Genomic DNA, 72089 nt, shown 5'->3' on the forward strand with positions numbered 1-72089 from the left:
ATGAGCTCAGGCAGAGAAATAACAGGTTTCATCAAGCATGTGAAGAGAGGAAAGAAATGGGGCCAAATTGGTGGGAAGACTTTTAAATTTAACAAAATAACTCTTTCAATGCTCCCCTTATGTGCCGTGTTATCACTATGATCTTTCCAGCATTTTTTGACATCAGTAGCCTTGACCATTAGAGACATGCTTTTCTAACATTAACTAATCATTATCACCAGAATTTTATCAGAGCTGGAATTTCTGTTAATACAAAATGGTAACTTCAGTCAAGTATGCAACATCAAATTGACATGATCCGTATAAGTAAAATTGCTCCAATGAGTAAGTATAGCTTGAAGGAATTGGATTAGTACAGAAATAAAGTTTAAAATTGATCTAATAGAAACAATGTAATTCAATGTCTCAAGATACTAATAACTTCAATTGTTTCATTTTCAGGATCTATTTATTTTAATGCTTACTGCAAATTTCAACAAAATTGTTGGAAATGAACAGAAGCCTTTAAGGCACAGACTTTATTTGGAGCCTCTTCTCTATCTCAAGAGTATTGGAGGAACTGGAATATGGTGAATGATCTCTTGGGATAGTTGATAACTTGCTTGATACCAAAAGTCCTGCACCCATTACTTCTGCACAGGAGCAAATTTTGATGCAGAATGAAATTTTATCACAATGATATATTGCTCTTCCTTGACATTGTTGTAAAGTAAGCAAGCATGATGACTGTAACCACTTCAATTTATAAAGTAAAATATTGTATTTAATGCAAGTATAATCTGCCCTTATTTCTGACAAGCTGATGCTAACGGAGTAACTTAACTATTTTGTCCAACCCCGGAATAAAGGTAAAGTTGCCAGACCATAGGACTGCTCTCTCACTGGAGAGAGATGAGTGGTGGTGGTTTAACCTGAAGGCCACCATATCTCAGGAAAGGGGAAGAGGTTAGAATGGAGAGTCCTTCAGGGTACCCTTAGCCAGTGTGGGAATTGAACCCACACTGTTGGCATCACTCTATATACAAGTCAGCCATCAACCAACTGAATTAACTCACCCTGACCACAAACAAACTTACTGATGATGGTAAGCAGTTACTCTATTCTTTCTGCTCATTTATTACAGTAATTATTCAAATATAAGGGTGCTCACTTTATTTAAAAATTATATCCACATTAATATTTCAATATAAATCTATTTGATAAACCAAGTCAGAGGGTGCAATTAAGCATAGAAATACAAAGCAGAATTTATTGTCCTGCTGCTAAGGTGACTTTCCTTGAAGTTTGAATGGTCTAATTAACACAGAGGTCAATTAGAGTCTAATTCCTCCTGGTTACTGCAAATATAACCAAAATACACCAACAGTTATAGTAAATTGAAATGCTGAAGTGATAATATAAGCACATCAAAGCTTGTTTCAGAAATGAATCATTCCAAACAGGTTGGTCTTGGATGGGGGTTACAGGGGGATTAGTGAGTAAAGTTTGCTTTCAATCCATTCCATCGTTATGCTAAACTATTCCTTACCAATAAGGTTTTCTCCTCACTTTGTGGTACCTGCATTTTGATGTGAAAAGTGCGACAAAAATGCAAACTGACACTATGATTTATTTGTGTGGTAAATGCCCCCTATAAATTGCACCAAATGAATTCACAACTACTGTCACGACAGTTTAAATGGTATCTTTGAGCCAGGTGCTAAGTGGAGGTAAAGATTGCATAATGCTTCAAATAAATGTCACCCTGGCTAGACAAGGTGAACTTATCAGATTTAAGTGGACGTACCTGGTATCCAGAGGGACACTGTGTTGGCAGCATGCTTTGTGGCTGCAAAGAAGCTAAATATTGCCACATGTGGCTGCACTAAGTAAACAATATTGATTCCTTCTTTACCATGTGCCAGCTGTTTATTTTTCTCCTGACCCCATTTTGGCTCATTGCCATTTAGTTGTCCACGCAATCCAGCGATCTGTGTGTGTGTGTGTGTGGGAGGGTGCAGTCTAAAGATTCGTGTAGTAAGGAAAAATGAGACGTTTGCATTGTTGGGCTGGTTAGCTACTGAAAAGAAGTTGCCCCATTGATCCTGAACTTTCGTAAAATGAAGTGATAATTCTGCATACAGTTTGTGGCTGTATCTGGAGCCAAACAGAAGACAACTGGGAGTTATTATTGTTTGCAGAAAAGGCTTGACAAAATGCACAAATCTGTGGGTAAGATATTTTTTTCTTCAGAAGGGGGAAGGCTAATACTTGTTTTCTAACCTATAGCATGTGATGGATCTCTACATGTGTATTTTATTCTCCTTCCTGCAATTTTGTTGTACTTACCTAAAATAGAGATTCACCAGTAATGCAAGTTCATGAAGATTTCATACATTCGACTTGAGCAAGAAACATTCAGAAACAACACAACTAAAAGTTGTTAAGAACCTAGCTATAGACATGGTTCTTTGTTTTGTTGCAAATTTGGAACCAATTTAGACAAAAGGGGCAATTGCTTTTACAGAGAGGGTGGTTTCGCGTGTGGAATGAACTTCCTGAGGAAGTGGTGGATGCGGACATAGTTACAACATTTAAAAGACACTAAGATAAATACATGACTAGGAAATGTTTGGAGGGATATGGGCCAGGAGCAGGCAGGTGGGACTCTGTTGGTTTGGGATTATGTTCAGCATGGCCAGTTAGACTGAAGAATCTGTACATATGCTACATGACTCTATGAATAATTTTGTAAGATCTCCATCCACTTCTCAGACAAGTGTCAGAACAAGCCTTCTTTGTAATGTCTGTCGTATACAAAAACAGCAAGCTGAAACAAAATCTGCATTTATTCATTGCACTGTATTTTTGAACTGTTCTAGTCACCTTCACCTTGCAGGGGACCCATACAGAAGTATTAATGCAGAGTTATTCCATTAATAAATTGGGGTTTGCTATACATATTTCTGATAATTCAAAAGGCTGCTGACTAACTTAAGGGTACATGCAACTAAACCTACCATATAATCCCATTGCTGTTACACTGATATCATTCTGCATCAACACTGCTTCACAAATAGCAATGAGTCAAAGGCTCTTTTCACCTGATCTCCAGCTGTTAGTCAAGACTTAGATGAAAAGCATCATGGGATCTCCAACACCCACCCCAACTGTCTCAGTAGGACCTCAATCCTTCTATACAATCTTACCTATTTTAAGACTAAGTTTAAAGGTAACTCAGACGGGTAAAGTTGATCACTATGGTTCTTTGTGGAACTAAATAGCAGGACCATTACCCTCAATCTTGGATTGCATTTAATGAGAAAATCTGGGAATTTGTTTTTTTAAGAAAGCAAGGAATTAAAAACTAACCTTTAATGAGAATTGAAAAAAAACTTCAATTCAACTGAGCACAAAATGCAAAATTGGTATTATATGAGCAAAATTCATCTTTAGCAATTATTTTTTCCCCATTGTCAAAACAAAAATAATGCAGATTTGAGGTTACAGAAAGATAACAGTTCTCAACTATACTTAATGTATTTAACATTTCAAGCATTACAGATACAAAGCAGGCTTCAAAATAAAGTGTGAGGAAAGTATCTCCAAAGCTTCAACTTATTTCAGTGTGCAGCTGAGAGCAATTAGACTCTTTGTTAACCTCATGATGCATTGTTAGATCATATGGTCTTAAAAGGCCAATCCAAGTTACAGTCAAAGATACCCTGACAACAAAATAATACACTGGATGCTAAATAGTTTTGGTCTTTTTGCTGTCAAAGTGGCACAATATTATAAATATTAGCTGAATGTGTTGTATTCTCTAATTGCATGACGTGTGTGTTTTTCTTTTAGAATTTTGCCTTGTATCCGTAATTGTCTGTCAATGGTGTATCCCACTACTGGGGGCAGAACCACAGCTACCATTAGGAGGGTCAGCTGATGAAAACATCACTTGCCCTGAAGTATGCACCTGCATTTTTGATGATTACAGTGAAGAACTGAATGTCTATTGCAGCTCTCGCAACTTTACAAGCATTCCAAACGATCTACCGTTAAATGCTAAAGCCATTTGGTTTGACTCTAATAACTTCACAGTTCTTCAATCCCATGCTCTCAGGAATATGTCTAATCTGGATTTCTTGAACCTAGAGAATAGCTATATAGTTACGGTCGAGCAGCATGCCTTCGACGGTTTGAAGGTGCTAGTTCACCTCCATTTGGAAAGGAACAAATTGAAATACCTAGTACCAAATGTATTCCTCCACACTCCATCTCTTGGATCACTCAGTCTGAACAATAACAACTTTGGCAAAATTGAAGATGAATTGTTTTCTGGCCTCTCTCATCTCTGGTACCTGAATCTGGGATGGAATAATCTGGCAGTTTTGCCTGCTACAGGCTTTCATGACTTACCAAACTTAAAGGAACTTATTTTGGCAGGAAATAGATTAACCTACCTGCAGTCCCAACTGTTTACACGTTTGACAGATCTGAAGGAACTTGATTTATCAGGAAATTTGTTGAGGGGCATTAAGGGGAATATCTTTGTGAAGCTGCAAAAGCTTCAGAAGCTTTATATGAGTCATAACCAGATCAGTACCATAGTACCAAGAGCGTTTATGGGGATGAAATCGCTCAGATGGTTAGACTTGTCCCACAATCGCATTACAGTACTACATGAAGAAACATTCTCTGGCCTTCTAAATCTGCATGTGCTTCGAATGCTCAACAACTCCATCACACAGTTGAAGCCCAAGACGTTCACAGAACTTCAGTTTCTGGAGGAACTCCAGCTTGGGTACAACAAAATCATAAGTCTTTCTGAGAATGTGTTTGATGGGTTAGTACAATTGGAAGTCCTCACACTAAACAATAATCAGATTCAGCAGATCAAACCAGGAACATTTGTTGGCCTTCGTGAGGTGGCTGTACTGAACCTATCCAGCAACTCCTTAAAGAATTTACCAGACCATTCATTTACAGGTCTTATTAATCTACATAGCCTGCATTTAGAAAATAACGCATTCACCAGAATTCAACCAAACACATTTTCTGGATTGTTCTGCCTTCGAAGACTCTTCCTGCAAAACAATTACATTTCGGTTATTCAGAATCAGAGCCTCAGTGACTTAAAACAGCTTTCGGAACTGGATTTCAGATACAACAAACTAACACAGATATCTGTTCAGGCCTTTGTTGGTGTACCAAATCTGGAGTATCTACTATTAAAATGCAACGAACTTCAATACATTTCTGAAACCACCTTTCAACCTTTACACCTCCTCTCGTGGCTTGATTTATCGGAGAACTTCATTGAGTTTTTCTATAATTACACTCTGACACCCTTGACAAAGTTAAAGTATCTGAACCTTAAGAGCAACTCTTTAAAGCACTTCCCCCCACAGCTTTTGGAGCAGGCAACACAATTGGAGCAACTACTGCTTGGGGGTAACAATTGGCACTGTGACTGTTTGCTAAAGTCACTCAGAGATTACTGTCTAAGGAATCCCCACGTAGTTCCCCGTTATTTCGAATCAGCAGTAGAAGATGGTACAATCATGCACACTTACAACAACATCACCTGTGCAAGCCCAAAAACTATTGCGAGCACAGATTTGAGGGACATTAGTGAGGACTATTTTCGTAATTGTTAATATCAAGAGCAAGATGCATTCCTGCAATCATCACATGCATTTTGCCCTAGTATTTTAACTGTGACAACCAGGTGTACATTTCATATGTAATTATAAGTATACCAAGTGAAATCAAGGCTAGACAGGCCTATTTGGTTTGGATCCCAATATTACCAATCAAATTTACAATGAATAGGACAATTCGTTCGGCTTAGTGTGTTCTATTAAGCTCATCATAATAGCTTTAGAAACAAAGTTTGGTCATTGTCTTAAAATCATAATAACAGCACTGACTGGAGTGTTAGTCTCTAACCTTAGTAAAATGTCTACAAAGTATCACAAGTTATCACAGACAACCAAAACTATGATTGGAACAAGTTCCTTATCACTTTAGAGTGAAAGCTACTCGGGTTGGAGGAGAGGGTCACTGTGGTAGAAAATAGGTCTGAGTGTTCCGTGCTATAACAATTCCGTGATTGTGTAAGTGATATGAAGTAAAAGAAAATTGTGAGTTAAACTAAATAAGCTAAACATGACAAACTTGTCTCAGCAACAGGGAGGGTAAATATGGATTAATTTATTTCAGAACATTTGAGCCACAAATAATTTCACTCAAATCTATACAAATAATTAATAGAGAAATTTTGCCCCTTATTACTAATTCAGATAACTGAAGTGTAATCGGTTACCAAATGACAAAATGTTTGTTGAGTGTATTTAATGCAGTGCATGTTACCAATGAACATAACACGGATATTAGGTCAGTTTCTTTGGGACAGATCCATAGGCCAAACACTTTGTTGTTAGTCTTTTAAGTAATGATGGTCATTGTTTGATCGGAAATAAATGCATGCTCCAAAATGACAAATTTTTTTTGCAAAACTTCAAATACCTTTGCCATACCTTTTTCCTGTTGTCTCCTGTACACTCTACTCCTAAGCATCCCCAAATCCCATTCTCATCTCTTGCTTTTTGCTCCATATGGAGAAATGGTTTATTGTGTTTTCTCCAACACTGCAGCTCAAAATTGGATAGAAACATGGGGACCAGGTGGCTATTAACTGCACCCTGTGCTTTTCTATTTCGATTTGATCTTGATTAATTAGGCAAGTGCTCCCATTGTAAGCAGAAAGGTTCCTCTTCAGAGAGCTGCACAGTTCAATATTGTTTATCATTCACAGCTTAGAAGACTCATACTTGAAAACTGACTCTGAAATGGTCATTTTAAAAAGGGTTATTCTACAATGGTGACATGAGTAACAAGGCAGGCATGTGGAATTGAAGCACCCAGCCATATTAATAAACTATAGTGGAGACTCATCGACTTCTATTCTTAAAAATTACATACAAATTAACAGAGTAAAATAGTGAGGTTATGGTAGACATATTGTTATGGAAAAACAGTAAGCTGTTTTACCAGGCTCTGCTGTACCTAAATCAGTAACATCTTAAACCGGTCCTTCACTTGATGGTAAAAAATCTCCCTAAAATATATAATTTAACATAACTTGGGGGAAGAGAATCATTTTACAGTTGTTAGGGAATCTTTTATGTGCAGTTAAATAATTATTTGTAACAGAGACTTTGAGACTGTCAAGAGTGTGGTAATGGAAAAGCACAGGTCAGGCACCATCTGAGGAGCAGGAGAATTGACATTTCAGGCGTAAGTCCTTCATCAGGAATTGAGTAGACTGTCCAAATGCAATTTTATTACACAAGACACCAATTGTATAACAATACATTAATACAATCTAGTTTCTTGCAGACCCAAGGTGATCTAACTTAGCCTCTGTTATGTTTTGAACTTCTGACTATCCTGTTCCGAGTTTCTATGTACCCTTCCTGAGCAAATTACATCATGATACCTAACACATATACTCTTTCTTGTACAACCTGCAGACTTGGCATAATGGCCACCCTGATGGTTTAACAATTACTTGTTTAAAAATGACTTCATTGATCCATCAGCAAGAGCAGCTGCACTGGACTTTTTTTTTTTAATACTTGGTACTCAACTAGCCACTGCAGTGATGGAAAGGAAAACAAAAAGCATAGAATGAGAAGTGGGGTGCATTGGATTAAAAGCATGTGAATTTGTAATTAGGGTTTTTGATTGTGCTGCCAACTCAGGAATGACTGCTATTCTGTAGCGCTTCTGAGCTAGATAAGGACTTTTTATCTTTCCTATCAGCAATGAACAATTATTCATGTTGACTGGACTCCCTAGAATACTGGAAAGTTATATAATTATGTGTACATCAAACCAAGGAAGCAGTGATTTGTTTCAAGCTGAATGAGAGTTTAAAAGCATTACTCCAATTTTTGACACAAGCACAATACCCAGGAAACAATGATTTTGGCCATAAATAATGCCTATTACAAATGAAACAGAATAATGCAAACAATCTCAAACACTTAAGTGCTTAGGCATACCCCAATGCTTGCACCATCATACGATGAGATGGGATGTAGGAGAAAGTAAGGGCTGCAGATGCTGGAGAGTCAGAGTCGAGAACGGTGGTGCTTTAAAAGCATAGCAAGTCAGGTAGCATCTGAGGAGCAGGACAGTCGATGTTTTAGGCATAAGCCCTTCATCAGGACATTCCTGTGTTTTTCCAGCACCACCCTTTTCGACTCTGAGATGGGATGTAGCCAATTGTTCCAGCCAATGGTTTCTGGATATCTGAATTCAAACTTTATAATCACATTAGATATAATTAAGTATAGGATTCAGGAAAATACTAACAGGTTTCTAATATTAATACACTTGTCCTACAAAATAAGTCACAGGGATGCAAGCCATCCAAAACTGATATTCTTTAGAACATTATAAACCAGAAATAGATCATTCAGTTAAGCTGCAGCCCATCTTTAACTTGCACCTTGCACAGCAGAAATCAAGGATGGAAATTTACAGTATTGGGCTGTAGTTAAAAATGGTTCACCTTCAATTCTTTAATTATAATTCCACTTATTCCAGAATATGCCAAGCAATTCCTTTATTTTTGTTGTTTCCTGTTTCTTTGATATCCACTCAGGCATGAGGATGCAACAAATCCAAATCCGGAGTTGTGTCCCTCCTCACAATAGCACCAGAGCATTCCTCTTGTGTTTGCTTTTCAAGAAAATCTTGACATAATTCAAAATCAAACCTCACATCAGTCATTCAACACAAATGTTTGTGTTACTAGGCTAACAAATAACACTCTTTTTGCAACACCCTACCATGAGGCCAACTGAGATCATGCTATTAAACAACCTTAAATCAGCAAGTAATATAGTTAAAATAACAAAGCTAGCTTCAGATTACTACACATGGCATTACACACATTAATAATTCTGTGTTTGATTGTGTCAGGGTTTTGCTTATGCAAATTAATTTTTCTTAAGAATCCTAATTTCAGAAGCAAACCACTTGAGCATTTGATTATAGTAATGAGTTTCTTTAATAAAATAAAAGCAAAACTTTTAAAATTAAGTTTACAGATGACAATGCTCACCAAAAGAAGTGAAAATCTTAGCTGCAGATGACATCTTTAATAAACAGAGTTACACAGGGCAGTCAAACAGACTCTGAACTATTTCTACATTTTTTTGCTAACTTAAACTATTTCAAATCTTTGACTGATTCCTAACATGGAGGCTTTTTTTCTCCCTCATTTTCCAAAGTTTTGTTTCACTCTATATTGCACAAATTCGGTTAGCCTTGCGGCTGGAGTACTTTCTGCAAAGTGTTCCCACCTCAAGGAGTTGTAAATAATAAGAGCGGATGACCTCCTAAATCCACCACTCTAAATGCAGCATCACATTAATATCTAGAACAGAATGTCTGGCATTGTAAATACAGTTAATTTCAAACACATGTTGAAAGTGTTCTAGCACTTCCATAAAAGTAACTGGGTACAAATAATTGATTTATAATTCCACATTTCCATTGGTATAACAAAAGGCATTAATGGTCCAATATTCAAGTGTTTCCATTTCTGGAAAAAAAATTGATTATTTTATTCTTACATTCCAAGAGTAAGAGCTCTTTATGCTTCTATTCTGCAATTCGCCACCTCAGCAGTTTGATATGAATATACAAGAATAATCTCATGTATGAAGTGCTGAAGATTCATTATTGTTGCTTAAAATTTTTTCCACTATGTTATTAATAGCATCAAAGGTTGCACTCTTTGGAAAAGCCTGGATGAAATTTCGACCTTCCTCCAGACTGTGAGACAATTGAGGATCCAGAGGAACACACCCTATAAGAGATGTAAAAAAGAATTGTACTTCAAAAACTAAAAATAAAAATCATCACCAACAAATCAATTAATTCAATGGCTTATGACTGTGAAAACAAATCCAAACTAGGGTAAGCCGCAACAAACATCTACAGTAAATGAAGAGGAAACTTCTTACAGCCTTGAAATGACAAGGTGAAATTAAAAAGTTGAGTTCATGTCTTGGCTAACATTCTTCAGTTAAAAATACTCAGACATTTTTAACTTCGATTTACCATAATTTCAAGGCTGTTAAAGCTATAACAGTTACAGTCACTCATTAAGAGTAAGCTTTTTAAGAGGAAAGAAATGCATACAAGTATAAAAAATACACATATTATATTCAGTTTATACAATCAAAATAATTCATGTATGGATCAGACACAGTTTTTCTTTTTATTTCGGCTGAACATCTCGTCACGAAGGTGGGAATGTCAAAATAAAACTATTGAAAGATACACATAAGGGAGTTCTTCTATTTAAAAAAATATATAGTTCTTCAATGCCGCTATAGCAATATTTTTAAATAAAAATACCATGTGCAATGATTTTTCATGAAGCTGCTCTCAGAATAATAATGTGCTTTCTTTTCATGCATCCAAGTGTTCGACCCCATATATTAATCTTGCTTACATGCCTGGTCCATTAGACAATGTGCCAATGCTGAACAAGTGGCCACATGCTAGCACATTTAGGACCAATATCAAAATGGTCTGCACATCTGAAAAAATGTTCTAGTAGTATACCACTTTGAAATCATTTAAACGATAGGTGAATGCAGTAATTCACATGAGACACGGAAAATTGTATGTTTCTTTTAGATGGTTCAAAAAGGATCCTTCATTTGTAACCATTTTCTTAATTATTCAAATTTCATATGCATTCATTAAAAAGCAACCTCCACAGACGCACCAATCCTAAACATTCAGCAGAGGTCTTAGGTGCCTTAGAAAGATGCAATGCTAAATACATACAGACTCAAATTATAACTTTATTTTGTTCAAAGCTCTTCCACAAAATGAACCCAACACATGACACAGAGGGACCTTGAATATCCGACATACAATTAACCGAATTTCCGGATAATCCGAACTTGGTCCCGATACTTGGTTAACGATGTTATCTTGCACTCGATTAACTGAACGAAACACATCCCGTCCGGGTCCTTCAGATAATCGAGGTTCCTCTGTATACTAATCATAAAGTGTACCTTTACAGATTGTGCTTTATAAAGAAATCCTTTTGTCGCATGATCTTGGCCAAGCATCATGGCAGTGCTTAAGTGAACTCCAAAACTTGCAATAGAATTAGAACTTCAGTAGTTTACTTTAGGATGCTCACCTAAAAATGGAACATGAGACTGCTCAGCAAGTGCTTCACCTCCTCCGCTGGAAAATATATTAGTGCATTCCTGAAAAGGAATAATTCAACAACATCAAAACCTGAAGCACCATCACTGTCTTCCTATAAATGTCACATTATCTTGAGACCCATCAAATTAAATTTAATCAAACATATTTACAATTATTCAAATACAGTCATGTTCTTTATAATTTCACATCAATTATTTCATCCTGTCTTGCTTCACAGGGAAATCTTTTACAGTTGGACTGTTTTTGGTTTAGGTCATTAGTGATGTTTAAAAGAAAATCATACTACTTTCTATCATTTCAATATCTCAAAAGATCAGAACTTTTTGGTCTTTAATATTAAGAAATATGCAAAGCTAGAAGTACATTTCACCTCCAGTCAAGATTTTTAAAAACCCACTTTTTGAATCTAACACATTTAAAAATCAAAATTTTCAAAGGTTTAACACATTGTAAACATTAGTAGGTATGAGCAATAGGCCCATATTTTAAAAATTGACAAGTTTCTTCACATGATCAAACTGGTCTTAATAAACCCACAGTTAACAAGCTTCAAACAGCTTACAATACTCACTGAACAATTGGGGCAAACAAAGCCACTCATGTTTTCAATTATTCCCACCACTGGCAATCCAGTTTTTTTGCAAAATGTCAATTCTCTTCTTACATCTCCAATGGACACTGCCTGTTAATAAACCAAAATATTTTGAAATGATACTCAAAAGGAGTAGGAATGATAATAGGTGTTTCAAAATTAAACTTGTCAACATTCATGGTCAAGTATCACATATGAATAATGATCACTTGGACAAGGCAATGTAGATGAATCATTGCTCACAGAATCATAATTCAGGAGCTCTCAGGAGTGATGGAAAAAAATCTTTTGCACAAGCACAGAAGTTGAGATTGAAAAAACACTACACACATCAGGCAATGCTAAACTGGAGTTAATAAATCTCCTAAGATTGTCAGAGAACAGAAAAACTAAAGAGAAGTCAGCAGTTTGGCATAGTTGAGGCTCAGTGAATGAACAAATGACTGAATGGGGTTGTAGCACAATTCAACTGAGGGAGAAGGTAGGAGAGAAGTCTGAAAGATAAAATAGATGTTTAAAGCAGAGAGGAAATCACAGAGTAACACTGACCTGACCAAGTTTGAGGAGACTTCAAGAAACAAGGAAAATTGCAAGAGTTATTGGGAGATGAAAAATTAAATTTATCAGATGAAGAACTACCCAAACTAGAGGATAAGGAAACAAATATACTTATCTATATAAAGCAGTTAGCATCTCCAATATTGGACTGATAGAAGTTACAAGTAGAAATAAAGTTGACTTGGGATATCCAAACCACAGGCTAATTTGGTTAAGTTCTAAGTTTTTAAAAAGCAGACCAATAGCCGTTATTGCACACTTAGAAGAGTTTTAAAAAAAAAGACTACAGAATAAAGAATAGGACAGCAGAGGAACAGGACCTTTGGCCCAACATGCCTGTGCCAACCATGATACCATTGTAAACTAACCCCAAATAAACAAATCGCCTGCATGTTCATGAGTCTGTCTAAATGACTTTTAAATGGTGCCATCATATCTACTTCTACCATGTCCACTAGCCATCTGTTTCAGGCACCTACCACCCTCTGCATTAAAATATTTGCCTCGCACATCTCCTTTAACAGGTCACCCCTCAGCCTTCAACACTCCAGCAAATAAAATTCCAGTCTGTCCACCGTGGGCGGCACAGAGGTTAGCACTGCTGCCTCACAGCGCCAGAGACCCGGGTTCCACTCCCGCCTCAGGCGACCGACTGTCTGGAGTTTGTACATTCTCCCAGTGTCTGCGTGGGTTTCCTCCGGGTGCTCCGGTTTCCTCCCACAATCCAAAAATGTGCAGGTCAGGTGAATTGGCCATGCTAAATTGCCCGTAGTGTTAGGTGCAGGGGTAAATGTAGGGGAATGGGTCTGTGTGGGTTACGCTTCGGCGGGTCGGTGTGGACTTGTTGGGCCGAAGGGCCTGTTTCCACACTGTAAAGTAATCTAATCTAATCTAATCTTTCCTTATAGCTAACACACTCAAATCAAGGCAACATCCTGGCAAACCTCTTTTACACTCTTCCCAAAGCCTCCATATCCTAACTACAGGGCAGCACAGTGGCTCAGTGATTAGCACTGCTGCCTCACAACGCCACGGACCCAGGTTCATTTCCAGCTTTGGGCAACCATCTGTGTGGCGTTTGCACAGTCTCCCTGTGACTGTGTGGGTTTCCTCCCACAGTCCAAAGATGTGCAAGTTAGGTCAATTGGCCTTGCAAAATTGCCCATAGCATTCAGGGATGTATAGGTTAGGTGCATTAGTCAGTGGTAGGGGAATGAGTCTGGGTGGGTAACTCTTCAGAGGGTCGGTGTGTACTTGTTGGGCTAAATGGCCTCTTTTCACATGAAAAGGATTCTAGAGTGTGGTGACCAGACCGGCACACAATATTCTAAATGTGGGCAGATCAAAGTTTTATACAGCTACAACATAACTTGCCAACTTCAATACTCAATGCCCTTACAGATAAAGACAAGCATGCCGTACCCCTTCTATACTATCTTATCCATTTGTGCTGGCACTTTCAGGAAGCTTTGAACCCAAGATCCCTCTGGATATCAATGTTCATTAGGGTCCTACCATTTACTTCATACTTTCCTCTTGCATTTGACCTATGAAAATGTCTGTCCTCACTGGTCCAGATTAAACTCCATCTGCCATTTCTCCACCCAGTTTTCCATATGATATATAAGCTGCTCATCCTTTGACAACTCACTTCCCTATCCACAACTCCACCTATTTTTATGTAGTCTGCAAACTTACTCCCTAACTCTGCATCCAAATCAATCATTTATTACAAGCAATATTGGCCTGCACTGATCCTTATGGAACACCACTTGTCACAGACCTCCAGTCAGAAAAACAGCCCTCCACAACTACAACAACAGAACAGTTAAGAGTGAGAAAAACCAACAAACTAACTCTTAATTCAGCCAACTATACGGTGTTTACAATGCCAAACAAAATTGTAAGTAATTCAGAAAATGCAAGTTAATGGCAATGCTATGGAAAATTTAAAAGAATGAAGAGTCATCTAAGTAGTCTTTGCAATACCAATTCCTGATACTAGAGGGCAATGCCAATCCCTAGATGGGGACCAAACAGAAAAAACTGGAAATTCTATAGATGCTGCCTGACCAAGTGAGAGAAACACTGATAATGACATTACTGACATTCAACTTAAAACAGATTATTTTTCCCTTAGCAGATGCTACCTGACATGCTAAGCATTTCCAGCATTTCATTCTTATACTTCAAATTTCCAGTAACTAACACTTACTTGATACTTGAGACTTTTTACCATCCACCCACACAAACTCTAACAATAACTTATTAAGCAGAAAATGCTTATGACAAAATCCAACATTTCTTCCTGATTTATCATACATGAAATGCCTTTTACTTAACATCACTGTGTCGTATACTTTTCAGATTCCATGCACAAAATGGAACAAAGCAAGATTTTGAAGATGACCTGAGGAAGAGAGAGATTTCTATCCAAATAATAAATGTAAACCAAGGAACTGCTTAATTAGCATAAATTTCCACCTTCAAATTAGCCTAATTTATACTATATTACTGTATGCCTTTATACAGAGAAACCTTGATTATCCAAACAAAACGGGCAGGCAGTATTTCGTTCAGATAATTGATTCAAAACCTTTCCTCTGGGGCTCGGAGTTTTCTGAAGTTTCCTTTTTCCTCCCTCCGCCTGCCTTGCTCCCTCTCTCTGTCTCAGGGTTAGTTTCTGAACCCACACGCACTTGTCTGTAAGGGACCTGCAGCATTGCTGAAGCCTCCCTTTCCCTCCAACCCCAACCAGCTCAACGGGATTGACACAGCGAGCACTTGCTAAGTCCACTCCCTATTCAGGAGACTAGGCAGCAGCAGCATACTACAGCAGCAAAGGTAGTCATGCCCCTGGCGTTAGCACTGTTTAAATGTCAAAAAAACAAAAATCAACTGTAGAGGGTGGGGCTGCGACACAGGAAATAGAATCACAGGAAATAAAAGGACCAATAAGTTTCCTCCATAAAAAGGAGAACCACGCAACACTTGAAATAATTTGGGATACAAACTGTGCATTTTGCCTGGATGGAAGTCAGTGTAATGCAATTTAAAACATCCAAATACCTAACAACTGAAACAAATAATGTGTACTTAACTGACTGTATCAGCATTTATCGGTCTGGCATGAACAAAAGAAAGCTGAAAAGACCTCAGAAGTTGAATCTCTCAGTAAACGCACCTGTGGCGTCGTAACCAACAGAGCTCCATCGGGTTTATGCTGACGAAGGCATTCCACCACTGAGATGTGTTCATCAGAGGTCCCAGGCGGAGTGTCGACAATGAGATAGTCAAGCTCTCCCCAGGCCACATCGGAAATAAACTGCTTGATTAGAGCTAAGTGAGGAAAGGGAGAAAAGTTTTTTTTAAAATATAAAGCAAACTTGAGAACATTTAGCTATTTCATATGTTCAGAGATAATTAAAGTCTGACAGTTGAACTTGACTGCCAAGTTAATGAAAAGGTTGTTTGAGCATTGTTTTCAGAGTCAAAATCTCAAGCTTACAGGTCATTCAATTCCAGTTAGACTAAATCTATGATATTTCACCATGAAAATACATCTTCACCTTCCGGGCTTTTCATAGGACTCAAACTGAAATTAAATTATTTAAATACAATTCTGACTCTAAAACAAAACAATTCATGCCAGTAGAGATTAAGCTTCCTGCTAACTGAAGAAGGAAAATTCTAACTTCGAGTCACAATTTTTTTTACCTCCCAATCCACAGCAAACAAACATTTGTGACTAAGTGCAGCCTCCAGGTGAAACATAATACATGGCTGGGTGTTTCTGTTGGCCACTGTACGTGATTACATAGTCTCAAGTAAGGTATGAAGTGTTCCAGACATCACGTGTACAAGATAGCCTTGAATGGACCACTTCATTCTTTGTCAGTAATCGCTAGTGTTGTGCAGACAAAATCCACTCCCTATTTTAGTTGCAATTTCTAGATGTTAGATTTCTGTGCAATCATCTTTGAACTTTTACATCTATATTTACGTAGAAGATTGCCAACGTACCCTTGCATTAAACTTGAAATACCCTCTCATAACAGTGGAAGATGTTTAAAAGAAAGAAGGAACTCTCAAAGTCTCTTACAATAACCAGAGACCTAAAGTGCCCATTTTCATCCATTGTCATTTCTGTGGGTATTATGCTGGTCTCCCACTTGAAATATGTCAGGGAGATGGATAACATGCCTGTGAAATTTCACTGTCTGGATCAGTTAATTTCCAGTATTGCTAAAGAGAAGTTGCAGGAAATGTTGTAGGAACAGTACACCAAGTAGCTCAAAATTTCATACTGTTGCCAGGTTGCAGATGTGTTACATTGAGCCTTCATCTTTAAATATTAAACCTAATTTCAGTCTGCACAAGTCACAAAATCATTTGTTATTCAAAGTTTGCATATTCGTAAATATTTGTAAAATTTCATCAGCACTTCAAAAACAAAGTGTCTATTAACCAGATATTGGTCCACTACTTTTCATCATTTATATAAATGATTGGAATGCGAGCATAAGAGGTACAGTTAGTAAGTCTGCGGATGACACCAAAATTGGAGGTGTAGTGGACAGTGAAGAAGATTACCTCAGATTACAACGGAATCTTGATCAGATGGGCCAATGGTCTGAGGAATGGCAGATGGAGTTTAATTTAGATAAACAGGAGGTCTGCATTTTGGGAAAGCAAATCTTAGCAAGAGTTATACACTTAATGGTAGGGAGTGTTGCTGAACAAAGAGACCTTGGAGTGCACGTTCATAGCTCCTTGAAAGTGGAGTCGCAGGTAGATAGGATAGTTGCTGTGGTTCTGTTCGCCAAGCTGGAAGTTTTTGTTGCAAACGTTTCGTCCCCTGTCTAGGTGACATCTTCAGTGCTTGGGAGCCTCCTGTGAAGCGCTTCTGTGGTGTTTCCTCCGGCATTTATAGTGGCCTGTCCCTGCCGCTTCCGGTTGTCAGTTTCAGCTGTCCGCTGTAGTGGCCGGTATATTGGGTCCAGGTCTATGTGTTTGTTGATGGATGAATTCGACTGGGACAACACTACCATTATAGGGCAAGCCAAACAAAGAACAGCCAGGGAATTCCTAGAAAGTTGGCACTCATCCACAAACTCCATCAACAAACACATAGACCTGGACCCAATATACCGGCCACTACAGCGGACAGCTGAAACTGACAACCGGAAGCGGCAGGGACAGGCCACTATAAATGCCGGAGGAAACACCACAGAAGCGCTTCACAGGAGGCTCCCAAGCACTGAGGATGTCACCTAGACAGGGGACGAAACGTTTGCAACAAAAACTTCCAGCTCGGCGAACAGAACCACAGCAACGAGCACCCGAGCTACACATCTTCTCACAAACTTAGATAGGATAGTGGAGGCAGCATTTGGTGTGCTGAGATGTGATCAGCTGTGATCATATTAAACAGTAGGCAGGCTCGAGGGGCTGAATTGGCTACACCTCCTCCACATTCTTAAGTTCTAAAATTTTTTTCTCCACCATAACCCGAGCAATGCTTGGAAAGGCACCAACATGCTAAAGGAATGTTCTAAGAGTAACAGATTACTTGTAATTAATTACTGATGAGCTACAACACGTGCTTTATTTTTGTTGTTTGAGTTAAAGACATAGGACCTCACCGGTTTTCTTTGGCCCCCTCCATATCACAGCATCATCTGGAGTCTCCAACAGAAAGCCTATTGACATTATGCACATTGTTTTATCTTTGTCTACATAAACTGGTACCCAACCCGCATCGCATTGATGTACAGCACTATTCAGAACATTCAGCATCCGAGGGATGCTTGGACCACACAGATCAATGTCGAGAATTCCAACCTAAAATAAAACAATTCAACAATAAATTAAACAAACAATTGGGGAAAAAATTGACATCAGAGATTAACTAGAATGACAACAACTAGGACTAGAAGACTGAAGAACCCTATTAGATGCAAAGAGAAGATAGAAGAGGTGGTGGTGTTTTAAGTTCAGAAGGAGATTTTCAAAACTATGTAAGGATTTTAGAAACTATGCAAAGAAAAACTTAACAATTCAAATCACACTCCAAAATTGGCAAAAATAGAAGGACACTAGAACTTCTAATGTTGTCACAGAGCCAGAACATGGTGCGCTTTACCCACAAGTGGTTTCTACAATAAAAATTAATTGAAAAGTGACATGAATAAACATTTGGAAAGAACACAAGATATGAACATTTGAAATCTGTTCCTGTCAAACAGCTTTTCTTTGCAAATAAAATGCTTTAAAGCATTTAATATTTTTAGTTATGTCCTTTGTTAAATTTGTTTTGAATCTCTTCAAAATGAAAACAATCAAAATTTCAGACGGATTTTGCAAAAAAGCTAAAAACGATCCGTGACAGCGATCGGGAAGTATTCATTGTTGGCATTGTATCAAGTTGCACTATGGAATGCTACAACAAAGAGTTGCCTTAAATGATGTAATTTTCAAGTGAACCTTTCAAGTAAATTTTTCACAAAGTTTTGAATATGACCTTCTTGCTTCAGGAGCAGTTACAAATAATGTTTTAGGAAGCAGTGTAGAATTCAAAAGTATGGATTATTGGAACAATGTTGAGGAGAAAGAATGTATTAAAAATTGAGCCGCTGGGAATTATATGCATCAACTACAGGTGAATTGCTTGCAGTACCATAAGTTTGGATTGAATGTCTTGAGACATCCGAAACTTAGCTGAAGTATGACAAAAAGATAGAGAATTTTCAGGCAAAACTTGGTCCACTTAGGTTGGTTTACAGAAGATTTTATATTCAGTAATATGTCAATGAGCGAGCAGGCACTTAGAGTCATAGAGATGTACAGCACGGAAACAGACCCTTCGGTCTAACCCGTCCATGCCGAACAGATATCCCAACCCAATCTAGCCCCACCTGCCAGCATCTGGCCCATATCCCTCCAAAGCCTTCCAATTCATATACCCATCCAAATGCCTTTTAAATGTTGCAATTGTGCTAGCCTCCACCACATCCTCTGGCAGCTCATTTAATACACATACCACCCTCTGCGTGAAACATTTGCCCCTTAGGTCTCTTTTATATCTTTCCCCTCTCACCCTAAACCTATGCCCTCTAGTTCTGGACTCCCCAATCCGAGGGAAAAGACTTTGTTTATTTATCCTATCCATGCCCCTCATGATTTTGTAAACCTCTATAAGGTCACCCCTCAGCCTCCGATGCTCCAGGGAAAACAGCCCCAGCCTGTTCAGCCTCTCCCTATAGCTCAAATCCTCCAACCCTGGCAACATTCTTGTAAATCTTTCCTGAAGCCTTTCAAGTTTCACAATATCTTTCCAATAGGAAGGAGACCAGAACTGCATGCAATATTCCAACAGTGGCCTAACCAATGTCCTGTACAGCTGCAACATGACCTCCCAACTCCTGTACTCAATACTCTGACCAAAGGAAAGCATACCAAATGCCTTCTTCACTATCCTATCTACCTGCGACTCCACTCTCAAGCAGCTATGAACCTGCACTCCAAGGTCTCTTTGTTCAGCAACACTCCCTAGGACCTTACCATTAAATGCATAAGTTCTGCTAAGATTTGCTTTCCCAAAATGCAGCACTTCACATTTATCTAAATTAAATTCCATCTGCCACTTCTCAGTCCATTGGCCCATCTGATCAAGATCCCATTGTAATGAGGTAACCCTCTTTGCTGTCCACTACACCTCCAATTTTGGTGACATTTGCAAACTTACTATCCCTACCTCAAATGCTCACATCCAAATCATTTATATAAATGACGAAAAGTAGAGGAGCCAGCACCGATCCTTGTGGCACTCCACTGGTCACAGGCCTCCAGTCTGAAAACAATCCTCCAACACCACTCTCTGTCTTCTACCTTTGAGGTAGTTCTGTATCTAATTGCCTAGTTCTCCCTGTATTATGTGAGATCTAATCTTGCTACCAGTCTCCCATGGGGAACCTTGTCGAACATCTTACTGAAATCCATATACATCACATCTACCCTCTGCCCTCATCAATCCTCTTTGTTACTTCTTCAAAAAAAAACTCAATCAAGTTTGACAGACATGATTTCTCACGCACAAAGCCATGTTGACTATCCCTAATCAGTCCTTGCCTTTCCAAATACATGTACATCCTGTCCCTCCGGATTCCCTCCAACAACTTGCCCACCACCGACATCAGGCTCACTGGCCTATAGTTCCCTGGCTTGTCCTTACCACCCTTCTTAAAACAGTGGCACCACATTAGCCAACCTCCAGTCTTCCGGCACCTCACCTGTAACTACTGATGATACAAATACCTCAGCAAGAGGCCCAGCAATCACCTCCCTAGCTTCCCACAGAGTTCTAGGGTACACCTGATCAGGTCCTGGAGATTTACCCAAGTTTATGCATTTTAAAACATCCAGCACTTCCTCCTCTGTAATACGGACATTTTTCAAGATGTCTCCATCTATTTCCCTACATTCTATGTCTTCCATGTCCTTTTCCACAGTAAATACTGATGCAAAATGCTCATTTAGTTTCTCCCCAATTTCCTGTGGCTCCATACAAAAGCTGCCTTGCTGATCTTTGAGGGGCCCTATTCTCTCCCTAGTTACCCTTTTATCCTTAATGTATTTGTAAAAACCTTTTGGATTCCCCTTAATTCTATTTGCCAAAGCTATCTCATGTCCCCTTTTTGCCCTCCTGATTTCCCTAAAGTCTACTCCTCCTGCCTTTATACTCTAAGGATTCACTCGACCTATCCTGTCTATACCTGACATATGCTTCCTTCTGTTTCTTAACCAAACCCTCAATTTCTTTAGTCATCCAGCATTCCCTATACATACCAGCCTTTCCTTTCACACTAATTGAGCCAAAAGATTTTGATGTAGGAAGTCATTCCAATTTTGAGCACAATTTACACCCTGATTGCCAACTTCAAGACCAGAAAGCCAAGGAAAATTAGACTAAAGCTCTGGTGCAGAGTCAGACATTGCACAGGCAAGAGGAACATAAATAGCTTATATGGTCACATGTCTAGAACTCATGGTTGCTTCTTTTGTTACCAGTAGCATGTTTTGCATAGAATTTCTTTTGTACTGTCATGTTGTGGCCTTAATGGATTCATCACATTCTGCCACAGAAAAGGGAATTTTAGAAAAAAAATTAATACCCTTCACACAAACAATTTTTTTTCTTGAATGTTAATGAAATATTCATGTTTGGTGACATTTATTTTATCTTACCCTTTTCCCAGCATTTCTCAGTGCAAGTGCTAACTCTGTTGTTATGGTACTTTTCCCCACTCCTCCTTTGCCAGAAAGAACCAGCAGGATGTGGTCAACAGCAGCGAGGTTATCTTGGGTTAAAAAAAGTTACATCATTAAAATCACGTGCATTTCAACAACCTAAACATTGCTAAGTCAGAAGTCACACAACACCACGTTATTTGAAATCACAAGCTTTCAGAATGACAAAAGCTTGTGACTTCAAATAAACCTGCTGGAGTATAACCTGATGTTGTGAGACTTCTGACTTTGTCACACCAATCCGATATCAGCGTTTCCACATTATGGTTAAACATAAACAAGACACAAGGTTTGCATAAAGATTTGCAGCAGGAACGGAACCAAATGAATTCCAGAAGACACAGCACAACAGTACTGCACAGGAGGCGCCAAAGTACTGAAAATGTCACCTAGTCAGGGGGCAAAATGTCTGCAAATCAACTTTCTACCTTGGCAAACATACCCACAAGTATAATCAAGGCACAATCTAACTTACAGGACAAATAAATGTAGGCTCATTTCAGAGCAGTCAAGTCCTTAGATATTTAAAAAATGCAGTAATGCCAAGTTTCTATTGTCCTTTGAACAGGTGCTACACTCATCTAAGAGATCTTCCTCCCTCGAGAGAGAATGCACATTTGTGTCAATATATACCAGATATTCTAAGAAAGGTTCAAATATTTGAGAGACAATCTCGTTCTTCACATCAAATCTGCTTTTAAATAGAGTAAAAAAGACGACAATACTGTTGTTACCGTAGGAACACTGATCAATAAAACTCACATTATAATAACCTTTACATCATATCCAGGTGTTAATTTTTTTCTATCTTATCACATTATCTCATGAAGATGGTAGCCCATCACAGAATCTGGCAAAGCTGTGGTATCTTGGTCAATTAGAAAATCTGATTCCTGAAGAAGGGCTTATGCCCGAAACGTCGATTCTCTTGCTCCTTGGATGCTGCCTGCTTTTCCAGCAACACATTTTCAGCTCTGATCTCCAGCATCTGCAGCCCTCACTTTCTCTCAATTAGAAAATCTCCCAGGTTCCCTCACATATCAGACAACACAGTGGCTCAGTGGTTAGCACTGCTGCCTCACAGAACAAGGGACCCAGATTCAATTCCAATTCTGTATGAAGTGTGCACATTCTCCTTGTGTCTGCGTGGGTTTCCTCTGGGTGCTCCAGTTTCCTCCCACAAACATGTGCATGTTAAAAGAATTGGCCATGCTAAATTGCACATAGTGTTGAAGGATGAGTATGTTAGGTGCATTAGTGAGGGGTAAAATATAGAGCAATAGGGTAAGGGAATGGGTCTGGGTGGGTTACTCTTCGGAGGGTTGGTGTGAACTTATCAGGCCAAAAGGCCTGTTTCCACACTGTAGGGATTCTATGATTCTATGAAATGGTGCTATTTGTGATTGAGTAGTATCATAGCCAAGTTTGATGTTCATGATAAGGTACCCTGTTCTTAGATAGCAGAAGCTGGAATTGTGACTGACTTCAGTTCGAGGGGCACAAGAACCAGCTCTAGTACACCATCCCATGGTACATATTAACAAATGAATGAGCAACTTTTCTGCACTTAAAGTATAGACAAAATATTCACACCCTAAACAATCTGGACTGCCAGTTTGCTCGATCCTAAACTTCGGATGGAGTCAACTGACAAAAGTGTACATTGAACAGCAGCTGGATTGGAGCTCATCTGAGCGAGTTTCAGATTTAGAAAATTCGCAGTATCCTACCTCTCTAGTGAGTAAGGCATTAATCTATTAAAAATCTTACGAAGGAGGCGAGCAAACAGATGGGGGACGTAAGAGGAGAATTGGCGGTAGAGGAAAAGAAAGCGAGGAGAGGAATGCGATGGGGAGGACACATTAAAGGACAGAGCTCTTCTCTTCTCTTCTCTTCTCTTCTACTCGTCTCCAACTCCCCAAACACACACTTACCTTCCGCAGCCGCCATCTTGTCTGAGTTCCCAGTAACCGTCATGCCGTCACGTGATTCGCCACCGCCCTTTCCCCACAACCGGGACCAAGGGAAGCGCATGCGCACCACTGACAGGACCTTTGGCTCTCCTGACCCGCTCAGATCAGCGGGTGGGCGGGGCAATAGCGGAATCTGATGGACGTGCGTCTTAACCATTCAACGGGCAGATACCTACGACGTTTCATCGGATGGACGTATCGGAAACGGGTGGCCGGCATACAAGTTTGGTTGTGAAGCCCGTCTCTATATATAGGGGTGGGGAAGACGAGCATGCGCAGTTGCGGGAGCGTTAATTGAGTTGGACGTAGTCGGCTGGAAGCAAGAGGATTAATAAAAAGGAACCATCCGTAGAGCAAGAAATGCAGCGATTGGGTATTGATCAAGGTGCGGTGCTTGTGGAGAGGAAGCAGCTTTCTAAGACCGTGTTGCTTAGTGTCGGTGGATGCTGATGGCGTATTTACGGTTTAAATGTATGTGTATTGATGGGGTGGTCGTAGTAGGCCCGAGGCCTGCGGGTGTCTGTCTGCAGCCCCCGTCCCACGCTCTCCGCATTACGTTTACTGCTTTAACTTCCCTGATCATTTCCTGGCTTATTTAAAGCGAAATCATTGTCATATTGCAAGTCCTTATCCGTCACTTAATGGGGTTCTTTTTTATCAAGCTACGAGCTTGATGTCGATCAATTTTAGGGACAACAGATTTGTCTCTGTGCGGTGCCGAGTATGGGGGCGAATCCTTTCCTCGAGATGTTTGTTGTTGATCCAAATCTAAGAGCTACGAATTGCATATTAACTACACAACATGGTTTGCAATACAGTTCTTCGCCCCCAGCGTTTTTCAAAATGCGTTGAATAAACCCTTGCCATAGCAAACGCCTCAATTGCATTAATTTCTTAATCCTAGCCTATGCCCTCTTGTTTTGCGGCTCAACCTCTGTGCATTTAAAACAAATGTACGCAACTGATAACTGAGCACCTTTCTTTCATGCGTCTATTAATGCGTTGAGTGCGTAGCCTGACTTGGTCATGTTACTTACTCGGTGAAGATGAGCTGTCAGGTTTTATTATTTTCTTGGTCCAGGTGAGCAGCTGTGTGCCATCTTCATTGTTCGTCTAGCGATGACTCCGTGAAGTTACTGGCAATTGCTACCAGTGGAAATGCAAGTCTGTTTTTCCCCTAGAATGTGAAGGAGAAGATAAATGCGGTTTTAGAGTTTTACTAGGCAATGTCTCCTTTAATTTGAGTAATTGTGAACGTTTTTGCTCTAAAAAGTGGTTAAGTCGTTTCAAGCCTATCCGTTGCTTGCTTAATCAAGGAATTGTTGCGTTCTAGAACAAAATGTGCCCACGAATTCAGCTAGTTATGGTAGCGCTATGATTTGTTGCTGCTTTCTTTGTGGAAGAGACGTTTGCTTTTGTGGAGGAGGCCAGTGTTTTAAAAGTTAATGGTTGCCCTTCGGGGCAAATGAAGGAGATTTCTCCTTTACTGTTGTAATTTTAGGTTTCTCTGCCAAAGAAGGTGGTGCCTTTAAATATTTTTAAGGTAGTGGTAGATTCCGTTGCCCAACAAGAATCTAAGGTTATTTGGGCAGATGAGAATATTAAATTCTAGCAGATTGGCTGTTATGCTGAATGACAAAGCAGGCTAAAGATGCTGAATGGAGACTTCTGTTCTTAATTCTTGTCTGTATTTGCACAAATTGAAATCCACTTTTGTTTTGAAGGCTGTTTTGATGTCGTTAATCAATGGGTGTGGGAACAAACTATTCAAATTTTAGTTGATCACAAGGCATACTCTGTGCCAATGTGTCCTCATTTCTTGTTTTCAAGTATATAATGTGGTTCTGGTGCATCAGTGGCAGATACCATATAATGCCAAAAACTGAAAAGCATTCTATTGTAAGTCTGTGTATTCTTGAGCATGTATCAGAATTGTATAATTTTATATTGTTAACCCTTACATCATCTGACTAGATTTTCACTGAGCCTGATTACTAAACTTATGGGTTGTTGTAACACTAGTACAAAGATATTTATTGGGTTTTTAAAAATAAATCAAACTGTAGATGCAGGACATCAGGAACAAAATCAAAAATTGCCGGGGAGAATAAACCTCAGCAGGTCTCCGCAGAATATTCTGAAGAAGGGTCACTGGGCCTGAAACATTAATTCTGCTTTCTCTTGCCAGACCCTCTGAGGTTTTTCCAGCAAGTTAATTGGGTATCTAACCAAAAGCTACACTAAGTTGTATTTTTACACTAAAGGTTTACTGATAATGTTCCAGCAAATCTACAAAGGTTATTAAATGAAATGCGTACCTACTAGATGTTAGTGTGGTTTCAAAATAAAGGTTAAGGTTTGTAAACTTTGCTATATGTTGAAAATTCAGCAACTTGAAAAAGTCACCCATTGAAACAGCCCTAGGCTGCCTGAATGTGACTGCAGTTAATACAGCAACATGATTTAAAATATAGGGGAACTGAGTCTGTTTCTATTAAAACCTGTCCTCACTAATTAGTGACTAGTGCATCTCGACAATGATACAGCAAAACCACTGACTAGCAGGTCCTTAAGCTTACCTATTTTTTTCCAAAAGAAGCATTGATTCAGTTAATATTTCCATTCTGCTTGGCCACCTATGTTCTGAACATCTGAATGGTGCTACTTGCTCACTTAAAAGAAAATGAATGGCTGCATGATAGTAATTCGGGAGTTTTGCTGTAATAAATTGATCTAAATTCATATTCTAAGTTGTGGATTTGCCTTGTTACAGGGGTTCTCCAATTTGAATGTCTAACTTTCAACCAGTTGCACTTGTGATCATGCTCTTGTGGAGAGGTGTAACTTTGAAGATTTGACATATACAGGCATCTGCTGTGCTTGCAAACAGCTCCTTTATATTGTCATGCAGTATTTCGACTTGCTTGCAAACAGAATCTGTTTGCAACCTGTCTATACTTATTGCTATCTAACTGGAAACCATATCTATCAATTGCCATTTTTCTCTATTTTTAATGTTTAGATAACCCCTCAATCTTGTAAGTTATGACATATGGAACTGCATAGTGTGATTAGTGGATATGGATTATAATGTGAATGTTTGCATCCAAAGACTGACAACTTTGTAGCTGGATAATGTTACCAAGTAAACATCTCCCTTTTTAATTGGCAAAATGAATACTTGACTTTCTCTTCTTGGAAGTCATAGACCCAGTGCTATAAGTGAATTTGTAATAAGTAAAATCTTGTTATAACTAGCTCTGAAATCTATGGTGCACCTTTTAAATTGATTCTATTTCTACTTGTTCAATATCAGGTTCAAGGAAGCATGTGGCCTACTCCTATTTCTGATGCCTTTGTTTAAAATGCCAATACTGGCTTAACTGAGCTTTTAAATTCAAGTGTGTTGTCTTTGTATTCGAGACATGTCCCTGCATCAAGGTCATTTATGCATCTAGTTTGTTTCTGTGTATTGCTGCACATGGTTTGCCATGTGATGCTTTTAATGGTTTGCTTTAATTCATCAATGTGGTTGCCTTACATGTAAGTAGCAAATGTCCAAAGCACCATTCATGGTTTAAATTTTTTTTTGTTCTGTTAATCATGGTTCAATTACTAACACTTAACTCTAGAAAGTTGCATAGGTTCAAGCCCAAATTCAGCACTTGAGCATTAAGGTCAGATGTGACACTCCAATGCAGTATACTTGTCATGTATAGCAGTATTCAGTATTAACATAGTCTCTAAACCTAAATGCTTTACTTTCTCATCAGCTTGTAAAGAAGCTAAACTCTGTGGCATCAGACTACATTTAAGAGGTGGGATTCTAAGACTTTTAAACGAACCGATGTCAGTTTGTAAGATGAACTTGATGTTTTCTCCCCATTAGAGCTTTGTTTCTGATGGCAAAATTATAGCATAGATCCAGTTGTCATTTCAAGACTATTTTAACGTGGAAATGTACTCTCAGGAACAGATGACAGTGGGTCCAATGGTGTTCTGTACTTTAAATTAATTTTGAGCTACTGGAAATGCTACATCAACTTTAAAAATCCTGTTTTGAATGGGAGGTAATTGGGGCATTGGTAGTAACAGGCTTGCAGGCCTCTTATTTGTGGTGTCACAACACAATGCTGAGGATCAGAATTAAAATTGGACAAAAGAGACTGACTTCTGAATTTGGGTGTTTTAAGATTGATTGATTTCAGCTTCAATCCTGAAGGCAACCTTTTAAACCGGGTCAGCCAGTCCTTTGGATATGTGACCTAAATAAATATTTCAAAGAAAGTGTGTTTTAGCAGGATGTCTGTGGTATTAATTGGAGTGTTTATGCTGTGATAAATGACATGCTGAAAAGCAAGTTTATTGGAGCCATTGGTAAATTTTAGTTGAGTTGGGTTCGGAAAAATCTGGCTTTCAGTCATGAAGAGCAGGTGCACCCAAGCTGTAGGGCATTCATTACTTGCAGAAACCGAGGTTGTAGAAGTTTGTAGAAATTTTTTGTTAATTTCTTGCTATTAACTGAAAAGCAACCCAACATCATTGAAAGATTGTCTTGTAGCTTTGCCTTGCAGTTACCATGGCACCTTGGTATTTCTTGCAAAGTAAATAGTTGGTAAAATTAACACTGCAAAATAGACTAAAAGTTAAAGTCTTGTTACACTCATCAGACCTTGGACACAGTTGGACTTGAGATGCAATCTTGTATCCCATGAAATGAGGGTGTAGATTGGCAGGGCCATAATTGACATGGATATGCAGCAAGAACAGTTAACTTTAATATTTATTCTCAGACCACAAATAGGTCTGAGGTAGGTTCTGATTGGTGTGTCTCCATGGCAACCCCTTAACCAATGTTTCTGACTGCCTGACCTTATTTTTCTTAAACGATACAATGCATGTATGTTTCTTTGGGCGTACATAAAACATGGTCTTGAGTGTTTATATATAAAAGTTTAGCATGTGTAAATGACTTACTGGGTACAATTGATCTTGAAACTAGTTTCTGGTATCATTCTTGGCACAGTGAATTATTTAAATGATTCCCAATAGCAGAATCAAATCTACTTGTTTTCAGTCTCTGGCATTTGATTTCTAACCATGTGCAGCAGGAGGAATAGTCAATCAACTGGTATTTTTACAAATTTGCTAAGTATTCTTTAATCAGTATAGTAAAATACTAGCAGTACTAAATCTTTTTGTAGGCTGTATTAATTATTAGCACTTTGCAATTTTAATTCAGAGATATGCTGTTCTGGAAGAAAGTGTGATCCAGGCAAGCATACCTGCAAAAAGTACTTGTAGCTGCAGGAACCTCCGCTCAGTGATTGAGCTGGAGACCACAACTTTGGATATGAGAGAATAAAGGGCTGAGACTAAACTGCAAATGCTGCCACCTTGGATGACAAATTTCCTAGATTTTGTCTTTTGTCTTAATTTCAGGAGGCAGTAACGCTGCTTAGGTTCTTATTGCTCAATAGGGACAGTTGTTTGCAAGTTAGATCAGTAAATGCATCTGGGGCAGGAGCTTTGGCCATGACAATTGTCCATCAAATTTCTTTTCCTTTCTTTGGAGCAGCAGCCTTCACTATTTAACTGTTAAAGAGGGAACATTATGAATGTGGCTGTAGTGATGGGGATGGTAAATTGTCACCACTGTGTAGTAAAAAGCATGAATCCAGAAGGCTTTTAGCTGCCTGATTTGAGGTTTGGAATCTGTTCTGCACTGGAGGCAATTTGTAGTGGGAAGGGGAGGATAAGTAGTTGATCTGCAATTGATAATTGATACTATGCAATTGTTATCAATGCAGAATAAAATCTAGAAAAGGCATTCTGAAAGACTATAGAAGTAGGTGCTAATTTTAAAGGGTAGAACCTCCAGGATAGTCTCTAGATTACTACCTGAGCTGCCACCAATTTGGCTCATGATGGGTAAGATGAGTGAGGAGAATTGGGTCCTAGTTTATTGGAGCCAATGCTCCATATTGGGAGTACTGTACTATTAGGATAGTACTACATCTGACAGATGTCCTCAAACCATAACTTAAGTAGGGATGCCTTTAAAGGGTGAGATGAAGAACCAAGTATGGGTGAATGTAACAAATTGAGGGACAGGGTTGAGGCAGAAAATCAAAATGCAGATGTGGAGAATGTGTCCCCTGCTGCCAAAGCAAAGAATCAAAGACCAGAGTCCAAACTAGATGCTGCACAGTTAAAATTTAATGAAAAACTGATTTGATTACTAAACACAGATAGTGACTAAATTGATATTGCAGAGATGGCTAAAGAATGACTAGGATTGGTTCATAGTGGAAATGATCTCTACCTGAACAGTGACTACAGTATAGGAGTATGCAAGAAGAAATACTGGATACTTGTGTAAAGGGACGGCAATAATTGAGTATCTTAATCTTTTTAAAAACTAGAAAATTCAGCCTAATAGCCTTTGAGGAGTTCATAGAATTATTTCAAGGTTGTGCAAGGTAGACAAGCAGGAGGCTGGAAGAACACAGCGAGTCAGACAGCATCAGGTGGTGAAATCAACTTTCTGGAACTGACCAGAGATCAAGCTGTGCTAGACTTGGCATTGTGTAGTGTGTCAAGATAAATTTGTGATTCCTGAAAGCACCATCACTTAACAGCAGTCCAGTTTGAAAAGAGCAGGTCTATGTCTGGCATTGTAAACCTAGATTAAGGCAACTACAGAGGAACCTTTATTATCTGAATAACACCGGGAGTATTTTCTCAGATAAGAGTCCTGGATAACAGTTTAACTGAGTATCGGCATCTTGCCAGCTAATCCAAAATTTGGATATTCGAGGTTCCTCTGTATAGGGGCGTTCATCAGGTGTTTGAAATACTCCCCATTTGTCTGGATGGTATAACTCAAATGCTAGAAGCTTGGCACTGTCCAGGACAAAGCAGCCCACTTGATTTGACACTACATCCTCTCCCTGCACCACAGAAATGATCACCAAAGGTCCACTGTAACTTTCAAACACACAACCATTTCAATTTGAAAGACCAGGGCACCAGATTCTTGAAAACCACCTGCAAAACTCTTCTCCGTGCCACTCACCATCCTGAGTTGGAAACGAATTGCAGTCCCTTCACTATGCTGAACAAGAATTTCTTCCCTGAGGGTATTGTAGTTCAACCTACATTATGTGGACTGCAGTGGTTCCAGAAGGCAGCTCACCACCACAAGGGCAACTTGCGAATAGGTAATAAATGCTGGCCCTGTCAGTGATCCCTATGTTCCACGAGTGAAGGAAGAGAAAAACATTAACTGCAATGAACTGGGATATTAGGGTAGGAGGTGCATCAGAGGAGAAGCAGTGGTGGATTATTGAAGAGATGTATCAGAATGTTAAGTGTATGCTTGTAGTAAAGAAGAAATTTGAGAACCTACCATCTGTGGTTAAAGATGAGAGAATCAAATTTATGGGAAAAGCACGTAATCATGGAAAAGTGAGAGGGACAGATGACTGGTGTGAACACAATAAGTGACTAAATGGGATAAATACATTTCAGCATGACAGCCAGCTCAGTGTGAAAACAATAGTTTCTATAGGTGTCTTTAAAAGGAAGAGACTAAGTGATTTAGCTTCACTCCTAGAGTGAGGGGGTGATGCAGTTGCTGATGTTGAAGTAGTGAATATAATGAAATACTTTGCTTCTGTCCTCACTGTAGATATAGAAATGTATTTTGCACAAAATCTGTAAATATGGAGATTAAACATGAAGTACTTGGAGAAATTATGGTCACCAGGGAAGTGGTAATGACCTAACTGAATTATGGGTTGATAAGTTTCCAGATAGACTTCAATAGTCAAAACAATACTAAGATGATGTCTAATGCATTGGTGTTTTAGAATTTTGTTGGATTTTGGAATGGTTCCATCAGATTTGAAAATGGTAAAGAGCAGGTCAGAAGCTAGGAATATTGCAGTGAGTAACTCCTTATCTCCAAGCTTGCCCATCTACAAAACACAAGTTGATGTGTTTGAATACTCCCCACTTGCCTGGATGAGTGTTGTTCCAACAATATTCAAAGCACGACGTCGTCCAAGTCAAAGCAGTCTGCTTGATTGGCACCACATCAACAAACTTCCTTTTCCTCCATTTCTACTCCGTAGCAGCAGCATGTACCATCCACAAGATGCATTGCAGAAATTTACCAAAGGTCCTTGGCACCCTCCAAACCCATGACTGCAATCATTTAGAAGAAAAGTTAAATGAGAACACTACCACCTGCATGTTTCCCTCCAAGCCATTCACCACCCTGACTTGGAAATGTATTACTGCCATTGGGACAAAATCCTGCAATTCCCTCAATGGCATTTCAGGTCAACCTACAGATACAGATTTTAGCTGTTCAGGAAGGTAGCTCACCACCACCTTCAATGGCAACTAAGGACTGGAAATTTTGGCCCAGCCAATAATGCCAAGATCTGACAAGTGAACTTAAAACAGGCTGTTTGAAGTCTGGGTATAAAATAAATGGGATTTGTGCACACATGGACATATATCCCAACATGGTAAATAATGGGGCCTAAAAGTTCCAAAGATCTCTAAAATTTATAAAGCTTGAGGGGAAATGCCCATAGCAGACTCTTCCCATTTCACTTTTTTTTCGAACGTGTTAGTTCTGTGAAAACCTGGTAACAGGACTGTAGAACTGTGCTCATAAGCGGATTAAATTACCGTGGGGTGAAGAAATTAATATTTCTGGACCTGAAGTACTGGGATTTAAAAACCCTAAAAAATTACAAAGCAGAGTACATAGCTCCCATCTTCCAGTTGGGAGTTGCTGAAACATGCCACTCTGGATTTGGTACAACCGATGAGTGGTTTTGGTAATGTACCAGGAGTGGTGCTTTCCATCTCCATTTATAGAATGAGTATCCTTTTTAGAATAAACTTTCATTTTCTTGTGAAAGCAATTTTGCATGCTTATTTTTCAGCAAGCAATCACTAGAATAAAACTAAATCAAGGATGTTGCCAGGACTGGAGAATTTGAGTTCTAAGGATAAGCTGAGACCATTTTTCACTGGAGCAGAGGAGGTTGGGGGTTAACCTCAAGTTTATAAAATCATAAGGGATATAGATCGTGAATAGCAAAAGTCTTTTCATCGGGTAGAGATCAAAACTAAGGGACATATTTTTAAGATTTGAAAGGGATCAGAGGGGCAGTTTTTAAGGGTGGTTCACATATAGAATGAACTGCTAGAGGAAGAGGTAGACTCAGGTACAATTACATCATTTAAAAGACGTTTGGACAGACAAGTGAATAGGGAAGGTTGAGAGGCATATGGGAACCTTGATTGGCAAAAATGATTTTGACAAATCCATGCTGTATGATGGACTCTATAAATGAAATACCAAGCAAGGTTCATGACTGCGATTTGACTTGTCTGGTAATAACATCTGGAGTAAACGAGAACCACCTCAACTTCCTGTTAAGGGTAATGTTGGTTAATATTCATTAAACATGGATCACCTCCCCTTGGTCTTGTCCACATCATCCTCCCCAAATTACTAACCTTTCTACCCACTAGACTTCCTACTCGTTTTAGATACTTCATTTTCCACATCCTGCATTAGTCTGGCTGTTGAAACAACTCTACATCCACTGAATCCCTCATTTTTGTCTCTTTTGCAGGGTAAGCTGCCACACGACAAGGCTGACAGAGCAAAGACCAGTGGTGAGTCGACCAACATTTGTGACCTCGCCCCATAATGAGAAGATCACTTAGAATAGCGAGACAGGACTGAGACCTCATGTGGAGATGCCGAGACCTCCATGTCATAGCAAACAAGTAAGCTTCACTATGCTGCTTTCCCAGTGCCACAAGTGTCATGTTATGGTGCTCAAGCTTGCTACTTCCCCTCTACCTGACACAAATTGAACACTTTTTATTGCAACTTTCCTGAATAGGCACCAGCAGCACCCACAGCCTCCAAATCCTCCTGAAGAGGCCTCTGCACATCTGCATCCACCCCCTTTCCGTTCCAAACCTAACCACCGCAAGGAAGTGTCAAGGATCCCACAAAGGAGGAATCCTACACCCTTTAGCTTTGGCTTTCACCTCCTGGGGGGTTCTCTTTCTAGTCTAGATTCAGGAGCGTGTTCAGGTGAACACATTACTGCAGATCTCTGCAGCTGTTTGGCACTCAAGACTGCTGTAAATCAAGCATCTGTTCAGCCCCAGGCACATGGCCCCTCCATGGTGTTGACCAATTAAAACTTGTGGCTGTACGTTTGCTTGAAGCAACAGGAAGGCTTATCTGACAGGAGTATGCTGGTATCATACCATACTCTCTCCAGAATGGTGTGTCTGGTTGTCTCAATGATTAGATTGGTTGCTTCCATGAAAAACTAGATCTGCGAGGTTTGCACGCTGACCTGGATTCCATCACTTTAAGCACTTGTGCACCACATCAAGGTAAGCAGGATGAGGAATGAAGACTGGATTCCAATATCCCTTCTTTGCCAGGAGGCAGTAGTCCTTACAGGCACCCATACAGAGAAGGAGCCCCAGACAGCCCTCCCAGAAGTCTCCTGTTGGGATGCTTTTATTTTGAGGTGCGAGGTCCTTCAGCTCCACTTAACCTGCAATTTCTGTCCCAACTCTCAAAATTGCAACTAAGGTTGAATTTGCACATGGCCAGGGCATGCTCTCTTAGCCCACGTGGACCCTTTAACTGCAGATGTCCAGGACTGCAAACTGTTCCAAGTCAACAATCTTCACTACAGAGCACCCTGCCTTCATCCCAGCTTAAGATTCCATGATAGCACCTTTTTGTCATGGGAGGGCAAGCATTCAAAAAATCTGAGCCGATGTGAATATATAAACACCACATCTAAAAGTATAAGTGTACTTTTAGATCACATCAAATGTCATTTTAACTGTCGGACCTAACTGTGTGGCTGTCATGTCAGTTTTTAAGATTCCCTACAGTGTGGAAAGAGGCTCTTCGGCCCAAAAAGTCCACACTGACTCTCCAAAGAGTAACCCACCCAGAACCATTTCCCTCTGATTAATGCACCTAACACTATGGACAATTTTGCATGGCCAATTCACCTGACCTGCACATTTTTGGACTGTGGGAGGAAACCGGATCACCTGGAGGAAACTCACACAGACACTGGGAAAATGTGCAAACTCCACACAGACTGGTCACCCAAGGCTGGAATTGAACTTGGGACGACTGAGGCAACAGTGCTAACCACTGAGCCACCGTTCTGCCATTTCTTGCTTCCCAAGGAGGATGTGATTTTAAAAAAACTGCAAATGCTGGAATCCAAGGTAGACAAGCAGGAGGCTGGAAGAACACTGCAATGTTTTAGGCGTAACCCTTCAGGACTGGAGGGGTGGGGGAGGGTTTAGGGTGGGGGGAGTACAAGAGCAGGTTGGTGAGGTAGGGATAGGTGAACACGGATAGAGGGTGTGGCCTGGTTGGTGGTTGGGAGGAATGAACCCAGTTGATAGCTGGAAGAAAGGAGGAATGGAAGTGAGGGGAAGGGGAGGGAGTTTATTTAAGACTGGAGAATTATGTTAATTCCTCTAGGCTGTAGGCTCCCAGGTGGAAAGTGAGGTGGTGTTCCTCCAATTTGCAGTCTTGATTCACTGGCAATAGATGAGGCCAAGGATGGTCATGTCGGAAAGGGAGTAGGAAGCGGAATTAGAGTGGGCAGTGACTGAGGTCATAAGACCATAAGACATAGGAGTGGAAGTGAGGCCATTTGGCCCATCGAGTCCACTCCGCCATTTAATCATGGCTGATGGGCATTTCAACTCCACTTACCCGCATTCTCCCTGTAGCCCTTAATTCCTTGTGACATCGAGAATTTATCAATTTCTGCCTTGAAGACATTTAGCGTCCCGGCCTCCACTGCATTCTGCGGCAATGAATTCCACAGGCCAACCACTCTCTGGCTGAAGAAATGTCTCTGCATTTCTGTTCTGAATTGACCCCCTCTAATTCTAAGGCTGTGTCCATGGGTCCTAGTCTCCCCGCCTAACGGAAACAATTTCCTAGCGTCTACCCTTTCCAAGCCATGTATTATCTTGTAAGTTTCTATTAGATCACCCCTTAATCTTCTAAACTCCAATGAATACAATCCCAGGATCCTCAGCCATTCCTCGTATGTTAGACCTACCATTCCAGGGATCATCTGTGTGAATCTCTGCTGGACATGCTCCAGTGCCAGTATGTCCTTCCTGAGGTGTGGGGACCAAAACTGGACACAGTACTCCAAATGGGGCCGAACCAGAGCTTTATAAAGTCTCAGTAGCACAACGGTGCTTTTATATTCCAACCCTCTTGAGATAAATGACAATGTTGCATTTGCTTTCTTAATTGCGGACTCACCCTGCATGTTTACCTTTAGAGAATCCTTGACTAGCACTCCCAGATCCCTTTGTACTTTGGCTTTATGGTCATGTCAGCCCCTGCAGCCCCAGCTGAGATGTTTGGTAAAACATGCCTTGGGTTTTACGTTTGGTCTCCCTGATGTAGAGAAGACCACATTGGGAGATTCATATATTGTAAACTAGGCTGGAGGAGAGAAAAGTGAACCTCTGTCTCACCTAGAAGGACTGTTTGGAGCCCTAGCTGGGGGTGTGGTTTTGAATCTTTTCCACTTGAAGGGGAAGGTACTTGGGGGTTTGTGCTCATATTTAGGCTTGCTTTATTTGAAGCATCTGGACAGTAGCAGGTTTTAGGCATTTTTAACCCTAAAGTTCATAACTGCAGCCAAGACACACAGCACTTTACCTTTTTTGCCCTCTCAGTCTCCTCATTGAATGTCTTGTAATAGGCACAAGTAGGGATCAGGGCCAACAGTGTGGTTACTTTGTGTATGTGTCAGTACATGATCATTTGAGTGCACACTTCTCTGAATATAAAGGTTCATTCTACCAAAGTGTCTTACAGGTGAGTGCACACTTAAGGATGGATGGGTGATGTCCAGTAGTCTAGCATTCAAACTCTACCTCATGCAATATATTTTCCCACCAGAATAATTTGCTAAGGACAGCTGTTCCAGTATAGAATTGGAATGAAATGTACTTAAGCATGATTTAGCTGTCTGAAACTGATAATGACCCTAGAGAGCTGTGCAGAGTGTTCTCTTCATACTAATGAATGAATTATCCTCAAGCAAATTTTCCTTGGCCCATCCAATGTTGAAACCTTGTCTGACGACTACTTCTCCTATAATCTGTCAAAGTGTACAATGTTCAAATTCGAATGAAGTTGCTATCAAAACTTCATAGTTGTTAGCAGAAACACTAATTACACAACAGGAAAGTAAGACTGTTTGCATTTTCCTACTATTGACTGTTTGCTTTTGCAACAAAAAGGACTTTTTTAAACTTGATTTCATCACCCAATTTGTATTTCTTGGATGCTGGTGTGAAATAGGTTATCTGGTTTGTGCTGGACTATGTATTTAATTATGCTGTAATGATGTTCCTCCCAATCAGTCATCTTGTCTTCCTCTGAAGCTGCTCTTCCAGCTCCTTGGCCAAAGTAATATCCCTCCTTGCTCCATTTGTGCAGAATGCAACACTTCATCTGGAGTATACTGAAGACCCTATCACAGCAATCAAAACTAAGCTTGATAGGCCTGTCCTCTGTTCTGATGGTCCTAGTGAAAGCGCTGCATTCTTTCTGCATTCTCCCTCATTGTTTTGTTAAGAGAATCATCTACCATATTTAGAAAAGGTAGCCCTAGTCTTCTGAAAGCCATCTATTTGTGACATGTAGTCCTTGGAATGAGGTACAAGCTTGTGGTTAAAAAAAAATAGGCATTTTCAGATATGTGGCACAGACAACTTTTTAAGTTGTTAGGTGATGACCAGAGGAGTTACACATTAATCAGGTGGGGCCTGTTCCTGTTAATGAATTACCTCCTATTATAATATGCCATTCAAAGAGACAGTTCTGCAGTACCTCAGACTTGGAAATGACCAATGCTTGGAAAATCCCACTGTCAAAATTGCAGCATTGATCTTTTCATGAGGTGATGAAGGTCATAGTCGTACAGCATAGATACATCCTCTTCAATCCAGCAAGTCCGTTATCATTTCTGCTATATTACTTTTATATCTTAAATCTATGGGTTGAAGACTGGGATATTCTACATGGTCCTCGGTGGACCCTTGGAATGATCCAGTTTTAGAAAAGTTTAAGCTAGAATGGGGTACCCACCTTCCCCTTTAGTGTGAGTCCTGCAGCAGGACCAATCTATTCTGTTACCCTGACATATCCTCAGTTTTCACCTGGAGAAAATTAGTGAGGACATTAGGTTCTGATTCTCCTTCTCCACTTCTTGGGTGAGCTTCTATGGCTACTTTCCGCTGAAGGCTGCGACTGTTTTTGTTGGGTCTTTTTCTCCTGCCTCTTTGTCTTCGTCGAACTTGCACAGCAGCAGAAGCACTCACCGTTCCAAAAGGAATGATGCACATCCTATATGAGGGGAGAGTCTGAAACAATACGGGCCGAGTTCTGAAGTGTAACTGGACTCAACTTTAACTCTACTTTCTCCTCACAGATGCTACTAAATTTGAGTTTCTCTAGAAATTTGATTTTAGTTTAGCTTCTGTAATGTGATTTCTGGGCAGTTAGCGTGAGGTGCTGGAAAAGCACAGCAGGTCAGGTAGCATCTGAGCAGCAGGAGTGTGGTGCTGGAAAAGCACAGTTGGATGCTGCCTGACCTGCGACTCCCTGGTCAGATCCATGCCCCTTAACATCCATCCCTCCGAGCACCTTCCTCTGCCACAGCAGGAATTGCAAAACCTGCGCCCTCACCTACCCCCCTCACCTCCGTCCAAGGCCCAAGGAACCTTCTACGTCCATCAAAGCTTCACCTGCACTTCCACACATGTCATTTACTGCATCTGTCGCTCCCGATGCGGTCTCCTCTACATTGGGGAGACCGGACACCTACTTGCAGAACGCTTCAGGGAACTTCTCCGGGACAATCATACAAATCAACCCTGCTGCCATGTGGTCGAACACTTCAACTCCCTCTCCCACTGTGCCAAGGACATGCAGGTCCTGGGCTGCCTCCAAGGCCACTCCCTCACCATCCGATGCCTGAAGGAAGAACACCTCAGCTTCTGCCTCTGATGCCACCTTACGCCAGCACCATCCTCCTGACCAGTCCCACCTGTCAATCTTCCTTCCCACCTATCTGCTCCACCCTCCTCTCTGACCTACCACCTTCACCCCCACTTCCATCCACCTATTGCACTCTCAGCTACCTTCCCCCAGTCCCACCGCCTCCCATTTATCTCTCTACCCCCAAGGCTCCCAGCCTTACTCTGATGAAGGGCTTTTGTCCAAAATCTCGATTTTTCCTGCTCCTCTGCTGCCTGACCTGTGCTTTTCAAGCATTACTCTAATCTTGACTCTAATCTCTAGCATCTGCAGAACCCACTTTCACCTGCTGTACTTTTCCAACACCACTCTCTCGATTCTGATCCCTAGCATCTGCAGTCTTCACTTTCTACTACTGGGCAGTTATACCAAACAAATGAGGTTTTATCATAGACTGCAATACACTGGCTTCAAATACTCTAAATATACAGTACACAAGCCATGTTGGTGTAACATTGGGATGCCCCAATTCACCCAAGCAATAACATTGACTACAAGAGCCCATGCTCTTCCTTGTAAGTGTTCACTGAGGATTTCTTTATTCATTCCCAGGATGAGGGCATCACTGGTTAGGCCAGCATTTATTGCCAATCCCAGAGGGCAGTTACGAGTAAACCACAATGCTATAGTTCTGGAGTCACACGTAGGCCAGACCAGGTAAGGATGGCAGTTTCTGACCATAAGAAATAGAAGCAGAAATTAGAACATTCAGCCCATCAAGCCTGCTCTGCCATTCAATCAGGCTAATAGGTTTCTCAACTCTATTCTCCCACTTTCTCCCGTAACCCTTGATTTCCCTTTACAATCAAGAACCTATCTAACTCTGTCTTAAATACATTCAATGACCTGGCCTTCATCTCCTTCTGTGGCAGTGAATTCCATAGATTCACCACTCTCTGGCTGAAGCTTCTCCTTGAAATCATATTCCACCATCTGCCATGGCAAGATTCAAGCCTGTATCCCCAGAACATTACCTGGTTCTCTCGATGACAAGGCCATTGCCTTCCAGCTTTTGAGGGCTTGTCTCTCTATAGACTCTTCAAAATATGCTTGAGAATCAGTGATTCCAAGTAAGACTTGAGCAGAAGTGATCACTGGCAAACTTCTGAAATGCAAGAATTAAATGGTCATGATTATTAGTGTGCCCAAGATTTATTGTGTACACTATTTGTTAATCCATGAGCTGCACATGTGCCATCACTACATACAGCTGCGTGATTTAAAGGGAATTATCCTTTTGAAGGACCTCTTGTTGCAAACAAACCAACTGTACCCCCACAGGCAAAACAAAATTGCTCTACCTACTGCACTGGCAGCTATTTTCCATCCTCTACCTTGTGCAGAGTGGAAGATGCTATGCTATCCAGCTTCTCCTGAGGATAATATAGCAGGCTGCACCTGAGCTTGAGATCTGCTCCATCTTCAAGTTGCTTTTTTAAAACTGTCACTGTCAATCACTTCAGCTGTCAAGTTCCTTGCATTTCAATCAGCCCTCTTCTATTTGACATTATTTTCCCCCTCAGCCTGTGGCCTACTGCATTTTCATGCACTAACCCCTGCAGTTTCCCAGACTCGAGCCAGGGTGGTAGTGACTACGGCAAACCTGTTCTGCAGTTCCCAAGCCTTCCAGTGTTCTACAGGATTCTGCCTTTTCTTGTTTTGGAGTTGCTCTTTCACAGTCCTTATCCCATTCTCAGACTTGCATTTCTTCTTTTTATTCAACGTAGCATGGACTCCCCAACCCCACACTGACTTGAGGATTACCCAGTTCCTGGGCTGGAAGTACATGGATCCCTGAACTCTGATCACAAAGCACTCCGATATGGCCACCATCCTGGACGAGAACAAACAATGCATTTGACGATGTGGCAGCATCCCCAGAGTGGCCATACTTCATCTTTTGCTAGGTTTTCCAACATGGTCGTCATCATTCTCTCTCCAGTCATTGTTTATTCTGCTGTGTGGAACTCTTGAGGTATGCTTTGGCATACTAGTCTGGATAAGGACCCACCCAAGTGGCAATTTAGATGGATCCTTGGCTGCTTTAGTTGAAGCTTGTGCAGTTTGTGGTGATAGCTGGCAAATGCTGGGCATGTGACATTGACAGTCTAGTATAAAATAGCATTGTTACTGCACCATGACCGTTCCCTACTGACAATTTGCTTGGTCTTCTATATGAAGTGAGTCAAGCTGTGATTCTGAAGTTGATGGTCAATTTAAGAACAAAGCTACGTTACTGAGCAGCATGCTAAGTCATCTCAAATTGAATGGGCACTAAGAAAGCAAGCAATAGGACCTGAAGTGGGTGTGTCCTTGCACACAGGGACCGGAAAAAATTGCAATTAAAGGTGGCAGTGAGCTCAAATTATGAAGTGTATTGAGTTGGAGGTTGGCTGAACATCAGTCTCACCACATCTTGGACAAGGCCAACTTCCATGGATAAAGTGTGTGGTGATTGTAGTGCAGTCAGCCAGATGGACCTCATTAGATTGGGTTCCCTGATTGGACAAGGTTAATAATCCCAATCAGTGAACCCAGCTGACAGATTCACTGGCCACTCGGGTGTTTCTTCTTCCTGGTGGTGGAAATTCGAATAAAGATTCGTGCACCTTGTAGAGAAAAAAAAAAATTTTTTCAAATAACCAGGAGTGTTCAGAGGGTGGGTAGGCCACCCTGATGCCAGTCGACAGAGAGCCAGATAGTGGGTAGGCCATTCTGAGCGCTGTCATCCCGAGAAGGGGTGATCAGGATGGGCTGTCCTAGAGGTGGTCAAAAGGTAGCCGAGAGCCAGAAGGCGCGTAGGGGCAGGTTGAGATCCGGAAGATTTGTGGGCTACCCTGCACGCAGTCATCCCAGAGAAGGGGACGGGCTGTCCTAGAGGTGGCCGGAAGGTGTGCCAGGTTAGCCCACTGGCCGGAAGGATGCATTGGGGTGGGTGAGCGCCCAATGGTACGCAGGGGCAGACAGAGAGCCAGAAGGTGGGTAGCCGTCCTCCGCACTGTCAGTCTGGGCAGGTTGCCCCAGAGATGGTCGAAAGAGTGTGTCAGGGCGGACCAAGAACTGGAAGGGGCATGGGGTGGACTGAGAGCTGGAAGGTGGGTAGGGGCGGGCTGCCATAGAGTGGTCGGAAGGTGGGAGGGACGGATGCTTGCTGGGTCTGTATTGTATGCACTGTTTATGTAACTGGATTAGCTTTTTATGTACAAATGTCATTGTCACTGTCTTGTCATATGTGAAACTGGGATTTGGGGTTTGTCCTCATTTCCCTGTAAACTGGTTGAACGGTAGGGTTTGTGGCCTAGCTTTGCTGCTCCTCTCTCTTGTAAAATTGCTGTTCCATACAGCTGTAAATGTTAACTGTTTTTAGTAAAGTGTTTTGTAATTGCTTAATAAAATTAAAAAAAATAACCAGGAGTATTTTACGTTAGAGCCCAGGTGTCTCTGGAAAAGGAACACGTGGTGACCACCAACACCCTTGAGCTATTCAGGGAGAGGTGGGCGCCGCAGGGAGTGGAGTGCATTATTTCCCCCTCCAACTCTTATTTTGATTTGATCCCTGCCCTCCCCTTCACTGTTTGATCACACAACATTGTCCTTTGATGTGAAGGGCATTGCTTGTCACTGGCCACTCGGGTGTTTCCTTTCTTCCTGGTGTTGGAAATTTGAATAAAGATTTGTGCACCTTGTATCTTTCACTGTGTCTCACACCTGTGCGCGCGCGCACACGTGGGTGCTGGGGAAAAAATACGCGCTACCGCAGTTTGGCAGTAGTGTGGGGGTAAAAAGGGGAAAAAAAATAAACAAGAGTGTCAGAGGTTCTGTTTTTTAAAAAAAAAATAACCGGGAGTGTTGTAGCTCAGTGGTTAGCATTGCTGCCTCTCAGTACCAGGGGCCAGTGTTCAATCCAAATCTCTGGCGATTGTGGAGTTTGCACATCCTCCCTGTGTCTGTGGGTTTCCTTTGCATGCTCTGGTTTCCTCCCACAATCCAAGAATGTGCAGGTCAGGTGATTTGGTTCTGGAATATGTAGGTTAGGTGCATTAGGGATAGACGTAGAGGAAAAAAGGTAGGAGAATGGGTCTGCGTGGGTTAGTCTATGGAGGATTGGTGCTGACTGTTAGCACCAAATGGCCTGTTTCCACACTGGGATTCTGATTTCTTTCTTTTGAAAAAAAAGGAAGTGTCAGAGATTCTGTTTTCTAAGAACTGCCTGAGAAAGCTGGCTCAGTGTCCAAGACCTGTGTAAAGAAAGGGTGGCTTAGTGACAGGATTCGTGCCTCTGTTTATTTTAGTGGAAACGAGAAATGCATGCTGTTGGGGGGGAAAAGTTCACTCCCCAGTCTGAGCTGGGTGTAAACATTTCTGGTATCATGCCATTATTTGGGAAGCTTGACTTGTTTGATCCTGCCTTCGAAGACTGGGCCCAGAATGTGGAAAGAATATGCTTTTTTTTATGTGGGCAAATGACATTTGAGGCAGAGTAATAAATAATACTCTTGGCAGCGGCTGGTGAACCTGCAGCTTTTTCACTTATTAGGTTAACTTTTCTTGAGGCACCAGATGCTGAAATCTTTCAAGAGTTGACAGATTTAGTTATGAAATGTTTGACCCCAAGCCACATCTAATTCTGAGATGCTATTGGTTTTACTTGGCGATTTGAGAACCAGGGGAATCCGCATCAGGATTTCTGACTAGGTTAAAATGACTGGCAGAGGCACTATGTTGTCTTAACCCTTAATAAGATACTGACCCCCATTTGGTATGTGGGATAATGCAAAATCACCTAGCTGTAGTCCAACTGGACTTCAAACAGGCACTACAACTGGCTTTATCATTGGCAAATATGGTAACTGGTTGGCTGAGTTGCAGGATATTCTGATACTGTCACCTGTCTGAGTTTGGGGGAACACGATTTGGGTGAAGGCAATTGCATAGCCTCATTTGGGATACATCCTGAAGAGAGGGATTCTGGGTCAACCCACAGCAAAACTCCAAAACAAAGCCAAGCCTAACCAAACAGTTAACTTTCTTCAGGATCCGGCTTGGCAAGCGATTGTAATTGCTGCTGGTATGTGGACTTGAGAGCAAAAGAGTCCTACTAGATGTAAATGGAGTAAGAACTCCTAGGCTACTATTCAGGAGAGTGCACATCCTAGAAAGTCCACCTACAGCTGGTTCAGAACAATTTAAATTGGTTCTGATTTGTGTTAAACAATCAAAATTCCGATTAAATGGTCACCCAGTTCTAATGGAGGTTGATACTGGCACAGCTGTATCAGTAATTGCAGAACCAGTCTTTAATTCGCTCTGGGCTCCAAACCTCAAGGTTAACTTTAGTTCTGGTCTCATGAGATACAGCTGGTTCTGTTACCTACTGATGAAAATGCTGTGGCCAAAGCCTGATGGGGTGAATTTGGTTGAGAAATTCACCTTGATTGGCGCAACACTTCTCGATCAAAAAAATGGCTGCTGAGTGAAGTCATAATTACCTGGAAGACTTTCAGGAATATCTTGGGAATATGAAGTGTCAAGGCTATCTTGCATGTTGCCTAGGAAGCAGTGCCATGATTCTGCAAGGCGTACCCAGTGCCATTTACCTTGCATGCAAAAGTAGAGGCCAAAATCAGAAGGCTGGAAAGTAAAGGAATCATCAAACTAGTCCAGTTTGCAGAATGGATAGCACTGGTCATGCCAATTTGTGAAACCTTAAATGATAAATTGCTTCTCTCAGTTGGATAAACACTTGATCCTTTGCATAGATGATTTATTCACAAAGCTGGCAGGATGGTTGTCCTTCAAGAAGTGTGGCTCATGTCCAGCTTACCTGCAATTGTGGTTAGCTGAGTCCCAGATGTATACTACAATTAATAACCATAAGAGTTTGTACCAGCGTCAGACTGCTATTTGTGGTATCATTGTCTGCTGAAAAAGTGGCAGTGTCTAATGGAGAAAATTTTATAAGGTCTTTCCCCGAATCACAATTTATCTAGATGACCTGCTAATAACAGGAAAAACCAATAAGCAGCATGTAAAGAACTTGGGCCCTAGATGTCTCCCCAAGGTAGGCATATGACTTTAAAAGGGAAAGTGTGTTCCAGGCATCCAAAGTGACTGACTTGGACTACAGAGTCAACAAGACTTAGGTAACCCTCATGATCTTCCAATAGGTGCAATCAAAGGTGTGTGTGTATGTGTGTCTTTTAATGGGAAGTTCATACATAATCTGGCCTCCATCCTGGCACCCTTATATCTGTGGAAAAAGTTTCAGCCTTGGAAAGGTCTGAGCCATGATGTAGTCTTTAAGAAATTGAAGAAACTATCTTCTAAGATGTTGGCATACTCTGACTTCAAGCGAGATCTGATGTTGACATATAATGCCTCCCTTTACAGAATTGGAATAGTATAGTCTCCAAGATCTCCCAAAAGAGAGGAATGGCTGATACCATGTGCCTTCTGGATTCTGGCTAATGCAGAGCACAAGTATGCCCAGATGAGGATGGAAAGTTTGGTCATTTTGAGGCAGTTCCACTAATACTTTCACAAATTTGCATCTGTAATAGTAACAAGCCATGGCCCCTGCTAGTACTAATCCAGAGGTCAAGACCTTGCTGCCCATAGTTTCAGGTCAAGGTCAGCAGGGACACTCTCTAAATGTTTATCATTACAAGTTTGAACAACGTCTGGGATGCCTCGAGCTGCCTTCTGATGGTGCCACCACTGGAAGAGTCCATTCTGATTTTAAACCTTCCGGACACCCTTCTGGTTTCTGACCATATCCGACTGGACCCAAAAGGTTCCAGTCTTGGTAAAAGTAAAACAGCTGGTGGTGATGGAGGAAACTAAAGGGCCAAAGCACCTGGAATGGAAACCCCTCTGGACCCAGAGAGACCAGATCGTAATAGAGGGCAGCATTCCATTATGGGGAGCAAGTGTGGTTGTCCCAAGTTTTTTTTTAAAAATACTGCCACATATTGGCTGAGTTCCTCCAGGGTCATCAAGGACTATCCAAAATGAAAATGATGACCAGAATTGGGTGCAGACATAACTGGTGGAGTAGTGCCAAGAATACCAACAATCGAAAAGAACTTACCATCAGCTTCCCCCATATTTATGGGAATGATCAGTACACCCTGGACTCTGTTCACATGTGATCCTTTTTATGGGTGCAACTTTCTTGTCATTGGGCATGCCCTATCAAAATGGTTAGAATTTTCATTTGTCAAACACTGGGTTGATAATAAAGCTGCCAGCATCATATGCAATATGTGGGCTCCCAGATGTATTGGTCCCGGATGACAGGCTATTGTTTCACCAGCAGGGAATTGGAGTATTTCCTAAAGTCAAATTGTACTCTTTATATAAGGACAACTCCATACCATCTGTCAGCCAATCGTCTGGCAAAAAGAGCTGTCCAAACTTTGAAGGCAGGTTGGGGGGAGCGTGGCGCGATGAACTGGCATTTGTTGAAAATAAGACTTTTTAAGAGAGACCACTTCAGTGGACAAGGTTTGTTGTAGGAACCATAGTAAAGGCCCCGCATGGTTAAGAGGCATGGCTGATGCAATGTCAGGTCCTGTGCCATACAAACCTCATTTAAGTGAGGCAGTTCTGAACAAGCACTTGGACTTGTCGTGACAATTCTTGTCACTGGTGCTGAAGCATTGGGAAGAATCTATTTTTTGTTTTTGCTGTTTGAAAGTCCTTCATTGACTTCCACGTATAGTTTTTTTATTTTTTGTTTCCTATAATAAACTGCTTGTTTCAAAATACTTGGCAGCCTCGTGAATATCTTCAGTGAGTAACTGCCATGGTAATGAACTAAAGAAACTTGATTGATCAAGCCAGATTTTATTCTGGAATTTGACCTGTTCAGAACACACCTCTGCTATTTTTACAACAGTGGGTTTTGTGGCACCTGTTTTAAACATGAACGATATTTTGCAAATTAACAGTTTTACCTTTTAATTACCTCAAGCTCTGTAGATGAAGTATGCTGTCAAGTATCAACGGGGGACAGGTTTTTAAGAACTGGCTAATGTTCTTAAGATTTTTAATTCTGTCCCCCTTAGTGGCTCATTATTGTACAAATATTCCTCTGCAGGTTTTAAGGGCACCATGTCTCGCCGTACCAGAAATAATCGTGCCTGGCGGTATGTGTACAGTGGTATTCGAGATGCTGATGCTGTGGCTGTAGTAATGCCTGATGGGTCAGTTGGTCCTGGTCCTGGCTATGACTCAGATGGTCAGGTAGGTATTTCAAAAAAAATTGCTGCTAACCTATTTGACAGACTGGGTAATCCACAAATCAGTAAAATCATGTCAATTTCCTTCCAAACATGAGATCCCTCTTGGCTGAAGCCTGTTGCAATTAGCCCAGTACAGACAGGAATCACTATCTGCTAGTTTGTGACCTAATGATCTATCATTTGGTGACAGTAGACACCTTTTGTCTTAAAACTAGCCTTTTGTTTTTTGTATAGATTAAAGTAATATCCTACATAATCCTAAAGCTAAATTTAAAGTGCTAAATAAAATCAAACATGTAATAAAGGCCTTTTCATCTGGATTCAGTTGCTTTTTGAGCGTTCAGTCACTTTCAACTCTGAAACTTATTTCAGTTCAATAGCAGTGTTTTAAGTCTCTGTGACCAGTGATAGTTCTACAATTTCGATAGCAAGACACTTTTATATTTGGTTTGATATATTAAAGACAGTTTCAAGACTAAACTTGCTTTATAGACTAGAAACTTAATCACTTGGTTTCAGTTGAAGCTATGGAAATATATTTTTTGTTCACTTGCAAAGGATGAGTATCAAAATAATAAACTGTTGCGTAATGTAAATATGCTTTGAAATTGAAGCTGTCAGAATCCCACCACTTAAAATAACTTGGCAATTTTAACAACAAAATCCTGGGAGTACCATAATCAGGCATATTATTGGTGCGTAACAGGTGATGTTTCAAGTTGGTAAATCTTCTCCCCTTTTTTAAATGAAAGCCATCTCTGAACCGAAGCTAATCAAATGTAACTAATGTGAAATGTTAACGTTCATCTGTGCAGGTACTACCTGTTTGGACTTCTCCAGCCTTTTCTGATTTTATTTTCCTTTACTCTGGATTTCCAGCATCTTTATAATGCTCTGCATTTCTTATTGCTAATTTTTCAGAATATATTTTCACATTTGAGTCCCAAACTTGTTTATTTTTCTTTAATATATTGGGCATGACTCAATGGGGAAAAAAATGTTAACCAGTGAAATTGAGCATAATCCTTTTTTCCCAAAAGCATAAGCTGATTACAATCTACCTAAAGTTTAATTATTTAGTCTGAGTTGGGCAAGTCTAGATTATGTTTGTTTATAGTTGATGCATGAGCTGGCCAAGAGTTCCTGCAGTAAAATGCAAATCTTTGCTCCTTTTGCAGTGCTTGAATTAATGTGTTTAGTTGTTTTGTAAGTAAATAGCTGGAGCCTTGTGTCCAGTTTTAAGAACAATCTTTTCTCACTGGCTCTTTAGCAGTAAAAGTAAGTGAGGGGGTTCGTAGGGGGTTAATTTCAATTTTTAGTTTTAAATTCAAAAGGACAAATTCTATTGTTTGAATTCTCAATCTTCTAATTGCAAAACCCTGTAAGAAGATTTATTTATGCAGTATCAAAATTGGTGTGCCTACACCTCCTTCAAGAAGGCAGCTTGCCACTTCCAATTAGGGCTGAGCAGTAAATACTGGGTTAACAAGTAAATATTCTGATGTCATGACTCACTTGGGATAGTGCACTGGAAAGCAGGTTCCATGTTCTTAGACTTGTTGCAATTGTGTAAAGATTTAATTAAACTGGAAACTTGGGATAGTTTACCTGATTGTGGAAACCAGGTTAAAAGAGCACTCACCAGATGTCTGTGCTTAACGAGAAAATAGCTATTTATTGCAAACAGATTTGAATTTAAACAGACTACAAAATTGCTAGTAGTTAACTTTCAATGACTTGAACCATTTTTTTAAAAAACCTCACTTGAGACCAGACACAGTACAGCACAATTCTGGCTCAAGTCTAAATTACAGAATCCATTAGATGGTTAACTGGAGTTCCTGGAGTCTTTTTGACTGTGGGTGAGAGGTTGTGAACACCGAATCTAAGTCTCCCATTAAGGATTTTCCCCATCAGTGTCTTTGAAGGTGATTTTGTTTTCTTTCTTCTCCCTTTTTTAAGAAGGGTATTTGCAGAGAGCAAATCTGCTCTGGATTTTTTCTGAATTGATAAAGGAGGCGATGTTTTCTCCCTGAAAGTCTGGATGTTTCTGCTGCATTGCACAAATATAGTTGCTGCCACTATCTTGGGAACCAATCAAGAATTTATTAGGTGTACTGAGTATTCCTGAATGCCGCTAATCTCGGCTGGAAAAGCTAATCGGTGTTGAAGACAACCTTGTCAAATAAGCCCTAGTAATTCTTACTTAAAACTGCCACATCTTCCACAGTCTCTTAACTTAATTTAAAGCATCTTTTTCCAGTTAAGTTCACACTACAAAAAAATTAGTCTTTACACCATGAAAGAATAAATTTTTAATTCCAGAAATTGGTAACTTTGTCATGTGTTATTTCATTCCTTAAAGCACAGTGACTCTGATTCTGAGCCAGAATTCCATTTGCCACCGTCAATCCCAACAGCATTACCTGTGACGGGAGAGTCGTACTGTGACTGTGCGAGTCAAAGTGATACCCGATATTGTGGTGGTATGCGTAGCTTCCATCGCATGAAGGATTGTCACTGTGGAGAGGAGGATGAATGTAAGGATGAATAAAAATTACACTCTTGTTTGAGGGATTTGATAGCAGTGTAATGCAACAACAGTTTAAGTGGAGCAGGGGGAGGGGGAGCAGGGGGGGGGAATATAAAAGGATCATATAATTGTTTAATCCTGGTGCAATGCTTTATCACTGGCTCTTCTCAGAATTCCATATGGCATACATCAAGGTTTTAAAATAGTTCACTGGCAAATTATTAAATTTGCAATCCCCATTTCTGACAGTGTCTCAGTATTAAATACAAATTTGAAGTGCAGCAGTCAACTTGATGAAAATTAGGTTGCAATAGACTGGCATAGCTGTTCTCAGTAAGGTTTGCACTTTGTTTAAAGAATTTGTGGTGCTATTGTGAACAGTACTTGAATTTTGACTTTTAATGCTAGATCTGATCAAATGGACTGAATGGAGAATCATGGGTGATTTGGTCTCAAGATGTAATTTAATCCCTCTGTTCTAGTGACCATTTTAGAGCTGAAATCCAAACCATACAAGACTAGAGCCAACAGGTTGCTGCCAGCCATCTGACAGATCATGAATGCTATTGGTGGGCCCATGATGCCACCATTTTGTAATAGTCTTTAACTGCATATTATATATACTCTGGCTTTGCACGCTGAAGCTGAGTAACCTCCACTTGAAGGACTAGTATTTGAGGTGCAGACATTGCAGGTTTTCCAAATTGATTGACAGGTGATATCAGAATATTCAAATAATTGTTCATTTAAGAATAAAGTATTTATCTCCAGTGTGCTAAACTACTTGAAACAAATGTGACAAGTCCAAATTTGTTTGGACAGTGTATTGGTTTATCTCCACCAACAAGCATTTAAAATGTGTGTACAATGTGACGAGTGAGAATTTGAAAAAAACTAATTTTTAAAAAATCTCTGCAGATTTTGAGTGGATGTGGGATGATTCTACCAAGTCCTCTGCGACACTGCTGAGCTGCGAGAACAGAGAAGTGAACTTTCACATGGATTACAGTTGTGGAACAGCAGCAATTCGTGGAGATAAGGAAATGAGTGAAGGTCAGCACTTCTGGGAAATAAAAATGACATCCCCCGTATATGGTACTGATATGGTAGGTCCAGTAAATATCTAATACCTTGTCTTTCTATCTTTTGAATAGTAGTTTAAGTTGCACAAGGGTGGTTCGTTCATGGGATGTGGACATTGCTGGCTGTTCACCATCTATTGCTGATCTCTGATTGCTGTTGAAGATGGTGCTGAGTTGCTGCCTTGCGTGTTGCAGTCTATATGCCGTAGATTGCCTTGCTATTGGGGAGGGCATTCCAGGATTTCAGCTCTAATGCTGAAGGAAAGGTGACATATTTCCCAAGTCAGAATGGTGAATGGCTTCGAGAACTTGCATCAAATGGTGTTCCCATGTATCTGTCTGCTGCTGTTGGTCCTTCCCGTTGGAAGTGCTTTTCCTTTTAGAAGGAGATGATCCTTTCAGGAAAAGTAATGATCCCCTTTTAAGGAATGCTACAATACTGTAGAACTGTATTTTTTAATATTTTGATTTAAAAAGGGAGATTTGAGTTAGTGAATAGTTGTGGGCATTTGTTTTCATACTGTGTATGCTCATCTTCAATCACTAATATTAAGATAAAGCTTTATTCTGGTTCCCCCATTACTAATATCTTGAGCAATATTTTGGTGTTTATTATTGGTATCAATCCTTAACGTAATAAATGGGATTTCACTTGGACATGTCCTGTTCTCCACTTTTTTCCTATTGGTGCAGAATGAGGACAGTGCAGTCTGCTTACTCTCTGACTGGTTTGCAAATTATTTGCAGCTGCATTTGTTCTTCCTTTTTCTCTTTAAACAAAGAAACTAGCAAGTGAATTGAAAGGAACTAATGCATATTATCCACCCGTTAGTGTGTTTACTCACCTAACAGTAGTATTAGTTTCATTAAATGAAGATTAGCAAATTGCGATTGAAGTTGTAACTACATACCATGTGGAGGAGATTAAGTACATGTGAATAAGTGGATCATAAGATGCTATTTATTTCATAAACTTGTTAATGCGATCATTGCTGAGTAGTGTAAACTCCATCTATTAGAGGTGATTAAGTATATGTGAAATTTTACTCCAGTATTCACTGGATCATGTTTGTTTGAATACACAGTGCTTTGCATGAAATGGAAGTGGTATAATTGATTTTTGTGCTGTTATGTTATTGCTCACATTTTTTTAAGCAACCTAGATTGTATTGTACAACATATTCGTTGGCATCTGAAAAGACAAATTTGTAGTTTGAGTCATAACTGAAGTGGAGACTGAATCCTTGAACTTCATTCAGAAAGCTGATTATTGAGCAATGCAGATTTGGTCAAACATAACCATTTGGTATCAAGTTGAATATGCATACGAATTAATGTGCAAAATTGTGAACTGATTGACTTTGTTGCTGAAAGTTTATCATATTGCAGAAAGCTGGCCTTCGTGTTTAGTTACTGAATGGCTTGCTAGGATCTTTCGAAGCAGAAATAAAATCTTAACTACAGAAAATGATCCAGCTTGTCCTAATTAATCTGCTTTTATTTTCTCCCAATATTCTCTTGGGCAATATTAAGTCCAAACATTGTCATATTACACCAAACAAGTATAATTATTCCATTGAATAAAACCTGCAAGAGAAATTGGTGACTATTCTGTTCTGAGCAGCAATATTTAGAATTTTTTTTATACTAGCAATGCCAAGAACAGTAACTAGAATATTTATCTGCATCTTCATAATTTTGTTTGTATTTTGTGCACTATTTTTAGATGGTAGGAATAGGAACAACTGATGTCAAACTGGACAAATTTCGTCATACCTTTTGCAGCCTACTGGGAAAAGATGAAAATAGTTGGGGGCTCTCCTATACAGGTACCACTCCTGTGAAATAGTTTCTTAAAAAGTACTCTGCCTTTAATTTTGATCTTTCATTTAAACATGACCAGCCCTTGCTTTTCTTTCAATTTACTTTGCTGTCCATGGGATTTGTAGACCAGGTACATTCAGTGGCTGTTGCTGCACTGGGGCATTCTTTTTAGAACCGGTCATCTCCATCATTTCAGCTCCAGCCATGGAAACGTGAGCTATGAATGGAACTGTTTGTCTCTTACTACAGAGTACTGGAACTGCTCAAATCTTTAAGGTGCTGTTCCACCTTGCTTTGGATAAATAAATGACACTCTAGTACAATGCATGGGCATAACAAAAAACAATTGACCACAAGGACAAATTGGAAGAACAAAGTGAAATGGTTCTTGTAATCCACCCTGGATTCCTGTGCATACAGGATTAACTCAATGCGCAATATTTTGCATATACAACTTTCTGTTGGTGCAACTTTTAAAAAGCTTTTTATGAAAAGGATCCTCCATCTAAGTCTTAGAACTTTGTACACCTCCAACCTTACCAACAACTAAACTTTGTCATCAACTTTTTATACTTCTATTTACAATAAGGATTTGTTTTATATTTGAAAGAATCTACTTTATTTGTATATATTACATGTGACAGATCACTAAGTTTTAGCCTTTGAAAATATTTGTTTTGCAGGTGTACTACATCACAAAGGTGCCAAGATTCACTTCTCAACAAGATTTGGACAAGGCTCTATCATAGGTGTTCATTTGGATACCTGGCATGGTACCCTGACATTCTTCAAAAATAGAAAATGCATAGGTATGGTGCAGTTTTTATCCAGTGGAAATTTTTACCTTGCCTAGTGTTCCTTGAAACATTGCGCTTTAAAGTTGCCTGGTGATCATCAGTTTGGATACTGATCCACTATTGCAAATTCAAATATGAGGGGAGGGGATAAAAGATATTGCTGATGCCCAAACGTCTATTCTCCTGTCCTTGGATGCTACCTGACCTGCGGTGCTTTTCCAGCACCATACACTCGACTCTGATCTCCGGCATCTGCAGTCCTCACTTTTTCTCTCAGAAAACAATACATGTCAAATAGTGTTTTATAAACAATTAAGTTAATCAGTTGCAAGTCATGACTTTTTTTTTAGGGATTTTTTTTTTTAAAATGCACTGCCACTCTAAATGCAAGGCTCTCAAAGTTCCTTCTGCCCTCAAATAGCAGACTTGTTGTGATACTCTTGATTTTTATATAGTAGCTGAGAAATCTAACCACTAAGCATTCCAAATGGCCACCAGGTCTCCCTAATACATTGGCTAAAGCGGTGTTTTTTTACATTTCCTCAACTTTAATCTCGCTGTATCAGATCTGCACACAACCAAGTCTTTGAATTTCATTTTAACAATACAATAAGTTGTAATACTGTTACTGCTGATGTATGTGCACCTGCAGAGCACTAAAGATTAAACAACATTCTGTGCACAATTTTTATTTTTGTGGAATTCGGTTTTTTGCCATATATTAATAGTAATTATGATTATAGCAGTGAAAAGTTTGCCTTGTTGTTATAGTGTAATTTGTAAGATTTGACACAATATTTTTCCAGATTGTATCTGCAATTCATCTATACTTAAAAGTAGATGTAGTTACTGTTAACGTTGTTTTTCTCCTAAAATAGCAACTATATTTTTAATCAGTGAATTTTAAAATGGTCTTGTTTCTTCATGCCATGCAGCTAATCTAGCAAAATCAAATTGTGCAATATTATATCTGTTTGTTTGAATTTGGTACGACTTTTTCCAGTAGATCCAAAATATTGCTGTATTATGGTGACTTGTGCCTAGCTGATGTTAACAAGTGTTTTTCTTTACGAAGGAATTGCAGCTACTAAGCTGCAAAACAAGAAGTTCTTCCCAATGGTTTGCTCGACTGCAGCAAGGAGCAGTATGAAAGTGATTAGATCACGTTTCTCCCCGACTTCTCTCCAGTATCTCTGCTGCCTAAGGCTACGACAGCTCTTACCTGATCACAGTGACAAATTGGAGGTTCTTCCCCTACCCCCAGGCCTGAAGCGCATACTCCGTAATCGATTGGGTTGGGTCCTTTCTATGAACCATGAAGGTGGCGGCAAAGAAGCTGCGTGCAGCTCATCAGGCAGTGATTCTGACAGCTCCTTAGTAGACGCTGAAGCTTGCCAACGGAAAAGGTGCCGGCGGACTTAACGCGTGTATGGGTTTGATTTTCTCTTTAAATCATGACTGCAATTTTAACTGCTGCAGCTGCAGAACTTAGTATGGACATGGACCAGTGCTGCTACATGATGAGCCAAATGCAAGATGATCAAAGCTCTCAACTTCATTTTTTTAAATGCTTTTTGCTCCTTCCACCAAACTGTTGGGGACTCGTGAACTGGGATTGGCAAGAAATGCTTGATTGATGGCTGAAGACACTCTTCAGAAGAAGTACCTGTGTATTTCAAGAATTCTTCTCAATCTGCTTTTTGTAGGTCATGTAGTGCTTTCACATTTTAAAACAAATTAAATATTCAGCTTGTCTAAAATATTTATTGCATGCTGCTTTTCTTCCCAGCCTAAAAGCTTCATGATCTATTTCGTTGGATGAGATATCTAGATTTTAAAGATTTTTTTGATTCCTTTGTCTGTGAGTTGGCTTCCAACTGGATAAAAATAGGGTGTTCAAAGCTGGCCATTCTGGGGTGGGGCAGGGTGTGCAGAATCAGAGGTCTGCATTCTTCAGTGTGCATCTATTTGTGACGTCCCAGTTGAGAAGATGATGGTTCTTTTAACTTGGTCATAGCTTGCTTGTAACGATTGAGGTTCATTTTTCTTTCAGATAAACTACGGGGAGGTACATGATCCTTGAGGAGTCAGTGCCAGCAAGAATGTAATAGCATTCACTTGATTGAAAAGTTCTGGTAAGATTGGGAACTGTGTAATGAATAGTTCATTTAAATTTAGTGTAGTTAATATTTTTTGCAATCTAATATCCATTCTGTCCACGTTGGACCATTTTTTTTTTAATCTTTGAGCAATGGTTCTGAAATTATGTCCCCAATTTAGTTTTGTTGTTCTATTGGTTACAGCTACTATTAGGCAACTGTTTATGAAGGACATAAGGCATTTTATAAACAAAAACAAATTGCCTGTTTTCATGACCATTTCAGGCTCCAGATTTATATAGTGTTTAAGATATATATAAATAGGCATATATTGTAAAGTGTAAGCCCCATTCTGACTTCTCCTATTGTGCTTATTAGTCCTATTATTTTACTCAATCATTCCACATGTTTGAGTTTAATTTGTGGCCTCGTTGAATCATTGCAGAATAGCATCAGTTTTTGCCTTTTTAGATTTTCTACACCATTACTTAGTAAAATTTCAAATACTGGAATGACAAGCTTCTGTCTGTTCCTAATAACTATCAAATGCAACTTGAATCAGTCTTTCCTATTAGATTTATAAAAACAAAGTTTTGCTGCTTGTAATTTTTTCCTCTGCTCTAGAAAGCTGGTGCTTTTTAGTCAGTGACTTTGTGTTTTGAAAATTCAGAATCGATTAATTTTAACTCTTTATGGACCATTTATTTTCTTGTTTAACTTTGCACATTGAACATTAACTTTCAATGTCAGTTTTTTGTACATTGAGGTCCCATTCAGTTGAATCTTTTAAAACATAGGTTCTGTTTTAATGCACAGCAAATAAACTGGTTTTGAATGTCTTGTGCTTTGCTAATCTAAATTGTTATTGTTTGTGCGAAGACTTGTAGCTTGGGTGCTCGTTGTTGTGGTTCTGTTCGCCGAGCTGGGAATTTGTGTTGCAGACGTTTCGTCCCCTGTCTAGGTGACATCCTCAGTGCTTGGAAGCGCTTCTGTGATCTTTCCTCTGGCATTTATAGTGGTTTGTCTCTGCCGCTTCCGGTTGGCAGTTCCAGCTGTCCGTCGCAGTGGCTGGTATATTGGGTCCAGATCGATGTACTTATTGAATCTGTGGATGAATGCCATGCCTCTAGGAATTCCCTGGCTGTTCTCTGTTTGGCTTGTCCTATAATAGTAGTGTTGTCCCAGTCGAATTCATGTTGCTTGTCATCTGCGTGTGTGACTACTAAGGATAGCTGGTCATGTCGTTTTGTGGTTAGTTGTTCATGGATGCGGATAGTTAGCTGTCTTCCTGCTTGTCTTATGTAGTATTTTGTGCAGTCCTTGCATGGGATTTTTTTACACTACATTTTGCTTTGGAACTGACAACCAGAAGCGGCAGATTCAAACCACTACAAATACCGGAGGAAAGATCACAGAAGCACTTCACAGGAGGCTCCCAAGCACTGAGGATGTCACCTAGACAGGGGACGAAACGTCTGCAACACAAATTCCCAGCTCGGCGAACAGAATCACAACTAAATTGTCATTTTAAAAACTTTCTTCTGGTAGTTGGGCAATGTTACTTAAAAAGTTAAGTATAGGTTTTTGTCTTTTGTCTTTCCCAGAATTCTAATTGTTTAACATATCTCCAGGGTTTCATTCCTCCCGGAATTAAAAAATATAACTTGAACGATCAGCTTTTGTTTACATACAGGAACTTTACAAGACCAAATTTGACATCTCCGTATAAGGAGGTAATGGAGAAATGACTCAAAGCTCGACCAAAGGAATTTTTTTAAAGTGATGTGTTAAGAGGAAACAAAGGGTGTCGGAACAGATTTAAAGAGCGCTGAGTAAAGGATTTGGGACGCCCTGTTGAGGTTGTGCAAGACACTGTGAGGCCACTTCTGGAGTACTGTGTACAGTTCTGGGTGCCCTGCTATAGGAATATATTAAATTGGAGAGGGTTCAGAAAAAACGTACCAGGATGTGGCTGGAAATGGAGAGTTTGTTATATGGATGGGCTGGGACTTGGCCCACTGGAATGTGTAGGAGGTTGAGGGGTGATGTTTAGAGGTTCAAAAAATCATAAGCGTAGACGATGGCAAGTGCATGCATCCCCAGATGGAGGAGTTCAAAGCCAGGAGAGGAGAAAGATAACCTGAGAAGTAGAGCTTTGAGTGTGGTTCATATGTGGAATGAACTGCCAGAGGAGGTGATAGATGCAGGTGCAGTTGCAACATTTAAAAAACATTTGGACAGATTCATGAATGGGAAAGGTTTAGAGGGATATGGGCCAAACGTAAACAAGTGGGACTACTTAAGTTAAGGAAAACTTGGTTTGCATGGACAAGTTGGACCATAGTCTGTTTCTGTGACACTACTACTATACATTTTTAAAATTGAGATATCAAGTATCTGTAGTCCCAAAGAATCAGAGCTGTTCTCCCTGTAGAGAGAAATGATTGGTGGGAAGTTTAACTTGAGCATTACTTGAGCATTGAGTGGCATGGTCAGTGGTTAGCACTGCTGCCTCACAGCACCAGGGTCCCAGGTTTGATTCCAGCCTCGGGCGACTATGTCTGTGGATTTTGCACATTCTCCCCATGTCTGCATGGATTTCCTCCGGGTGCTCTGGTTTCCTCCCACAGTCCAGATATGCACGTCAAGTGAATTGGATATGCTAAATTGCCCATAGTTAGATGCATTAGTCAGAGGGAAATGGGTCTGAGTGGGTTACTCTTCGGATGGTCAGTGTGGACTTGTTGGGTCAAAGGGCCTGTTTCCACACTGTAGGGAATGTAATCTAAGATAATTCCAATGCCTCTGGGAAGGATTGAGAAGGTGGGGCCTTTGTGTTAATCTTGGCCATTATGGGAATGTAACTTATGCTGTTAGTGTCACAAACCAGCTGTCCAGCTAACTGACTCCCATGATTACTAGTATAAATTTGATCTTGTGTAAAAGGAAGATTGCAAAATGTAACTCTTGAAGTGCAGACCAGTACAACTTAATATATATGAATTATAGTAATGTCTAGAACCACTGTCGGAAGGCATTGACAGTCTAAACTTACTGGGGACTTGAGATTTGAACTGATACGACTCTCATGAATTTTATTTAACCACTCCAATTAATACAATGGTACAGTTATTAAAAGTTACTAATAGCATTTCACAATGTGAAGTTATAGGAATCACGTACAAGCACTGAAGTGAATACATCAAAACAGTTCTTTTCAGAAAGATATTTACATTGCTGTAGACAACTGTATATAGGCATTCTGATTTTGAAACTTCCAGTAGATTGAGTTCCAGACTCCTTGACCATATTTAGTTTTTGATCTCTCCTCCTGTTTTAAAATGGGTATGTCTCACACGCTGTCTGAGCTTGGGTTTTCTCTCTAATTATGTAACTTTAATTTTGCAAAAAAGTATTTAAAGTTACATTAATGAAAGTTTTGCTCCTAGCAATTCCAACATTTGCTGTAGCTTCTCAAACCAGCAGCACTGTCTAGATTCGTCTGCACACTGTAAAATAAATTTGCAAGAAATCCCATGACATGCTGTTCAAGAGCCCACCAAAGGCCATTCTTGGAAACTGCAGAGCTGACTGACAGTTGACCTTTATTAGTTTTTTGAGGAAAAACTAAACATTAAGGTGTATTTCAATTTTCCGAGGTACTGCTGAACAGCTGCCTTTGTGTTGGGAAGGATTGAGGGGGCAAGGGGGAAAACAGGCTTTTCAATTTGAGTGCTTCAAATGTGTTGGACTGCTTCACCTGGCTTGATGGCATCATTGCTGGAGATCACCTTCAGCCTGTAGCTGATTAAAATTGCCTCAAACTCTCCCATCACGAGAATGTATTCCTTTCTTCGAGGTCAGCAGTGTGGTGTTGCTTTGCTACTGAAAGGTTTGGACCAATATCACTAACTATCGATGTTGGAAAACCAATTGTAAGTGCATAAGCATGCCCTTGTAATTATTTGGAAGTGTCATCACAATATTATTCCCGATCACTACTTGCCCCATCTTCCCCTAATAGGGAGAAAGGACATGTAACTGAAGTGCTGTAGCTTGCTTAACCATGAGACCACCAGGAAACTGTTCCACTTTTTGACATTGTATTATTCCATTAACACTATCTCAGACTTGGTACCAGGAGAGGTTGGTATTTAATGCACAATAGGTTTGTTGGAAATTTATAGCAAATCTCCAAGTCTTTTTTCAATAGATACCAATTGCTTGTATTGCAAAATACTACAGTTGAGGTTCATGACATTGACTATTCTAAATTAGACTGCATTTAGTCTTAATGTACCAATTCATATGCATACAAAAGTGCTAAAGGCTATTAATTGATTAACAATGCAAACACTGTTATGTAAACTACTTGGTATAATTAACACGAGTCATAAACCTTAATGGCTTTAGCAAATTTAATCTGAGTTTTTGTCATGTTTCTTGGTAAAACCAGTGATTGTGGTTTTAATCTGCAGACAATTGATGCACCTTTTCATTTGCAGTTTTGTCATTAATTGACAAATGATCAAGGTCAAAAAGTAATTCCAAGAGACCCCTCAGGCTGAAAAGTCAAAATTTTGTATCTAAATATCTAAAACTGAGCCTACTCTTCAGTAAACACGTTTATTTTGCTAAAATCTATGGTTCCATCAAATCTCTTGATCTTAATGTTACTTCTTCTGATTTGTGCTGTCATTGGCAGGTGATCATTTGGCCAATCAAGCCATTTTTAGCTGGACCTTCCCTGCAGCCTTGCATTTTTAAAGTTATTGTTGGTGTTATTCCAATTCCTTGTGAAAGCTGGAATTAAATCTGCCTCCACTACCTTCTGTCATTTTAAATGGATTTTTACTCATTTCATACATCTCTCACTAAATTGTTAGCAATTTTTGCCTTCGTACAATTTTCTAGATCAGAAACAAATGCAGTTCCTGTTTTGCCATAAATGCACCGAAACTTAGTTTTTAAAATATATGTGCCACCTTCAGTTAACTGTAATAATTTTTCACTAACATTTATAGCCTTCGGCATTCCAGAATAATGTAGATATTTTATTGAAGTAAAGTTGAGCTAATATTGGGTGTGTGTTTCAAGCAAGCCTTAGACAGCTTCTAATCAAATGGGCTTTTCCTAAATTGTTTGAACTGTTCTTAGCTGAGGTGGATTGATATTAGTCTGACGTTTTAGAAGGAAAGCTGTTAATATTGTTTGCTATGATCACAATCTCTCACTCTTCCTCTCCAGTTCAAAACTAATCTCCTAGACACTGATTTTATAGTGCTTCATTTTTTATTGTATAAAATGAGACCATTTTGCATGTTGTCTGCACTGGCTCATGCTGCCATTTTTCTTGTACACTTGTTTATAAAACTATGGGAACCAGATGGTTTCATGTGTATATACACACGAATGGAGATGGGTTGTGTAGTGCATCTGGTAGGTGATACATGCTATTGCCAGTTTGCATTACAGTTGTGGATGGGTGCCAGTCAAGTGGGCTGCTTTTGTCCTGGATGGTGTCTAGTCTCTTGAACACTGTTAGAGCAGCACTCATTTGGACAAGTGAGAAATATTAATCACATCCTGACTTGTGCCTTTTTGTATATAGACAACATTGAGGATTCATGAGTTGCTTACCACAGTGCCCGGCCTCCAACTTTGATTTGTAGCCATGTTATTTGTGTGGTCCTGTTCTGTTTTCCAGGTGAATGGCAGCCCTCAGATTATTTAATGGTGTAAATACCATTGAACATCAGAGGATAATGGTTAGACTCATTGGAGATTGTCAATGCTTCGTGCTTGGCATGAAAATTACTTGCCACTTATCAGCCCAAACCTGAATATTGTACAAATTTTGCTATATATGGACATGGGTCAGTTTCTAAGGAGTTTTAAATGTTGTGCAATCATGAGCAAACATCCCCATCTCTGAACTTAATGATGGACAGAAGATCATTGAAGTAGCTAAAAATTATTGAGCTTAGGACACGACCCTAAGGAACTCACGAAGTGATGTACTTGGACTGAAATCACTAACCTCCAGCAACCACAACTATTTTTCTTTTGTGCTCAGTATGAATCAAACCAGTGGAGAATTTCCCCTAATTTACTATAGTCATTTTTGCTAGGGCTCATGGTGCTGAACAGGGTCAAATGCTGCCTTGATATAAGACGGCAGTCACTCATCTCTGCTCTCCTCCAGAGTTAGTCCTTTTGTTCATGTTTGAACCAAGACCCTGGTGGGGTCAGGAACTGAAAGATCCCCCTCAAAACCCAAACTGCACATCTGTGAGCCGGCCAGTTCTTTGCAAATGGCATTTGGTACCACTGTTGATGATCCTTTCCATTACTTTGGTCAAGAGTAGACACAGGTGGTAATGGCCAAGTTGGATTTGTTTGTTTTAAGCACAGGACATATCTGAGCACTTTCTACATTCAGGGCAGATGTCATTGTAGTTGTACTGGAAGATTTCAAGGCTTTTAAATAATAATTCATAAATCTGAGACTCTGCCAAGTTGCAGGCATCTTACTTTGTTTGATTTTACCCACTTTCTTTTCAGTCTGGTAGTTTGAAAAAAATTGATGTAACTAATTCATTTGAAAGGAGCACATCTCTAATGGAAGAGTAAGGAGAGTTGGTATCCCTTCTCTTGGAATGGGAGAAATAGTTCATTTAATTGGACATATCAATTTAGTCAACATTATAACTTGCTTCATTCCCAAACTATTTTATAAAGAAAGCAAGATCTGTTCAGTTACTTGGCCAAATTCTATTCCTCACCATAAAATCTAATTTCCCAAATTATTTTCCACCTTCTCATGTTCATTAAAATATAGAAGCAGAATTAGGCTATTTGGTGCATCAAGTCTGCTCCACTATTCGATCATGGCTGATTTGCTCCTCACCCCCATTCTATGCCTTCTCTTCATATCCCTTCAACTCATTACCAATTAGATCTGTGTAACTCCTTTAATTTTACTCCCAGCATACACCACTCTGGGGTAGTGAATTCCCCAGATTCACAATCCTTTGGGAGAAGTAGTTTCTCCTCAACTGTTTTAAGTTTGCTATCCCTTATCTTAGGGCCATGACCTACCTTCCCACAAGAGGAAGCATCCACTCCATATACATTTTATACACTTTATATCTTGAATACGTCAATTTAATCTCCCCTCCTTCATCTACATTCCAGAGAATATAGGTCTAAACTGTTCAATCTCTCATCATACAGTAAGCCCCTCATCCTGAAATCAATCTAGTGAACCTCTAAACTGCCTCCAATGCCACTACATCTCCCCTCAAATAAGGAGACTAAACTAGGGTGACTCTGTGTGGAGTTTGCACACTCTCCCCATGCCTGCGTGGGTTTCCCCTGGGTGCTCCGGGTTCTTCCCACAGTCGAAAGATATGCAGGTCAGGTGGATTGGCCATGCTAAATTGTCCATAGTGTCAGTGCATTGGTCAGAGGGGAATGGGTCTGGGTGGGTTAATCTTCTGTGGGTCTGTGTGGACTGGTTAGGCCAAATGGCCTGTTTTCACACTGTACGAAATCTAATCTAAATCTAACTTAAACTGTGCACAATACTCCAGGTGTGGTCTCATCAAACCTTGTGCAGTTGCAACAATACTTCCTTACCTTTTTTATCTTCTATTTCCTTAGCTATAAAAGCCAACATTCCACTTGCTTTTTTTTTATCTGCTGTGACTCATGACTGGTACACCTAAATCCCTCTGCAACAGAGCACCTGGTCTCTCCCCATTAAGATAATAGGTTGCCTAACCACTTTTTGACCCAAATGCATGACCTTGCACTTATCCACGTTAAACCCCACTCTCTAACCTACCTATATCTATTTGTAAGGTTCTTCTTTCATTGTAACTTACCATCCTGTCTAAATTTGGCATCTGCAAGTTTGGCAATAGAGCCTTCTATTCCTGTATCCAAGTTGTTAATGTAGATTGTAAATAGCTGGGGTCCAAGTTATATCTTGCCATCCAAGAGGAAAATCTTATCTGGATTCTGTCTTCTGTCTGTCAGCCAGTCCATATATCCAGGCTAATAAATTACCCCAATTCCATATGATCCAACCTTGTGAATTAATCTTTTGTACGGCACCTTATCAACCCTTCATTCCATCTACAGCATCCCTATTATCCACTTTGCTTGTTACTACTTTGAAGAACTCTAGCAAATTAGTCCAACATGATTTGCCCTTAAAACCTGCTGACTATGGATAGCATTTTGACTTTCCAAATCTCCTGATATTGTTTCCTTGATTCTAACACTTTCCCAACAACCAGTGTTAAACTAACTGGTCTGTAATTTCCCACATTTTGCCTCCCTCCCTTTTTGAATGTGTTATTTTAGCCATTTTCCAATCCACCCTGTGTCCAAGGAATTTTGGAATATTGTAAACAATGGATCTACTATCTCCACTGCCACTTCCTTTTAATACTTTTTTTAGATTAGATTACTTACAGTGTGGAAACAGGCGCTTCGGCGGGGCGGCGTGGACTTGTTGGGCCGAAGGGCCTAACCCACCCATACCCCTACATTTACCCCTTACCTAACACTACGGGCAATTTAGCATGGCCAATTCACCTGACCTGCACATCTTTGGACTGTGGGAGGAAACCGGAGAACCCAGAGGAAACCCACGCAGACACTGGGAGAACGTGTAAACTCCACACAGTCAGTCGCCTGAGGCGGGAACTGAACCCGGGTCTCTGGTGCTGTGAGGCAGCAATGCTAACCACCGTGCCGCCCACACTCTAGGATGTAGGCCATCAGACCTGGTTACTTGTCTGTCCTCCAATCCTAATTGTTTGCTTAGAATTTAGAGCTAACATTGATTTGGAAAAAGTACTATCTTATTTTTGCCACTAACTTGCCTGTTCCAAAAGGGATGAAACCATTATCCTCCAATGTGAAAACTGAAGCAAAGTATTGATTCAACATCTGAGTTCTCCAGTTTCATCTTCCAATGGACCAGCTTTCATATTAGCGACCTCCTTGTTTAGCCATGATGTTTTTCACCCCCATCCATTCTTTCTCACTGGGATCTATTTTAGTTGAGGAATTGAGTAGCTCCTTAAACATCTGCCACTGCCCATCTGCCGTCGTACCATTTAGCCCCCTCTAACTCATTTTATGAATAAGATCCATCACTTGCTGCTTCAAAAACAAATTGCTGGAGAAGCTCAGCGGGTCTGGCAGCATCTCTGGAGGGAAAACAGTTAATGATTAGATTAGATTAGATTACAGTGTGGAAACAGGCCCTTCGGCCCAACAAGTCCACCGACCCGCCGAAGCGAAACCCACCCATACCCCTACATTTACCCCCTACCTAACACTATGGGCAATTTAGTGTGGCCAATTCACCTGACCCTGTACATCTTTTGGACTGTGGGAGGAAACCGGAGCACCCGGAGGAAACCCACGCAGACACGGGGAGAACGTGCAAACTCCACACAGTCAGTCGCCTGAGGCGGGAATTGAACCCGGGTCTCTGGCGCTGTGAGGCAGCAGTGCTAACCACTGTGCCACCGTGCTGCCCATGGTTTGAACCTAGTGATTCTTTCTCAGAACCTTGCTTTCTCAACTTCATTCCCATTGACCTGCCCTTCCTGGCTGTCGGCTAATCTGTCAACTGTTCCCTCTCCTCGAGTACTGAATCTCTTTTTTTTTTCAAATCTGCCTGTCATTTTGCTCATTCCCTTCAAGAAAGCCACTCTTTCTATTACTCCCATTTTGCATTCCTTCAACTGGCCTTCCTCCCCCATGCCCGCCCACAGTGTTGAAATGGCCTTGGCCATTCTTTGAATGACCTATCTTCCCATGAATTTGAGTCTTGTCCCTTTTTTTTCCTACAATTACCTCCAGTCTTAACAATAGTGGCCACTGTTCTCCAAATGCTTTCACTTGAACTCTCAACCAGATCCAGTACAACATGCCTTATCATTTGGGTCAGAAAGACTGAAGAATTAACTTTGTCCTTCCTTCACCTTTTGACCATAATCTGTATTGGGATTGCTGTCACTATCAAGACATTTTGGAAGCTTTTAACAGTAGCTTAATTGAAGGGCTGGGACAGGTGAGAATGGAATAAAACTGCTCATGGCTATGCCTTCTCTTCAGGCCAGTTTCCAGGCCAATTGTAGTGGCCCCTTTTGTCAGAATTTGTACTTATTTGGTACTCTGAGCAAGGTCTCTGGTGTGTTCTTTCACAATGGATAATTAAACATTTAAGGCTTAGATTTTTGTTCAACAGGAATCCAGGGTATAATCATAAACAGGAGAGTGGTGTTAAGGCCATAATGTGATCAGCCACAACTTTATCGAATGGTGGAGCAGGCTCAAGGAATGTCATCAGTTAACCTATGAATTAAAATTACACCCACCATTTTGCTTGTCAGCTCGGAATGTGGTCCCTAATTGGATTTTTTTTTTGCTCTACTGTGTTGTCAGTCTACCTTGCCTTTCTACAGTGGACTGGTGTATCAGTCATGGGCTCCAGTGCAGTAACTTGAGTATCTGACCTTTTCGGTGATAGTCTGCTAATTAACACCCTTTAAATGAAGCTATTTCCTATCTATGTCATGCTCATAAGGAGTTATTTTCCAAAAAGTGGTTTGAGCTGAATATACTGGCAAGTTTTTGCATAGCTATGGTAATGAGCAGACTAGTGCAGTCAATGTGCTGAAAGAATTCTCTGTGTTGACATGCTGCTCATATAGTTGCCTGGACTGGAGAGAGAGAGATAAGAATAGGCTGGGACTCTTTATTGGAATGTAGAGGTTTAAAAATAATGGGGAGGTGCATAGATAAGGTGAATAGCAAAAGTCTTTTCCCTTGTTGTGGGGAGATTCAAAACTAAGGACATATTTTTAGTAAGAGGAGAAAGATTTGAAACAGACCTGAGGGTGAACTTCTCCAGTGGTTCGTATGTGGCATGAGCTGCCAGATGAAGTGGTCGATGCAGGTACAAGTTACAATGTTTAAAAGACTCTTAATAGGAAAGGTTTAGACGGATATGGACCAAATGCAGGCAAATGGGACTAGTTTAGTTTGGGCAATTTAGTCAGCATGGAAGAGTTGGACTGCAGGGTCTGTTTATATACTGTTTGACTCTGACACAATGAGAAATTTAGAGTACTAGGCTAAATAAGTACACTAACTTTAAATTTGTCACATCATACACAAAAGACTTCAAGTGCTACTAACAGTATGTCTGGCTCTCTAAACTGTTAATACCAATTTTATTGATATATCTACTTTGCCTACACTCTTTCTTATAACTGATGTTCAAAGGCAGACAGTAAAATGAATCTTGTTTGTTGATCCGTGTATTTAACCGCTTTTGTCCAAAACTATGTCCGAGTTTTCCGAAGTCATGAAAATATACAACCTGCGTGATATATCCGGTCCAACTCGTCGATCCACACGTTTTCCTGCAGCATACACTTTAACCTCTGACAGAAGATTCTGCTTCTCCCACTCTGTGCTGCATTGTCTATAAGCCTTTGAAATGCATAAATGTTGAGGTACAATTGAGTGAATTTTAAAGAAGCTTCGATTTTATCTGCATGAAACTAAACATTTGGCAAAGTTCTAACAGCTGGGCTAGAATTGACTGAAAATTGAATAGAAATGGGATGGTACAAAGTCCAGGTATGAGGAAACTGTTGCTCCTTTGGAAATATATGCATATGGGTTATTAGGCCAAGCTTAGGAATTTGCAGAAATAATAATTCATCTTGATCTTAATGTTAATTGCTTAAAAATGTTAACTGCACAGTTTCTGACCTGAATTGTTCCATAGTTTGAGTTGATTTGATTTTCTTGCATCTGCAACATTTTGTTCTGTGTTTAAAATGTGACCAATAATCCATAGATAAATTGGGGTAAGATGAATAGAAGTGCTGTAGAGTGGAATTTCTGCAATGTTTTCAGCATAAACTACAATACTTATTTCACCTTATGGTATGCTGGATTTAGTTGTACAACTTGAAACTGGCCAAGTATATGGTACGGGAGTAGGGCAACATCAAGGAACAGTGACAATGGGAAATTTTATTTTATAAATATTGATTAGGAGAAACATCAAGATAACAGTACGTAATTCAAGAAATTAGAACCAATGGATAATTGGTGGGGAATCTTAATTATATTGGAACAAATTAAATTTTTCCACATTTTTTAAACATTATTAGGTAGAGAAATAAAAATTTTAAAAGATACAATTTAAACCAGTAACAGAAGAAAATAAATCCAGTTTGGGAGGGCAATGGTTGCGCACAAACTAAATAACTGATGATAGTATTGCAAAGGTAACCTTATGAATGAAGTTTGAAGAAATGTATGCTCTCAAAATTGAAGCTTCATTGAAGACAAAATAGACAAAATATAGAATCGGTTGCCTGAGGGTTGGGAACTGGTTTGGGGGAAGGGTCTCATTTTATTCATGAAAATGGTATCCAGATCTCTAACAATATCAAAACAGCACAGCTAACTTTCTCAATGCATTCTTGCTCCAGAAACCCTGAATTGGACCACTGCAATGTTCTTTGACCACTTCATTGTTTAAATAACAAAGCTGTACAGTGCAAATTTACTAATCTCGAATGGTAATTGGACATCACAGATGAAGGACTTTAAGTGCACGAGCTAGTTTCATTAAAACAGGTTTAATGGGAGATTTTGAAATTGACGTTTTAATAATTGAAGGATCAAAGTCAATATCGAGACTAATGTTCTACTCTTTGCAAAGACATTGGAGGAATACCTGCAGCTTCATAGATGTGAGCGAATGTAATGACCCCTCGTTTTAAGGGAAGATACCAGTCTAATGGGAATATTGTCATTGCTATGTGGCAATATTGGTAAGGTGCCCTGTGGAATAATCTGGATCGAGCAGTAAGGGGCTAGGGATCAGCCATGGACATGCTTGAATAGTGGGTTTAAGGAGAAAGTGAGGTCTGCAGATGCTGGAAATCAGAGCTGAAAATGTGTTGCTGGAACAGCGTAGCAGGTCAGGCAGCATCCAGGGAACAGGAGAATCGATGTTTCGGGCATAAGCCCTTCTTCAGGGTGGGCTTAAGGGTCTATATTGCCTACTTTAATTTTATTTGCTGGGGAGGGTGAGGTTGTCATGATGCTCACTGGCACTATGAATATGTGGGGTGGACCTTATGGTTCAAGTGGCCTTCCTGGTGTCCTATGATTTGGGGTGCAATGGTTTCTAGTTGCAGAGTCAGCGACTGGGATTTGTCTTATCATTGTGTGATGTAGTGAGGAATGTTTTAAAGTAATTGGGATAGAGAAACTTGAGGGTACAAGTACACACATTTCCCAAGTGGGTGGCAGGAAAGTAAATGCACTTGATTGTACATTTTACAAACAAAACCTCATAAACCAATTCATCTTGACCTACAGATGGCTTCCAATAGACTACTGTAGTCTGTTTTAGCTGCCTGCCTTTTTTTTCTCTGGCAAGATAATGCAGCCATAGAAGTTACAGAATACATTTGCATTTGAACCAGTTGTACCTCTTGAGACCGCAGAGGTGTTTTAACTGGAACAAAAGGTTGAAATGAAGGAATTGCAAAGGGTTTTGATCACTGTAAGAAGGGGTGACTGGCTGTCCAGTATAAATTCAGAAGAAAAGCAAAGTTGAGATTTTAAATTTTGGGCGCAGCATACCCTAACAATTGCTAAATGCAATCAAATAATTGCATTTAAAAAGAAAATAAATATCCCAAACTAAGGAAAACCTGAATTAGAAGATGGAACTTGAACATCTGATATCTCAGTGGGCTGAACGGTTTTCTTTTGTACTGGAAAATTATGTTCCACATTACTTTTGCAAAGAAAATTACAATTTTAATGCAAATGACTCTGGTCCTGTCATTTGTGGTTTGTATTGCTCAATTCTTAATTAAAAAATAGATTTTATTACTGTTTATTTGCAATGAAAGTTCAGTCAAACCTCAATTATCTCCCAAACTGGAGGAATCATAGGGACATGTTCTTTTTTCCCTATCTAGAAATTCCCAAAGTTCCAGTGGCCATCTATCATCCACTTTCCATACACAGCGTTTTGGACCTCTGCCTATTACATCCTGAGGTGTGACTAGAAACCAGGCCTTTTGGGCCAGAGGAAGGGACACTGCCACTGCGCCACAAGATGCTGACATCTATTATATGTCCCCCTGGTAGTTTCCTGATATTTTTAATTAACCTGTTCAGACACATTAACATGTCTGTAGCAGGTGGTACTTGAGCTCTACCAGTGTCACAAGCCCTTTAACTACATTGTTGTTGGACATCCAATTAACTAATCATGCCATCAATTTGAATGAAGAAATTCAAATGTAAATTTGGTTCCCCCCCCCACACAACATGGTTTTTAGCTTTTCATTGGATCAGCTATGATCATTGAATAACTGCAGACTTGAAGATCCAAATAGTCTACTCCTGTTAACTGCTTCCTCTGTTAGAAAATGAATTAGATAAATAGCAATGTGTAGATAACTTCAATGTTTCCTTTTTTAAAATCAATACATTCTTTGAGAAATACCTTTTGCAGTCTCTTGGCCTAGAGCTTAAATTGGAGTGGCTTAAATAATTATCCACTGCATATGTAGCTGGATGGATTGTGAACAAATATCTGTTTCAAAGCAGTTTATCAAATTATTGGAGTTAATTCCATGTCGAATATTGTTGATAATTGAGGTTTCACTGGAAATACCTTGTCAGAATGATGAATGTAGAGTAGAGTCAATGGGAAGAAAGAGCAGGTATGAACAATGAATAAGAAATGGCAGAGATTCGATGGCTGCCATTACCCGCAAGAGCAGCTTTGGTGTAGGATAGGCTTGTGCTATAGCCATTGCCACTGGTTGGGTGATCCTGTTGAGCTGCTGAAGCTGTTTTTTCCATAACTTCAGGAGGCCCTTTCCATCCTTATCCACTTTCACACCAGTGGACCACGTCCCATCAGGGCAGAACGAGAAGGTCATTTTTTCTGTCTGCTTTCTAAACAAAATTATTTTCACAAGAGTATCTTGTCAAAAGATGTTGCTTTATTTCAAAAGTTTAATTTGTTTGTGAGCATGTTTTTAAATTTTGCATTTGGAATTTCTGAATCATCTGTAATTCTATAAACTCTTGTGCTGTAGAGTTGATAGAACTGTAAATAAGCCACATAGTGTGATCACTGTTAACACCATCCTGGTTTTTGCATGCAAGAGAAAGATCAGGAATTTTGACTAGGTTCTAGATGTCATGGGGTGGGGACGGGGGGTTAAAATGCATTGATAATGATTGATCATTGGTTTGATTTGTGGCTAAATATTCCTTCATAATCACCTGAAAAATGTAATAGAAATGAACCATGGTTAGATTAGATTAGATTCTCTACAGTGTGGAAACAGGCCCTTCGGCCCAACAAGTCCACACCGACTTTCTGAAGATCAACCTGCCCAGACCCATTTCCCTCTGACTAATGCACCCAACACTTAAGGGGCAATTTAGCATGGACAATTCACCTTACCTGCACATCTTTTGGACTGTGGGAGGAAACGGAGCACCCGGAGGAAACCCACGCAGACACTGGGAGAATGTGCAAACTCCACACAGACAGTCGCCCGAGGCTGGAACCGAACCTGGGACCCTGGTACTGTGAGGCAACAGTGCTCACCACTGAGCCACCGTGCCGCCCTTTACTTAGAAACTAAGTTTTTTTTTAATATATTAAGAATTTTGCATTACCCTCATGGTAATGCTGTCAGACAAGGGTTTCCTTTTGGAGCACAATTATGTAGCAAGAGTAGAAAACCTATTGAAGTTAACTTTCAGTTTGCTGTTTTGATATCTGTCCTGTTTACTTCTGGCATTGAGTTAAATTTTCTGCAGCAATATCAACACTGGACCCTGTGGATTCCAAAATATTGTACCAATCACTTTGAGAAAATTTAAAATTAAACTTTAAGTCGTCTCTGACGGAAGGACGGGTTCATCCCAATTTGCTCTTTTTAAGAAAAAAGCATCATCACTCTCTTCTGTACAGCTTTCGGTGAATATCTGCTTAAAAAGTTTAGTTTAACTTACTTGAAAGGACTTCGGGCGATTGCCTTTGTAAGTGTTGCGATATGATCAGCAAATTGTTGCCAGTTCTCTAAAAACCAAACAGTTGTGTGTGTTTGCAGCTGTAAGGCCACCTGCACCTGAGCACAAAATAGAAATAGGTGACGCCGAAAGAACTGCAGATGCTGTACATCGAACAAAAACAAAAATTGCTGGAAAAGCTCAGTACCTCTGGCAGCATCTGCGGAGAGAAATCCGAATAGACGAAGGATCACTCAACCCGAAACAAACTGATTTCCCTCCATGGATGCTGCCAGACCTACTGAGCTTTTCCAGCAATTTGTTTTTGGCACAGAGAAAGGTGAGTTTGGACATGGGCTAGACCACAAAGTAAAAGGAGTCTGCTGTTCATTTCAACTAAAACATGCCACTTGCCGTGAGATGGTGCAATTAAAGACCATTGTTGACTGCTTCGAACGTATTGGCTGTTTTACTGATCTGATGAGAAACCTCAACTATTTTGTGGTCGGTTGTTGTCAATACTCAGCATATGTAT

General features: G+C 40.1%; 4 protein-coding genes across 6 annotated transcripts in view; 2 read left to right on the plus strand and 2 right to left on the minus strand.

Annotated features, from left to right (window-relative positions):
• The first annotated feature begins 2020 nt into the window (after positions 1-2020).
• LOC122560834 (insulin-like growth factor-binding protein complex acid labile subunit) lies at positions 2021-8806 on the plus strand. Its single transcript, XM_043711980.1, has 2 exons — positions 2021-2211; positions 3835-8806. Exons 1-2 carry the CDS (start codon positions 2196-2198, stop codon positions 5634-5636), a joined length of 1818 nt encoding a protein of 605 aa, XP_043567915.1. The 5' UTR covers positions 2021-2195; the 3' UTR covers positions 5637-8806.
• A 236-nt stretch (positions 8807-9042) lies between these two features.
• On the minus strand, positions 9043-23905 carry nubp2 (nucleotide binding protein 2 (MinD homolog, E. coli)). 2 transcript variants are annotated; one of them, XM_043711985.1, is made up of 7 exons: positions 23650-23905; positions 21653-21765; positions 18052-18250; positions 15591-15745; positions 11828-11938; positions 11225-11294; positions 9043-9865 (listed from the first exon to the last, which is right to left on the minus strand). In XM_043711985.1, the coding sequence occupies exons 1-7, from the start codon at positions 23843-23845 to the stop codon at positions 9711-9713; spliced, it is 999 nt and encodes a 332-aa protein (XP_043567920.1). In that variant the 5' UTR covers positions 23846-23905; the 3' UTR covers positions 9043-9710. The 2 variants fall into 2 exon arrangements, with proteins under 2 accessions (XP_043567920.1, XP_043567921.1); XM_043711986.1 differs by lacking the exon at positions 23650-23905 and adding an exon at positions 23446-23620.
• Positions 23906-23935: 30 nt separating this feature from the next.
• LOC122560836 (SPRY domain-containing SOCS box protein 3-like) lies at positions 23936-55102 on the plus strand. 2 transcript variants are annotated; one of them, XM_043711982.1, is made up of 8 exons: positions 23936-24073; positions 33354-33510; positions 46962-47107; positions 49472-49646; positions 50558-50745; positions 52448-52550; positions 53229-53354; positions 54418-55102. In XM_043711982.1, the coding sequence occupies exons 3-8, from the start codon at positions 46976-46978 to the stop codon at positions 54762-54764; spliced, it is 1071 nt and encodes a 356-aa protein (XP_043567917.1). In that variant the 5' UTR covers positions 23936-24073; positions 33354-33510; positions 46962-46975; the 3' UTR covers positions 54765-55102. The 2 variants fall into 2 exon arrangements, with proteins under 2 accessions (XP_043567917.1, XP_043567919.1); XM_043711984.1 differs by having other exon boundaries at positions 23980-24159.
• Positions 55103-66796: 11694 nt separating this feature from the next.
• LOC122560452 (crossover junction endonuclease EME1-like) overlaps positions 66797-72089 on the minus strand; it is a 23401-nt gene continuing 18108 nt past the window's right edge. The window contains exons 6-8 of the mRNA XM_043711085.1: positions 71558-71673; positions 70294-70483; positions 66797-66967 (exon numbers count right to left, since the gene is read on the minus strand). Coding sequence (XP_043567020.1) covers positions 66797-66967; positions 70294-70483; positions 71558-71673 — 477 coding nt within the window. The remainder of the gene's footprint in view (positions 66968-70293; positions 70484-71557; positions 71674-72089) is intronic.

Source organism: Chiloscyllium plagiosum, chromosome 21, assembly GCF_004010195.1.
Source record: "Chiloscyllium plagiosum isolate BGI_BamShark_2017 chromosome 21, ASM401019v2, whole genome shotgun sequence".
In the NCBI taxonomy this organism is placed as follows: domain Eukaryota; kingdom Metazoa; phylum Chordata; class Chondrichthyes; order Orectolobiformes; family Hemiscylliidae; genus Chiloscyllium; species Chiloscyllium plagiosum.

Bases quoted from the DNA above. Each gene is read 5' to 3' on its own strand.
- LOC122560836 (XM_043711982.1), top strand. From the start codon at position 46,976: ATGTCTCGCCGTACCAGAAATAATCGTGCCTGGCGGTATGTGTACAGT. The intron at 47,108-49,471 runs GTAGGTATTTCA...CATTCCTTAAAG, and splicing joins GCTATGACTCAGATGGTCAG to CACAGTGACTCTGATTCTGA. The intron at 52,551-53,228 runs GTACCACTCCTG...TTTGTTTTGCAG, and splicing joins TTGGGGGCTCTCCTATACAG to GTGTACTACATCACAAAGGT.
- nubp2 (XM_043711985.1), bottom strand. From the start codon at position 23,845: ATGGTTAAGACGCACGTCCATCAGATTCCGCTATTGCCCCGCCCACCC. The intron at 21,766-23,649 runs GTAAGTGTGTGT...TTTTAACCCAAG, and splicing joins CAAGATGGCGGCTGCGGAAG to ATAACCTCGCTGCTGTTGAC. The intron at 18,251-21,652 runs GTAAGATAAAAT...GTTTTATTTTAG, and splicing joins TGAGAAATGCTGGGAAAAGG to GTTGGAATTCTCGACATTGA.